General features: G+C 45.2%; 2 protein-coding genes across 3 annotated transcripts in view; both read right to left on the reverse strand.

Annotated features, from left to right (window-relative positions):
- Nucleotides 1-3,713: 3,713 nt before the first annotated feature.
- Nucleotides 3,714-48,599, reverse strand: supt16h (SPT16 homolog, facilitates chromatin remodeling subunit). Its single transcript, XM_083772313.1, has 24 exons — nucleotides 48,373-48,599; nucleotides 46,505-46,597; nucleotides 39,821-39,991; nucleotides 38,929-39,081; nucleotides 37,458-37,604; nucleotides 36,229-36,380; nucleotides 32,080-32,252; nucleotides 30,988-31,078; nucleotides 30,247-30,320; nucleotides 29,287-29,399; nucleotides 27,450-27,515; nucleotides 26,775-26,873; nucleotides 25,917-26,032; nucleotides 23,934-24,087; nucleotides 22,458-22,585; nucleotides 21,574-21,836; nucleotides 16,930-17,048; nucleotides 14,721-14,959; nucleotides 14,204-14,279; nucleotides 13,269-13,438; nucleotides 10,024-10,153; nucleotides 7,575-7,701; nucleotides 6,449-6,526; nucleotides 3,714-4,253 (listed from the first exon to the last, which is right to left on the reverse strand). The coding sequence occupies exons 1-24, from the start codon at nucleotides 48,436-48,438 to the stop codon at nucleotides 4,150-4,152; spliced, it is 3,102 nt and encodes a 1,033-aa protein (XP_083628439.1). The 5' UTR covers nucleotides 48,439-48,599; the 3' UTR covers nucleotides 3,714-4,149.
- Nucleotides 48,600-58,730: 10,131 nt separating this feature from the next.
- The window catches only part of tox4b (TOX high mobility group box family member 4 b), a 17,440-nt gene continuing 11,170 nt past the window's right edge, over nucleotides 58,731-65,000 (reverse strand). For both annotated transcript variants that reach the window (XM_083770466.1, XM_083770465.1), the window contains exons 7-9: nucleotides 62,769-63,401; nucleotides 60,602-60,801; nucleotides 58,731-59,543 (exon numbers count right to left, since the gene is read on the reverse strand). In XM_083770466.1, coding sequence (XP_083626592.1) covers nucleotides 59,486-59,543; nucleotides 60,602-60,801; nucleotides 62,769-63,401 — 891 coding nt within the window. In that variant the 3' untranslated portion in view covers nucleotides 58,731-59,485. The remainder of the gene's footprint in view (nucleotides 59,544-60,601; nucleotides 60,802-62,768; nucleotides 63,402-65,000) is intronic.

The raw sequence follows: 65,000 nt of genomic DNA on the forward strand, positions 1-65,000 counted from the left end.
GTGGCCTCCTGGTGGTGCTATAATAGGACAGGTCTCCACCAGGGCAGGTCAGGTTGTGGCCTCCTGGTGGCGCTATAATAGGACAGGTCTCCACCAGGGCAGGTCAGGTTGTGGCCTCCTGGTGGCGCTATAATAGGACAGGTCTCCACCAGGGCAGGTCAGGTTGTGGCCTCCTGGTGGTGCTATAATAGGACAGGTCTCCACCAGGGGGCAGGTCAGGTTGTGGCCTCCTGGTGGCGCTATAATAGGCCAATGTGAAAAGGGTGCTATTTCTTCTTACCTTGGATGGCAATTGGATGATTTGAGGCATTTTGTTCAAAAAATTTGTATTGCAAAAATCCACCTGTTGGTGGCGCTATAACAGACCAATGTAAAAAGGGTGGGATATATATTCCTCGGCCTAGTAGGAAAGTATGTGAAAGACTTCACGTAAATTGCACGCTGCGTTCATGATTTGAGGCTTTTGTTCAAAATGGGCCAATCCTGCAAAGTTTGAAAGCCAATGTTAGCCAATCAGGATGGAATATGAAATATCGGACAGATCAGTCTTGAACATATGACTATAGAGATACTGTGTAACGATTTGCGGGATTTTTGGACAGAATCTGGAGGAGTAACGATTAACGGTGCCAGAGATTAGCTGGTAACGGACGGACGGAGTGCAAAACATACTCTCTCCCCAAGCCTTTGGCCTGGTGGAGACCATAAGCCATAGGCCTACTCATATCACTCCATACACTTTCTTGTCCCCACATCATCTTGTCCCCACACGTCTCATATTGAGTTCATCGACAATGAAAGGAGAAATTAGGTCAAATGTCCGCAAAATATGACGTAACATTTGTGGCAACAGGCATTCTGATTGGCCAGTATGAGATGATTCATGATGATGTACGATGATAAGAGCGCCCCTCACTTCACACAGGTGTGATTTTATTTTTTGACAACGGCAGCTTCGCATCTGGCTTATTAGCCAGGCTAATATTAACCTCAACATCTGGTTTATTAGCCAGACTATATTAACCTTAACATCTGGCTTATTAGCCATGCTAATATTAACCTTAACGCCTGGCTTATTAGCCATGCGAATATTAACCTTAACGTCTGGCTTATTAGCCATGCTAATATTAACCTTAACGCCTGGCTTATTAGCCAGGCTAATAATAATAATAGCTCAGATAACGTCTGGCTTATTAGCCATGCTAATATTAACCTTAACGCCTGGCTTATTAGCCAGGCTAATATTAATATTAACCCATTAAGATTCGATGTAATTCTGCAAATGGTTTTGAAAGCCATCCACTGGGCTGCTAGGGCTTCTGGGAAAATGAGATCAACGCAAGTGAATGGCTGGCTTGTTTGGACTACAACATGCTGTGGAGGCTGTGTTCGTTTGGACTACATCATGCTGTGGTTTGTTTGGACTACAACATGCTGTGGTTTGTTTGGACTACAACATGTAGTGTGGAGGCTGTGTTCGTTTCGCATCTGATGGTGGCATGTTTTTCTCTTCCAACAACAAACCATTTTCCGCCGGATGTTTGCCGATCAAAGCTGCAAACAATGCTCCAAAGGTAATGGATGGATCCCGGCAGCGTTTAAATAGTGGGGAACACGGGTTACGCCAGGGCTCCACCGGGCGCGTCCGTGTCGCGTCTCCGCCAGCGTCGGGAATGTTCCCTTTTAATCGATGGAGGGTGGCTCCACTGCCCGCGTTGCGTTGTGCTGCGTTCGGTGACAAAGAAATTGCCCCGGTTCGTTTTTTGACGCACGCACGTACCTACAATACATTATCCATGATGTTACTGACGCGCAGTTTTCAAAAGCCCGCGGTGGAGCACCTCTAGCGTGACGTTGACGTTGTCATGATGCGATTGAGACGCAACGCGTCCGGGGGAGCCCTGGCGTTATGCAGTAGAACTGTTATAAGAAGACGGGTTACACAGTAGAACTGATATAAAAACATTTCCAATACTTCTACTTCTACAGAGGAAAGAAAACAGACATCCCAACAGAGTAGACTACAGTATTTACTTTTAATTTTTATTACAAAAAACAGGATTTTTTTCTTTTTTTTCTTCAAGAATTAACAATACAAGTCTATCCGAACAAAGAAAAAACAGGAGAGAAAGGAGGAATAATTAGGAGAGAGGCAAGTGTGTATGGGTGGTGTGTGTGTGTGTATGGGTGGTGTGTGTGTGTATGGGTGGTGTGTGTGTGTGGGTGGCGTGTGTATGGGTGGTGTGTGTGTGTGTCGGTGGTGTCAGTGTGTGTGGGTGGTGTGTGTGTGTGTATGGGTGGTGTGTGTGTGTGTGTATGGTGTGTGTGTATCCGTATACAAACTTCATTAAAAAAACACCTCCAGAATCAACCAATGTAAAAAAAGAAAAGAGTCCCTCCGTTCCTCCACACATACAAACAAACAGACAATATTAATGATATTTTGGGGATGGGGGCTTTTTTTTTTAATCATTTATTGGACTGTTATATAAAACGCTTGGCAGAAGGACGAGTCAAGTCTTCTTTTTCTATCTCTATTATTACTTAAGAAACAATTCCTTAATCTTTTTTATTTTTTATTAATGTTTTTCTTTGTTTTGTTTTTAAACAGAAAATTTAACCCGACGACACAATGTTTTCAATAAAAAGCCATTTCAACAAAACCAGAGCGCGCACGCACACGCGCACACACGCACACACACACACACACACACACACACACACACACACACACACACACACACACACACACACACACGAAGGCCTGACAGATGGTGTGTGTGTGGAGGTGAAAAGAAAACAGAACTGTCATTCTCAAAGTGGGGTTCAGGGGGGTGTGTGTGTGTGGGGGGAGGGGGTGGGGGGGGCGGGGGTGTTGGGGGTTGAAATTTAAATTTGAGAACCACCTGAAATAAATCAGATTGCATTATTCTGCTGAACAGTACAATCCTCAGCTTTAAGACTGACACTGAAAGGATGGACCCAACGGGCTGTTCCATTTCAGAATGGACCCAACGGCTGTTCCATTTCAGAATGGACCCAACGGCTGTTCCATTTCAGAATGGACCCAACGGCTGTTCCATTTCAGAATGGACCCAACGGCTGTTCCATTTCAGAACGGACCCAACGGGCTGTTCCATTTCAGAACGGACCAAACGTTTCAGAATGGACCCAATGGCTGTTCCATTTCAGAATGGACCCAACGGCTGTTCCATTTCAGAACGGACCAAACGTTTCAGAATGGACCCAATGGCTGTTCCATTTCAGAATGGACCCAACGGCTGTTCCATTTCAGAATGGACCCAACGGCTGTACCATTTCAGAACAGACCCAACGTTTCAGAATGGACCCAACGGCTGTTCCATTTCAGAACAGACCCAACGTTTCAGAATGGACCCAACGGCTGTTCCATTTCAGAACAGACCCAACGGGCTGTTCCATTTCAGAACGGACCCAACGGCTGTTCCATTTCAGAACAGACCTAACGGGCTGTTCCATTTCAGAACGGACCCAAGGGCTGTTCCATTTCAGAACGGACCCAACGGGCTGTTCCATTTCAGAACGGACCCAACGGGCTGTTCCATTTCAGAACAGACCCAACGGGCTGTTCCATTTCAGAACAGACCCAACGGCTGTTCCATTTCAGAACAGACCCAACGGGCTGTTCCATTTCAGAATGGACCCAACGGGCTGTTCCATTTCAGAACGGACCCAACGGCTGTTCCATTTCAGAACAGACCCAACGGGCTGTTCCATTTCAGAATGGACCCAACGGGCTGTTCCATTTCAGAACGGACCCAACGGCTGTTCCATTTCAGAACAGACCCAACGGGCTGTTCCATTTCAGAATGGACCCAACGGGCTGTTCCATTTCAGAACGGACCCAACGGGCGTGCCATTTTTACACACACAATTCAACAGACCACAGACCAACAGGAGTCATTAGATTTTTTGGAGGGGGGGAGGGGGGGGGGGGGGGTGGTCTACCTCTATATACACTTGTGTGTGTGTGTGTGTAATATGAGTGAAAAAGAGCTGGTTGGGAGTAGAAAGGGTTATGTTTGGCAGTAGTGTGTGTGTGTGTGTGTGTGTGCGCGCGCATGTGTGTGTGTGTGTGTGTGTGTGTGCGTGTGTGTGTGCGTGGAACATTTAGCGCCTCCGCCTCTTCTTGGCCGATGAGGGTCTGGCGGGCGGTCGTCTCTTCCTCTTATTGCTCTCGGCCTCAGGTTCCTCGTAGGTACTCTCTCTGTCCGCTAGAACACACAGGGTAACGAAGGGTTAATGTAGAACACACAGGGATACGAAGGGTTAATCTGTGTGGAACACAGGGTAACGAAGGGTTAATGTAGAACACAGGGTTACGAAGGGTTAATGGTTAATGGCTTCTGGCGTAATGTTCCGTCTGATAAGCTTTATTCTACCACAGGTCGTTAAGAGGAAGCAATCTGATTGGTTGAAACAGCCTTCTAGCCGGTGGTTAAACCAGCACCATTCACCACCTATAATCAAAACAAAGAATTCAGCCACTCTGTTCTCCCAGAGCGCTAGCAAACTCGTTGGCTAGGCTAGCTAGTTTCTTGGGACATTTGTGGTCGTATAGTGACTACATCTGTCATTAAAAATATATATTCTTTCAGCGATTTTCTTAGTTTTAAGGGTAACTGTTGTAGAATTGCAATATTACACGAGAGGGTGTGGGTTAACGTGATTATTGCCACGACAGTGATGCGGTCAGGAACGAGACGAAGTCGAGTTCCGCAAGCATCACTGAAGTTAATTATTAGGCATGTATCTATCTACAAATTAGATAATGCGATACGTATCACGATATGAGGTTCACCATACGATACGTATCACGATATGAGGTTCACGATACCATTTTAATTATGAAGAGGGCTGCGCTAGGCGAATGGCGATTCACTTGTGACAGGAGGAGGACTGGAGGCGGGGGTTGCATCGCACTGGCATTTCAGACTCAGAGGCCTCGTACACACATGTCAAACCACGTGACTGCCATTGGAAAAGCATTGAGCCAGAGGCGGCCATGAAACACAGACAGAAAAGATCATGTCCGTCCGGCATGTGTGTACGAGGCCAGAGCAGTCCTGCACTGCGCGCAGGCAGTCCAGTAGAGAGAATAGTGGACGGTGTGAGACTTGCTTGCTTGCCTTGCTACCGCTGGTTTCCCTCTGGTTTGCGCACCAAACGAGCTACTAACCACCAGTTAGCTTGCCAAGTTGCCATATGCTTAAATATTTTATAAAATCAAGCTGATTATCACAGCTGAAGAAGCATCAGGTTCTCGTCATGTTGCACTGAGTCTCGTTAACCCAGCTGGCTGCGATGAATAAAACCTAATTATTAATCAACGTCACCAAACGATCCATGGTGATATGATATATAACTTAAAGGAGAATTCCATGCTAGAATGCTTTCTTATCTTTCTTACCTTTCTTTGTAGTTGTTACGTCCCCACCAAAGAGGTCCAGGTGCTTTTTTGTGCAAAAACTCCTTATTGGCTATTTTCCCTACCATAACCCCTCAATGAATTGCATTGCATTGAATGGGAATTGAATGGGGCTATGGGGTGTTATGCTAGTTCGCTTATTTCCATCGAAAGAAGTAGTAAAGTGTGCCGCTTGGGATATTATTTACATTATGAAGAGAGGATATATACAAAGAAATTATAATTTTGAGCGATGGAAATAAGCAAATTAGCACAACACCCCATAGCCCCATTCAATTCCCATTCAATTCAATGCAATTCATTTAGGGCTTATGGTAGGGGAAATAGCCAATAAGGAGCTTTTGCACAAAATAACACCTGGACCTCTTTGGTGGGGACGTAACAACCACAAAGAAAGGTAAGAAAGCCTTTTAGTATGGAATTCTCCTTTAAACGCTACACGTAAAGCAACTTCACTTCAGAGGAAACTAAAGGGAGGGAGCTGCAGCAGCTATTCGTGTTTACTCACCAGTCACCACCACCACTGTCTGGAATCCATTAAAATGATTGGAAATGGAAGTTATGGAACATTAGGAGCCTATTCTAACGTGAGTTACATACATCCTTTATTTCGATAAGTCCGTTGATCTCCGTTCTCACTTTCACACTGAAACATGACGCCGCCATTTAGTGTCAGGCTTAACATTATGGTAAAATGTAAGGTCGTGCCGAGCCTCGGGCCGGCCAGGTTAGGGTAGGGCCGACCCAGTCAGGGTAGGGCCGACCCAGTCAGGGTAGGGCCGACCCAGTCAGGGTAGGGCCCACCCAGTCAGGGTAGGGCCCACCCAGTCAGGGTAGGGCCCACCCAGTTAGGGTAGGGCCGACCCAGTCAGGGTAGGGCCGACCCAGTTAGGGTAGGGCCGACCCAGTCAGGGTAGGGCCGACCCAGTTACGGTAGGGCCGGGCCGGGTATTTAGTTTATAGCAGCAGAAACACACAAACCTTTCCTGGCTTCCTCCTCCAGTTCATCCCAGTCTTTCCCGCTCTCCTCCTCGCTACCCAGACTGCCCTCGCTGTAGTCTGTAGGAGAAACAACACAGTGTTAAAACTACACTACCCAGGCTGCCCTCGCTGTAGTCTGTAGGAGAAACAACAGTGTTAAAACTACACTACCCAGACTGCCCTCGCTGTAGTCTGTAGGAGAAACAACAGTGTTAAAACTACACTACCCAGGCTGCCCTCGCTGTAGTCTGTAGGAGAAACAACAGTGTTAACACTACACTACCCAGACTGCCCTTGCTGTAGTCTGTAGGAGAAACAACACAGTGTTAAAACTACACTACCCAGACTGCCCTCGCTGTAGTCTGTAGGAGAAACAACACAGTGTTAAAACTACACTACGCAGACTGCCCTCGCTGTAGTCTGTAGGAGAAACAACACAGTGTTAAAACTACACTACCCAGACTGCCCTCGCTGTAGTCTGTAGGATAAACAACACAGTGTTAAAACTACACTACCCAGACTGCCCTCGCTGTAGTCTGTAGGATAAACGACACAGTGTTAAAACTACACTACCCAGACTGCCCTCGCTGTAGTCTGAGGAGAAACAACACTGTGTTAAAACTAACTACCCAGACTGCCCTCGCTGTAGTCTGTAGGAGAAACAACAGTGTTAAAACTACACTACCCAGACTGCCCTCGCTGTAGTCTGTTGATGTTAGCATTATGTTATGCTTTAGCTACGAGCTTGTAAGTCTGCTATTTTTGAAAAATCGAAGAACGACTGACACAGAAACATAGCTTTTTCAGAAAGACATTTTCAAACAAGACATTTTTAGAATCTGATCTCAGGTCAGAATGGGTTAAAGTGTGTGTGTGTCTCACTAGAGTCCTCTGTCTCAGAGTCAGTGTGTGTGTGTGTGTCTCACTAGAGTCCTCTGTCTCAGAGTCAGTGTGTGTGTGTCTCACTAGAGTCCTCTGTCTCAGAGTCAGTGTGTGTGTGTCTCACTAGAGTCCTCTGTCTCAGAGTCAGTGTGTGTGTGTCTCACTAGAGTCCTCTGTCTCAGAGTCAGTGTGTGTGTGTCTCACTAGAGTCCTCTGTCTCAGAGTCAGTGTGTGTGTGTCTCACTAGAGTCCTCTGTCTCAGAGTCGTAGTCTTCGTCACTGTCCTCTCCTTCGGCCTCAGACTCGTCTCCAGACGGGTTGAACGTCTCGTCCTCTATCTCTGACTCCGAGTCCTCCTCCGCCCCACTCCCCTAGAGGGAGACACACACACACACACACACACACACACACACACACACACACACACACACACACACACACACACACACACACACACACACACACACACACACACACACACACACACACACACACACACACACACACACACACACACACACACACACACACACACACACAGCAAGTTAATTAATGCATTTTATTTGTTTGTGTCTCGTCATAAAAGACCCATCCCTCACATCAAGGTCCATTATTCATTTATTATTCTGCATTTGAGCCACGGAACCACCATTTGATGACATTTACTAAAATGACTAAAAGGAAATGCTAGTTTATTCGGTCAGTTCATATACCTCACTCTCTGGGTCCAATAGGACCATCCTCCCTAGTGGAGCGGTCAGTAGGTCAGTAGGTCAGTTCCTACCTCACTCCTACCTCACCTCACAAAAAAATAAAAAATGTCGGGCTTTTGGGCCGGGCCCGGGCCTATTCTGGACTTGACCAACGGGCTTAGGGCCGGCCGGGCCCTTAACTCCACGGGCCCGGGCCGGGCACGGGCCTATATTTTAGGCCCGTGCAGGGCTCTAGTCCATACCTCACTCTCTGGGTCCAGGAAGGACCATCCTCCCTAGTGGAGCGGTCAGTAGGTCAGTCCATACCTCACTCTTTGGGTCCAATAGGACCATCCTCCCTAGTGGAGCGGTCAGTAGGTCAGTCCATACCTCACTCTCTGGGTCCAATAGGACCATCCTCCCTAGTGGAGCGGTCAGTAGGTCAGTCCATACTAGAGCCCTGCAAGCCCGTCGGGTACCGGGCCGGCCCACCAAAACGGGCCGGGCCCGGGCCGACTTTGTCACTGCCCAACGGGCCGTGGGCCGGGCGGGCTCACGCGCCGTTATATTAATTTTCCGATGTGAATTTCACCCATGCAGACTGGACTTGCTTCCGCAGCGCGGCAGCATGCTGCTGTCTCAGTGACGACGTGACAATGACAATAACCCCTCCACAGAGTCCACACACACACAAGCACACTACAATCTGGTCCAAACTATAAAGACTTTGAAACAACGTGTTTTACATTCTATCTCTCTCGCTCCGCTCCTAAACTCTCGTCCTCTCTCTCTCCTAATTATTATGCAGCGCAGCTGTACACACACACACACACACACACACACACACACACACACACACACACACACACACACACACACCGAGTACTAAGTAAGTAGGCCTAGGCTACGGCTCTCTTCATTCATTTCAGGAGATCCGCAATAAAAACAAATTAAATACTGCGGGAGCATTATTACCAGTACCACACTAAACAAAGTTGGATTTGTACATTGCAGAAACTGCAGATACATAACGTAAGTGTTCTTACTTCTTATTATTGTCCGTCTGGGTTTTATAATGCAGCGTGAGTCCGCGATAGCCGATCTGCAAGCTCACAACGCGTTGCGCTGATTGACAGTGCACGTGCAGCAGCCACTATATAAAACTATAATAAAGTAGGCTACTTTTTAGTGTGACGTCTGTGTGTTATTGACTTCTTGTTCCTTAATGTGGGTTTATCAGAGCGATATAGTGCAGCTGTGAGTAGCTTCTGCTGCTGCTGCTGCGTCCGTGCAACAAATGTGCACCAATAATGCGGCCGCGGCGTGCATGCTATAGAAATAGGGTAATAAAAAAATAAAAAATGTCTGGCTTTTGGGCCGGGCCCGGGCCTATTCTGGACTTGACCAACGGGCTTAGGGCCGGGCGGGCCCTTAACTCCACGGGCCCGGGCCTATATTTTAGGCCCGTGCAGGGCTCTAGTCCATACCTCACTCTCTGGGTCCAGGAAGGACCATCCTCCCTAGTGGAGCGGTCAGTAGGTCAGTCCATACCTCACTCTCTGGGTCCAATAGGACCATCCTCCCTAGTGGAGCGGTCAGTAGTCAGTAGGTCAGTTCCTACCTCACTCTCTGGGTCAATAGGACCATCCTCCCTAGTGGAGCGGTCAGTAGGTCAGTTCCTACCTCATTCTCTGGGTCCAGGAAGGACCATCCTCCCTAGTGGAGCGGTCAGTAGGTCAGTTCCTACCTCATTCTCTGGGTCCAGGAAGGACCATCCTCCCTAGTGGAGCGGTCAGTAGGTCAGTTCCTACCTCACTCTCTGGGTCAATAGGACCATCCTCCCTAGTGGAGCGGTCAGTAGGTCAGTTCCTACCTCATTCTCTGGGTCCAGGAAGGACCATCCTCCCTAGTGGAGCGGTCAGTAGGTCAGTTCCTACCTCACTCTCTGGGTCCAGGAAGGACCATCCTCCCTAGTGGAGCGGTCAGTAGGTCAGTTCCTACCTCACTCTCTGGGTCCAGGAAGGACCATCCTCCCTGCTCGAAGAAGCCCTCTGGATCGTCGACGATGGTCTTCATGATCTTGGTCCAGTTGAGGGACTGGACGCCTTCTGTGTACTTGATGTCACAGGAGCTGCAGAGAGGGGGGGGGGGGGGGGGTGTGAATTATTCTCTTTCTATCTATACGTGTTAAATATAAACATAAAAATCCACTGTAGACATGTTATTATGAGCTACTTTGTGTCCTTACAGGTGATTCTTTTTCTAAGTTCCTGGAGTTTGGAAGTGCTCGTTAGATATCACTCAACTGTCCTGTGTACCACCTGTTTTGAATCAGCACATAATGCAGGAGGCAGCAAGACGTTGCTTTACTGAAAACGAGTGCTTCCGAACCATAGAGTATTAAAAGGATAAAGACTGATCTGGCGCGAAGCCCCCCCCCCCCCCCCCCCCCCCCGCTATTCATGTCAGTGGAAGTTGCTCAGTGGCGTTTTGAAGCACCCGGAAGGAAGGACCGTATATTTCCGCCTTTTTTGAGCACATTTCCGCATTTTGCGGAAGTGCAACCGAGCGCTCAATGTTAACCCATTCTGACCCTGGAATCAGATTCTACAAATGTCTTCTACATCCTGACACTTTTCTGAAAAAGCTATGTTTCTATGTCAGTCGTTCTTCGATTAAAAATAAAAATAGAAGCCTGCAGTCCTTCCTCTTACCACTAGGGCCCCGTGCTTCAACGTTGTGTGCCTCACTGGCCCCTTGTTACAAACTCTGATGGAAACATGGCCGCGGTCTGCAAATGGACAACGGTCCATAATCAACAGAAGCACTAGGGGGCGAACGCTCCCATGCTCTGGAAGAGCACGCTCCCATGCTCTGGAAGAGCACGCTCCCATGCTCTGGAAGAGCACGCTCCCATGCTCTGGAAGAGCACGCTCCCACGCTCCCATGCTCTGGAAGAGCACGCTCCAACGCTCCCATGCTCTGGAAGAGCTTGCCCCTTCACATTCGTTCTGCCCCATCCATTAATGTTTTTAAAGTCTCACCTTTAAAGGTGCAGTGAAATAAAAAAGACGTTTTTCACACTTTTAGACCATATCCGTGGTCATTATATGGGCATACCCAACAATGGATGCCAATTTTTTTTGAAAATTCTCATTTGTGTGTTTTTATATCAAAGGTCCATAAAAACGATTGCATTATTTATTTATTAAAACGAAAACGTGCTGCGTGATGACGTGTAGAGATACACATCGATAAAAGCCAATAACAATGAAGCTCACCCGTTTAATTTCCCATATTTGCGCATCCGTCCATCACAGCTGCTACTGATTACAGAATACTCCGTTTTTATTTCCATTCCAGATAACATCCAGACAGTGTATTACTCGCTTTCAACTTAATCATCACGCTAGAATATGTATCTGAAAACATTATATGGAAGAAATAAGCCACATAACAGTAAACTGGTTGTGCTGGCCGACCATATGATTTATAAACAAACAACACCACGCTGTTGCGCCTAGCATAGCTACCGTCCCTAGCTACCGTCCCATCGCCTGAAGGGATGCGACGCTCTGATTGGTTCAGAAACTTCAGACCGGCGTTTCATGTTGAAACACCATTTTCATGTTGTTCACCATTTCCGTTTCACTGCGCCTTTAAGACTCATCTTTTCTCCCTGGCTTTTAATCCCTCCCGAGTCCATTTTATGCTTTCATGCTTATATTTTTTGTCATTTTTTGATTGTGTTTTCTCATTTATATTCTGTGTTCTCTTTGCCTGTTCTCTGTTTTTGTTTGATTGTGTTTTCTCATTTATATTCTGTGTTCTCTTGCCTGTTCTCTGTTTTTGCCACTTGATGTACGTAAAGCACTTTGGTCAACCTTTTAAAACGTGCTCTATAAATAAAGTTTGATTTGATTTGAATCAGGGGTGGGCAACTTTGACGATGGCGAGGGCCAATATATTTCCACACTCACTCCAGAGGGGGCCACAGTGCATATTACTGTCGTAGCAAAAAATAGCCGATCTACCAGCTCAAAACGCGTCGCGCTGCGACGCGTTTTGAGCTTGTAGATCGGCTATTTTGTTAAGTGAAGTGTTAAGTGAAGGTGGGGGCCGCATGTGGCCCCCGGGCCGCCAGTTGCCCACCCCTGATTTGAATGGACAGTTTTCCTGCTCCCGACCGGACGGTGAACCTGAACAGGACCACTTGCTACAGTGAGGGCAGTCTGGGTAGTGTAGTTTTAACACTGTGTTGTTTCTCCTACAGACTACAGCGAGGGCAGTCTGGGTAGTGTAGTTTTAACACTGTGTTGTTTATCCTACAGACTACAGCGAGGGCAGTCTGGGTAGTGTAGTTTTAACACTGTTGTTTCTCCTACTCACTTCAGCCACTCCTTGATGGGGTCCAGGGAGTTGTAGTTTTATACTCACTTCAGCCACTCCTTGATGGGGTCCAGGGAGTTGTAGTTTTAACACTGTACTCACTTCAGCCACTCCTTGATGGGGTCCAGGGAGTTGTAGTTTTATACTCACTTCAGCCACTCCTTGATGGGGTCCAGGGAGTTGTAGTTTTAACACTGTGTTGTTTCTCCTACAGACTACAGCGAGGGCAGTCTGGGTAGTGTAGTTCTACTCACTTCAGCCACTCCTTGATGTGGTCCAGGGAGTTGTAGTTTTTTTTTTTTTTTTTTTTTTTGCGTTACGCCTTTTATTGATTTTTTAAGGGACAGATAGTAGGCTGACAGGAAACGGGAGAGAGATGGGGGGATGACATGCGGTAAAGGCTGTGTCGGGTCCGGGAGTCGAACCCGCGGCACACCGCGACTGGATCACCAGTCCGGTGCCCAGACCGTTACGCTACAGCCTGGGCCGGGAGTTGTAGTTTTATACTCACTTCAGCCACTCCTTGATGGGGTCCAGGGAGTTGTAGTTTTATACTCACTTCAGCCACTCCTTGATGGGGTCCAGGGAGTTGTAGTTTTTAATACTCACTTCAGCCACTCCTTGATGGGGTCCAGGGAGTTGTAGTTTTATACTCACTTCAGCCACTCCTTGATGGGGTCCAGGGAGTTGTAGTTTTTAATACTCACTTCAGCCACTCCTTGATGGGGTCCAGGGAGTTGTAGTTTTTAATACTCACTTCAGCCACTCCTTGATGGGGTCCAGGGAGTTGTAGTTTTTAATACTCACTTCAGCCACTCCTTGATGGGGTCCAGGGAGTTGTAGTTTTTAATACTCACTTCAGCCACTCCTTGATGGGGTCCAGGGAGTTGACGGGCACGGCGTTGATCATGGTGACCTTCTTGTTGTAGTCCTTGTACACGATCACCACGTCGAAGTTCTTCAGGTGGAACTGGACGCGCTCAAAGTGCACCAGCTCCACCTCGTCCAGGGTGACTACGAACGGGGGCTGGGGGGGGGGGAGATGGGAGGGGGAGAGAACATTTAGTCATGAAAATTAACCCATTCTGACCTGAGATCAGACTCTAAAATGTCTTCTACATCCTGACAGTTTTCTGAAAAAGCTATGTTCCTCGATAAATAAATAAATAGCAGACCTACAAGCTCGTAGCGCGCCACTCGGTGGCACGCTATGAGCTTGTAGATCTGCTATTTTTCAATAGCTAAAGCACAACATAATGCTAACACCAAAAGGGGTTCACGCCCAGAATGACTTATCCCATTCTGACCTGAGATCAGATTCTATAAATGTCTTCTACATCCTGACAGTTTTCTGAGAAAGCTATGTTTCTATGTCAATCGTTCTTTGATTTTTCAAAAACAGCCTGCTCGTGTGTTGCGACTGTCGCTGACGCTGCTGATGCATAGTTATAGTTATAGCGTCATAAGCATGCGCAGATCTACAAGTCATCTACCCGTCGCAATGCACAGCGCTTTGGGGCTTGTACATCTGTGTTTTTCCCCGCAGTTAGTTGAATTATATCGAATCACAACCGATGTAGACGCCATTTTGACCGATCCAGACACACGCGCGCATCGATGTAGTCGCATCGTTAATGTTAAAATGGATTACCGATTCATATGGATATTGTTTGAAGCCACTAAGACTCACCCATTCCGTGGTGTTGACCACCACTAAGACTCACCCATTCCGTGGTGTTGACCACCACTAAGACTCACCCATTCCGTGGTGTTGACCACCACTAAGACTCACCCATTCCGTGGTGTTGACCAGCGAACTGGACGTCGGCTGGAGCAGACAGGTACTCCTGTAGGGTGCTCCCTGGAAACTGAAAAACACACAAAACACACATCGGTCAAAACCTTCAAGAAGTATGCGGTTTGTTTTATAATCTGACTCTTCTCATCTGTAAGCCACTCGTTACAAACTATACCTAGTAGTTACAAGTAAGACGCGCAAACGTGGGAAGCGAACACAGCTCGTAAATTGCAATAACAACAATTAGAATAATTGTTTTTAAAGTCTTCTACTGTGTGTGTGTGTGTGTGTGTGGTTGTTTTTGTGTGTGTGTGTGTGTGTGTGTGTGTGTGTGTGCTACAGCTGCACCCTCTGGTGGCGGGCGGGTGGTGTCACAGCGGGACAGACAGACAGACAGACATGATCTGCAGGGTCTCATAGTTAGTGCTCAGTGCGTTCGCAACTAAGCCTCTACTTCACAACAGAACTTAGGTTTTGGTGGTGCAACCACCTCCTGGTCTCTTTGACTCACCCCAGGTCTCTGAAGGGAACCTCGAACTCCAGCTCCTCCTTGGTCAGCGTCTCCACCTTCTCGATGAAGTTCTTGAAGGCGCTCTTCAGCTTGTGCCTCATCTCCCTCTCCATCTGCTCGGCGTAGAGGTCGTCTCGGTCGTGCATGTGTTGGTGCTTACCGAGGTCCGTGGTGATCTCGCCCACCTCCGTGTAGAACTGCACGTCCGTGTGGCGTTTCTTACCGAACATGATGGCGTTCTGGTTGGAAAAAGAAACAACAACATTTGAAGAGAATATTGACCGTTTTGACCCATTTTGATGACCGGAGATCAGATTCTAAAAATGTTCTTCTACATCCCGACAGCTTTCTGATAAAGCTATGTTTCTATGTCAGTCGTTCTTTCGATTTTTTCAAAAATAGCAGACCTACAAGCTCGTATATATGAGCTTGTAGATCTGCTGTAAATTCTGCTGTAAATAAATAAATGACGTTGTTCATATAGTGTGGTTGTGGTTGAGTAATACCATTACTGTCCAAACTCCCCCCAGGCGGAGGGCATTTTGTTTAGTTAAGTTATGTCTGAGGTTCATAGGGTGGGACCGAAGCATAGTTTAACCCATTTAATGACATCGAAATTAAAAAAATAACTTCTAAATCTCATGTTCAGTGGTTCTCAATATTTCATGTCATTGACTCCAGAAAACGCGTAACCCGCATTTTAATCAAATATTCCACGCTGCCGAGATTGTTTTATTACTTTTAGAGCATACACTGAATTATTTGGGCTTTTGATCCGTGGAAATCCGGCGAAAAAAGGTCCCTCCGTTTGTTATGAAGTTGAACGATCGCACCACCCGCCATCTTGACCGCCCCACAAGACCCGCCTCCATGAGGCGTTGTACCCCGCTCATTTGCATTGGCCTCAATTTCCCAGAAGCCCTAGCAGCCCACAGCATGTGTTGATCAAAACAAAACCATCTCGTCTACCGGCTCCGCGGCAAAGACGGAGTTTCTTTTTAATTATTACAATAGGGCGGATTAAACACGTAAAACAAAAGGTCGGGAATGTCGTAGTAAGCACGCATCGTACCCTGGATTAAACAATTAGCGGTCCGTCAAACTGTTTTAACCCATTCTGAACGGGAACCCATTTTGGCGTTAGCATCATGTCATGCTTTAGCTATTTTTTGACATTTTTTAGAATCTGATCTCAGGTCAGAATGGGTTAATCAGACCAGTGTGTGTCCAGTGGAAACCTCGTATGAATCTAGTATGAATTATTGTATATAGTCATAGCACGCCATAGTACATATGTATAGCATAGTAGTAAATATGTATAGTTTATATGTATAGTGTATGTATAGTTTCATTATATAGATATTCCACTGTTACTTTCTTAGCTTACGCATGTTTCAAAGGTATGGCTCCCCCATATCTTGCAAGTATGATCGAACCCTACAAACCCTCCCGCGCACTCAGATCAGCCAACGCAGGGAAGCTGGAAGTACCCTCACTAAAAACGCCGGGACAACGCTCCACACGTCCCAAACTCTTCTCCCTTCTGGCTCCAAAACTGTGGAATGCACTTCCCATTGCAGTCAGAACTGCAGCATCACTCCCAATCTTCCGCCGTAGTCTGAAAACCCACCTTTTCAGAATCCATCATGGCCCGTAGCACTTACCCCACCCCCTTAGATAGCATTTCTGTAGACGTAGATAGCATTTGATACAGACTTATAGCATGTTATGTAGACAGCACTATAATTGCATTGTATGTAGTCATAGCACATCATAGTACATAAGTATAGCATAGTAGTATAGATGTATAGTTTATATGTATACTGTAGTTTCATCATATAGATATATATATATCTAGCTATCTTATATATATATATATATATATATATATATATAAGATAGATATATACACTGTTACTTTCTTAGCTTACGCATGTTTCATGATAAATGTTCTTATGTGATGTATTCCCATGCTTCTTTGTTCTTGCTTAATGTAAGTCGCTCTGGATTAAGAGAGTCTGCTAAATGCCTAAATTGTAATTGTAAATTGTTCATGATAAATGCTTTTATGTGATGTATTCCCATGCTTTTGTTCTTGCTTAAATGTAAGTCGCTCTGGATTAAGAGAGTCTGCTAAATGCCTAAATTGTAATTGTAAATTGTAATCCGATCTCAGGTCAGAATGGGTTAACAACATCCGTACGCCTACCTTGAGGTGGAAGTGCAGAACGATGATCATCTCTCCGTCACACGGCTGGAAGATGGAGTGTTTGATGTTGTTGTAGAGGATGTCCACTTTGTCCCCGCGTACCGACGTGAACCTGAACCCTGGAGACAGACACAGAGACACATGATGTTGTTGTAGAGGATGTCCACTTTGTCCCCGCGTACCGACGTGAACCTGAACCCTGGAGACAGACACAGAGACACATGATGTTGTTGTAGAGGATGTCCACTTTGTCCCCGCGTACCGACGTGAACCTGAACCCTGGAGACAGACACAGAGACACATGATGTTGTTGTAGAGGATGTCCACTTTGTCCCCGCGTACCGACGTGAACCTGAACCCTGGAGACAGACACAGAGACACATGATGTTGTTGTAGAGGATGTCCACTTTGTCCCCACGTACCGACGTGAACCTGAACCCTGGAGACAGACACAGAGACACATGATGTTGTTGTAGAGGATGTCCACTTTGTCCCCGCGTACCGACGTGAACCTGAACCCTCGAGAGACACACAGAGACACCGGAATCCAGAGTTGTTGTTGGCTAGACCTCACTCTCGCAGCAACTGAACTAACTATGGGCACAAGTTAACCAACCCTGGACACACCCTAAAGGCTCATTCATGGTCTGGATTCTCGGTGGCGAGCTGACCACCGGAGCTGAAATGACGTTGAGCGGTGGTGAGTAAAAACAGAGAGAAGGGCGGCGGTGGTTTGCTCTTCACCGCAGCTCAGTGATGTCATGTTGTAGTTCGTAAATCCAGACTATTCAGTATTTAAGTCCGACGTCATTTTGTAGTGCTGCGTTATGTCCGGGTCCAAGTGGCACCAGCTCCCGTCCGCATCTCATTGTAAATAGAATATCTGAACGCGTGAATCTTTTTACAGTGACGTTATTTTTCAGAAAGGAAGCCATTGAGGGTTAAAATGGGTCTCAGAAAACTTTAAAAGCGTTTTTAGAATCGGCCTTAGGCCTAAATGGGTCTTAATGCTTCCAACTGGAGTAGAATTATTAATGTTTCGTACAAGTGTCCATGACAAAGAAAATATATGATGTGGAGACAATAAAGACTATTATTATCATTATTATTGAAGGTAAAATATTTCGGGGGCATATTTAGAATGTGTGCAGGCTTGAGTATGTTTGCATTAATGAGGATTTATTGGACACAATAAAATAAAATGGCGATAGTATCCAGTGTGGGGCAGCCCTCCTTAGAGCCCTAAGCCCTCCTTAGAGCCCTAAGCCCTCCTGCCCTCCTCCTTAGAGCCCTAAGCCCTCTTCCTTAGAGCCCTAAGCCCTCCTTAGAGCCCTAAGCCCTCCTTAGAGCCCTAAGCCCTCCTTAGAGCTCTAAGCCCTCCTTAGAGCTCTAAGCCCTCCTTAGAGCCCTAAGCCCTCCTTAGAGCCCTAAGCCCTCCTCCTTAGAGCCCTAAGCCCTCCTCCTTAGAGCCCTAAGCCCTCCTCAGAGCCCTAAGCCCTCCTTAGAGCTCTAAGCCCTCCTTAGAGCCCTAAGCCCTCCTGCCCTCCTCCTTAGAGCCCTAAGCCCTCCTCCTCAGAGCCCTAAGCCCTCCTCCTCAGAGCCCTAAGCCCTCCTTAGAGCCCTATGCCCTCCTTAGAGCCCTAAGCCCTCCTCCTTAGAGCCCTAAGCCCTCCTTAGAGCCCTAAGCCCTCCTTAGAGCCCTAAGCCCTCCTGCCCTCATCCTTAGAGCCCTAAGACCTCCTCCTTAGAGCCCTAAGCCCACCTCCTTAGAGCCCTAAGCCCACCTCCTTAGAGCCCTAAGCCCTCCTTAGAGCCCTAAGCCCTCCTTAGAACCCTAAGCCCTCCTTAGAGCCCTAAGCCCACCTCCTTAGAGCCCTAAACCCTCCTCCTTAGAGCCCTAAGCCCTCCTTAGAGCCCTAAGCCCTCCTGCCCTCATCCTCAGAGCCCTAAGCCCTCCTTAGAGCCCTAAGCCCTCCTGCCCTCATCCTCAGAGCCCTAAGCCCACCTCCTTAGAGCCCTAAGACCACTCCCTAAGCCCTCCTCCTCAGAGCCCTAAGCCCACCTCCTTAGAGCCCTAAGACCACCCCCTAAGCCCTCCTCCTCAGAGCCCTAAGCCCACCTCCTTAGAGCCCTAAGACCACCCCCTAAGCCCTCCTCCTCAGAGCCCTAAGCCCACCTCCTTAGAGCCCTAAGACCACTCCCTAAGCCCTCCTCCTCAGAGCCCTAAGCCCTCCTCCTTAGAGCCCTAAGACCACCCCCTAAGCCCTCCTCCTCAGAGCCCTAAGCCCTCCTCCTTAGAGCCCTAAGACCACCCCCTAAGCCCTCCTCCTCAGAGCCCTAAGCCCACCTCCTTAGAGCCCTAAGACCACTCCCTAAGCCCTCCTCCTCAGAGCCCTAAGCCCTCCTCCTTAGAGCCCTAAGACCACCCCCTAAGCCCTCCTCCTCAGAGCCCTAAGCCCTCCTCCTTAGAGCCCTAAGACCACTCCCTAAGCCCTCCTCCTCAGAGCCCTAAGCCCACCTCCTTAGAGCCCTAAGACCACTCCCTAAGCCCTCCTCCTCAGAGCCCTAAGCCCACCTCCTTAGAGCCCTAAGACCACTCCCTAAGCCCTCCTCCTCAGAGCCCTAAGCCCTCCTCCTTAGAGCCCTAAGACCACCCCCTAAGCCCTCCTCCTCAGAGCCCTAAGCCCACCTCCTTAGAGCCCTAAGACCACCCCCTAAGCCCTCCTCCTCAGAGCCCTAAGCCCTCCTCTTTAGAGCCCTAAGCCCTCCTCCTTAGAGCCCTAAGCCCCCCTCCTTAGAGCCCTAAGCCGTCCTCCTTAGAGCCCTAAGCCCTCCTCCTTAGAGCCCTAAGCCCTCATCCTCAGAGCCCTAAGCCCTCCTCCTCAGAGCCCTAAGCCCTCCTCAGAGCCCTAAGCCCTCCTCAGAGCCCTAAGCCCTCCTTAGAGCCCTATGCCCTCCTTAGAGCCCTAAGCCCTCCTCCTTAGAGCCCTAAGCCCTCCTTAGAGCCCTAAGCCCTCCTGCCCTCCTCCTTAGAGCCCTAAGCCCTCCTTAGAGCCCTAAGACCTCCTCCTTAGAGCCCTAAGCCCACCTCCTTAGAGCCCTAAGCCCACCTCCTTAGAGCCCTAAGCCCACCTCCTTAGAGCCCTAAGCCCTCCTTAGAGCCCTAAGCCCACCTCCTTAGAGCCCTAAGCCCACCTCCTTAGAGCCCTAAGCCCACCTCCTTAGAGCCCTAAGCCCTCCTTAGAGCCCTAAGCCCACCTCCTTAGAACCCTAAGCCCTCCTTAGAGCCCTAAGCCCACCTCCTTAGAGCCCTAAGCCCACCTCCTTAGAGCCCTAAGCCCACCTCCTTAGAGCCCTAAGACCACCTCCTTAGAGCCCTAAGCCCTCCTTAGAGCCCTAAGCCCACCTCCTTAGAACCCTAAGCCCTCCTTAGAGCCCTAAGCCCTCCTCCTTAGAGCCCTAAGCCCTCCTGCCCTCATCCTTAGAGCCCTAAGACCTCCTCCTTAGAGCCCTAAGCCCTCCTGCCCTCATCCTTAGAGCCCTAAGACCTCCTCCTTAGAGCCCTAAGCCCACCTCCTTAGAGCCCTAAGCCCTCCTTAGAGCCCTAAGCCCTCCTGCCCTCATCCTCAGAGCCCTAAGCCCACCTCCTTAGAGCCCTAAGACCACTCCCTAAGCCCTCCTCCTCAGAGCCCTAAGCCCTCCTCCTCAGAGCCCTAAGCCCACCTCCTTAGAGCCCTAAGACCACTCCCTAAGCCCTCCTCCTCAGAGCCCTAAGCCCTCCTCCTTAGAGCCCTAAGACCACCCCCTAAGCCCTCCTCCTCAGAGCCCTAAGCCCTCCTCCTTAGAGCCCTAAGACCACTCCCTAAGCCCTCCTCCTCAGAGCCCTAAGCCCTCCTCCTTAGAGCCCTAAGACCACCCCCTAAGCCCTCCTCCTCAGAGCCCTAAGCCCTCCTCCTTAGAGCCCTAAGACCACTCCCTAAGCCCTCCTCCTCAGAGCCCTAAGCCCTCCTCCTTAGAGCCCTAAGACCACTCCCTAAGCCCTCCTCCTCAGAGCCCTAAGCCCTCCTCCTTAGAGCCCTAAGACCACCCCCTAAGCCCTCCTCCTCAGAGCCCTAAGCCCTCCTCCTTAAGAGCCCTAAGACCACTCCCTAAGCCCTCCTCCTCAGAGCCCTAAGCCCACCTCCTTAGAGCCCTAAGACCACCCCCTAAGCCCTCCTCCTCAGAGCCCTAAGCCCTCCTCCTTAGAGCCCTAAGACCACTCCCTAAGCCCTCCTCCTCAGAGCCCTAAGCCCTCCTCCTTAAGAGCCCTAAGACCACTCCCTAAGCCCTCCTCCTCAGAGCCCTAAGCCCTCCTCCTTAGAGCCCTAAGACCACTCCCTAAGCCCTCCTCCTCAGAGCCCTAAGCCCACCTCCTTAGAGCCCTAAGACCACTCCCTAAGCCCTCCTCCTCAGAGCCCTAAGCCCTCCTCCTTAGAGCCCTAAGACCACCCCCTAAGCCCTCCTCCTTAGAGCCCTAAGCCCTCCTCCTTAGAGCCCTAAGCCCTCCTCCTCAGAGCCCTAAGCCCACCTCCTTAGAGCCCTAAGCCCTCCTCCTCAGAGCCCTAAGCCCTCCTCCTTAGAGCCCTAAGCCCTCCGGGCCCTCACCGTTGGTGTGCGCCTCCAGCGAGCCATTCATCCTCTTCTGGGAGATGTTGGGTCTGATGTAGAGGTCCTTGAGTTTGGGGTTGCTGCGGTTAAGGTTGATGACCAGCGAGTCCTGCTTGACGATTCCCTCCTTCTCCTTCTCCTCCGCCTCGCGCATCTTGTAGCGCTTCTGGACCTCCTTGATGATGCGGAACGCGTTCTGGAGGTTGGTGGCGGGAATCGACGTGTCCCCCTGGGCCTTCTGATTGGACGCTCGGTACGTTCTGGGACGGGGGGGGGGGGAGAGAGAGAGAGAGAGAGAGACATGTTCCATTCAACGACAGGTGTTGTTTTCGTCGACTTAAACTACCGTCGTCTACCTTTTTTCACTGAGGAAAAATAAATGGAAACTACATGAAATATTTGATGAATTGATTTGAATATTTGATGAATTGAACAATGTGGACCCTGTTGTAAACTAGTGTAATGCTTAATTGGGTCGTCCACTCACAGTTAACAGTCTTTGTATTGAGTTTGTGCTTAAAATGTACTGTAAATTCTACAAACTGTTAATAAATATTTCAATCAATCAATCAAAAAGATAAGCTATGACGACTAAAACTAAATATACTGACGATTTCGTCAACAAATACAAACTAGACTAAAATGTTAGGAAGGGACTAGTGGACGAGAGATCCAGTACAAGTGAAAGAGAAGTGGTTTTACTATTGGTTTCATGCTGAAACTAGCAGATCTACAAGCTCACGACGTGTCACAGCGCAACACGTTGTGAGCTTGTAGATCGGCTATTTTCAGCGAGTGTAGAATAAGCCATTACGACGGCATCAAGGCCCGCCCAAAATCTTAAATTCAAGGGTATATTATATATATATATATTTCTTTACATTTCTTTGACGAAGGTAGCGTCCGGGTTGGGGAAGATGTTCCCCTCGTGGCGTCCCAAAGAGCTGCCGGGAACGTAGAAGTTTATCCTCAGGTAGGTGTAGTCGCCCTCTACCGACATGCTGATGTTCTATTGGAGGAGAATAATACTGTTATAGTCTCTCTACTGACATACTGACGTTCTATTGGAGGAGAATACTGTTATAGTCTCTCTACTGACATGATGATGTTCTATTGGAGGAGAATAATACTGTTATAGTCTCTCTACTGACATACTGATGTTCTATTGGAGGAGAATAATACTGTTATAGTCTCTCTACTGACATGCTGATGTTCTATTGGAGGAGGAGAATACTGTTATAGTCTCTCTACTGACATGCTGATGTTCTATTGGAGGAGAATAATACTGTTATAGTCTCTCTACTGACATACTGACGTTCTATTGGAGGAGGAGAATACTGTTATAGTCTCTCTACTGACATACTGATGTTCTATTGGAGGAGAATAATACTGTTATAGTCTCTCTACTGACATACTGACGTTCTATTGGAGGAGGAGAATACTGTTATAGTCTCTCTACCGACATACTGATGTTCTATTGGAGGAGGAGAATACCGTTATAGTCTCTCTACTGACATACTGATGTCCTATTGGAGGAGAATAATACTGTTATAGTCTCTCTACCGACATACTGATGTTCTATTGGAGGAGAAGAATACTGTTATAGTCTCTCTACTGACATACTGACGTTCTATTGGAGGAGAATACTGTTATAGTCTCTCTACTGACATACTGACGTTCTACATGTACTGTAGGAGCCAAAACTAACCTAAAGCCATTTTGAGTGATTTACAATATTATTGCTTTTTTTGTTTATTATTATCAGTAGTTGCTTTTTGGTACTTTGGTTTGTTTACTAACATTAGGTGTTTGTTGCAACACTTTATGATACGTTTCTAAATATACTGTTATTTTGAGCGATATAACAGTTACTGCGCATGTGCCATGGGCAGTGACGTCGGATAATAGACAAAGTGAATAGAGAATTTAGTTGATGCAACAAAGTGGAACGAAACAAGTTTTTGACCGTAAATTCGTAACGTAAGGAATCGTGCTTTTGTTTATTTTTGATATTGTTTAAACCAGTCAATTGTTTTCAATTGGATACTTTTTGAGAGAAGCTCAGGAGGATTCTGTTTGGATGGAAATAAGAGACTGAACATTGCAATAAATTAGGAGGATTCTTTTTGTCTGTGGATGGAAATAAGAACCTGAAACTGAACCTTGCAATAAATTCCTATAAAGTGCACGACGACGGTCTCCGCCTTTCATTTGGATGTTGTGAGGTGATCATAACAATAAGAAGTGGAGAACTGTTCTATGATACGAGTCAATACTAAAAGTTCTGCTGAATACTACTGTGACTAGTGAAATCGCCATTATATGTACCTTGATGCTGGCGATGTGGAACAACCTACCTTGATGGTGGCGATGTGGAACGGCGTGGAGATGCCGAAGACGGGCATGACGACCGTCTCGTACTTCTTGTCGATGAAGATCTTCATGTCTCTGATGTCCTTATCACGGGGCATCTGGGACACGTTTTTATAAGACACGTTGGACTTCCTGGCCCTGTGGGGGGGGGACGTTTCGATGAGAAAAAAGACATTAACGCTACACGTTGACAGAGCTGTCCAACACGTTGACAGAGCTGTCCAACATGTTGACAGAGCTGTCCAACACGTTGACAGAGCTGTCCAACATGTTGACAGAGCTGTCCAACATGTTGACAGAGCTGTCCAACATGTTGACAGAGCTGTCCGACATGTTGACAGAGCTGTCCGACATGTTGACAGATCTGTCCCACATGTTGACAGAGCTGTCCAACATGTTGACAGAGCTGTCCAACACGTTGACAGAGCTGTCCAACACGTTGACAGAGCTGTCCAACATGTTGACAGATCTGTCCAACATGTTGACAGAGCTGTCCAACATGTTGACAGAGCTGTCCAACACGTTGACAGAGCTGTCCAACATGTTAACAGAGCTGTCCAACACGTTGACAGAGCTGTCCAACACGTTGACAGAGCTGTCCGACATGTTAACAGAGCTGTCCAACACGTTGACAGAGCTGTCCGACATGTTGACAGAGCTGTCCGACATGTTGACAGAGCTGTCCAACATGTTGACAGAGCTGTCCGACATGTTGACAGAGCTGTCCAACATGTTGACAGAGCTGTCCAACACGTTGACAGAGCTGTCCAACACGTTGACAGAGCTGTCCAACATGTTGACAGAGCTGTCCAACACGTTGACAGAGCTGTCCAACATGTTGACAGAGCTGTCCGACATGTTGACAGAGCTGTCCGACACGTTGACAGAGCTGTCCAACATGTTGACAGAGCTGTCCGACATGTTGACAGATCTGTCCGACATGTTGACAGAGCTGTCCAACATGTTGACAGAGCTGTCCGACATGTTGACAGATCTGTCCGACATGTTGACAGAGCTGTCCAACACGTTGACAGAGCTGTCCGACATGTTGACAGAGCTGTCCGACATGTTGACAGATCTGTCCAACACGTTGACAGAGCTGTCCGACATGTTGACAGAGCTGTCCGACATGTTGACAGATCTGTCCAACATGTTGACAGAGCTGTCCGACATGTTGACAGATCTGTCCAACATGTTGACAGATCTGTCCAACATGTTGACAGAGCTGTCCAACACGTTGACAGAGCTGTCCAACATGTTGACAGAGCTGTCCAACATGTTGACAGATCTGTCCAACATGTTGACAGAGCTGTCCAACATGTTGACAGAGCTGTCCAACATGTTGACAGATCTGTCCAACATGTTGACAGAGCTGTCCAACATGTTGACAGAGCTGTCCAACATGTTGACAGATCTGTCCAACATGTTGACAGAGCTGTCCAACATGTTGACAGATCTGTCCAACACGTTGACAGAGCTGTCCAACATGTTGACAGAGCTGTCCAACACGTTGACAGATCTGTCCAACACGTTGACAGAGCTGTCCAACATGTTGACAGAGCTGTCCAACACGTTGACAGAGCTGTCCAACACGTTGACAGAGCTGTCCAACATGTTGACAGAGCTGTCCAACATGTTGACAGAGCTGTCCAACATGTTGACAGAGCTGTCCAACATGTTGACAGAGCTGTCCAACATGTTAACAGAGCTGTCCATTGTCCAACATGTTAACAGAGCTGTCCAACATGTTAACAGAGCTGTCCAACATGTTAACAGAGCTGTCCAACATGTTAACAGAGCTGTCCAACATGTTAACAGAGCTGACCAACATGTCTATGAAGACATCTGTGAAATCTAAGACATTTAATCTGCATTCCAGTGACCTACAGTAACCCCTTTAACGAGGTCATTCCTGTGACCTACAGTAACCCCTTTAACGAGGTCCTTCCAGTGACATCATCACTCACTTCTGAGTCTGCTGCTCTCCTTTCTGCTCCGTCAGACGCCGCCTGGCCTCCTCGTTCACCTGATTGGCCAACTCCTTCTGGTGGGCCCGCCTCTTCTCCTCCGCCGTCAGCTCGTTCTGAACACATGATGATCAATTACCCTGGTCCTGTCGGCCAGCAGGGCAGCGCTATGCTGTTATTATTAATTACCCTGGTCCGGTCGGCCAGCAGGGCGGCGCTATGCTGTTATTATTAATTACCCTGGTCCTGTCTGCCAGCAGGGCAGCACTATGCTGTGTTATTATTAATTACCCTGGTCCTGTCTGCCAGCAGGGCAGTGCTATGCTGTGTTATTATTAATTACCCTGGTCCTGTCGGCCAGCAGGGCGGCGCTATGATGTTATTATTAATTACCCTGGTCCTGTCGGCCAGCAGGGCGGCGCTATGCTGCGTTATTAATTACCCTGGTCCTGTCGGCCAGCAGGGCGGCGCTATGCTGTGTTATTATTAATTACCCTGGTCCTGTCGGCCAGCAGGGCGGCGCTATGCTGTGTTATTATTAATTACCCTGGTCCTGTCGGCCAGCAGGGCGGCGCTATGCTGTGTTATTATTAATTACCCTGGTCCTGTCGGCCAGCAGGGCGGCGCTATGCTGTGTTATTATTAATTACCCTGGTCCTGTCGGCCAGCAGGGCGGCGCTATGCTGTGTTATTATTAATTACCCTGGTCCTGTCGGCCAGCAGGGCGGCGCTATGCTGTGTTATTATTAATTACCCTGGTCCTGTCGGCCAGCAGGGCGGCGCTATGCTGTGTTATTATTAATTACCCTGGTCCTGTCGGCCAGCAGGGCGGCGCTATGCTGTGTTATTATTAATTACCCTGGTCCTGTCGGTCATCAGGGCCGCGCTGCGCGCTCCTTTTCCCAGAAGCTCCTCGGCATCGTCAGCCTCCTCCTCTTCGTCTTCCTCATCATCGTTCTGGGAGAGAGAGAAAAATAATAATAATTAAAAAAATATGACAAACACTGAAATGTCACTGACGTTATATTCAGTAATAAATTGAAGAGACAGATTCATCAACATTCCATGTACAACCCAGATTCGGCACAAACAAGGGACTAAATTATTTTCGCTCCTATGCCACCAGAATGTGGAACGCCCTACCAACAGTCATTAAGACATGCGAATCCCTTGACTCCTTCAAAACCGCTCTCAAAGGGCACCTACGGACGGCTGCAATTCGAAACTGGCCCCCGTAGAATCTGAATCCCCAACACCGCCGCCCCTTATTCCCTTCACTGTATATGTTTCTTTTCCCTTTTTACCTCCTTTATGATGAAATCCTGTCCTGTTCTTTGGCTATATAGAAGTGTCTATTTATACGTCTCTAAATGTTTTGATGAATTGAACATGGTGGACCCTCTTGTAAACAAGTGTAATGCTTAATTGGGTCGTCCACTCACAGTCCAGTCTTTGTATTGAGTTTGTGCTTGAAATGTAGCCTACTGTAATTCTGCAAACTGTTAAATATTTCAATCAATCAAACAATCTCACCTTCAAAAAGATGCCCACGTTCTTGATCTTCTTTTTAACTGGAGTCAGTATTGTAGCCGCTTCCTCCTGTCAATCACATTCACACATTGAAAATAGCAGATCTACAAGCTACATTGTGATAGTGCTCAACTACTCATTGCTATAGTAGTGTGTGTGTGTGTGTGTGTGTGTGTGTGTTCAGTAACAGGAGTCTCCATGTCTCTCCAGCTCTTTATTAAACAGAACATACCTTTAATTAACCCATTCTGACCTGAGATCAGATTCTAAAAATGTCTTCCACATCCTGACAGTTTTCTGAAAAAGCTATGTTTCTATGTCAGTCGTTCTTCGATTTCTCAAAAAATAGCAGAACTACAAGCTCATAGCGCGCCACTCGGTGGCGCACTATGAGCTTGTAGGTCTGCTATTTTCAATAGCTAAAGCATAACATAATGGCTGCTAACACCAAAAGGGGTTCCCGCCCCGAGAATGGGTTAAGGTGGTACAAAATCTAAAAATCTTTGAATATAATTATATTCTTTCAGAGACAACATTTTTAACTCAAATCTTTCTTTCTGAGACATATTTTCAAATGGGGGTCGGTGGCCAATTACATATAATTTCGGGGGTCCTTTGACATGAAATATTTAGAACCACTGACATGGAAACATGAGGTATTTCAGGAAACCGTCATGATTTAGAAGACTTTTTTTTTTATTTCGACGTCAGGCCTAAATGGGTCAAGGTCTGGGTGAATGTAATGCAAATTGTAAAATAGACAAATGCACCATTTACCATGTCTCTTGTCTCCGACATTCTAAATGTATGGCATTATAAACGGTAAAATACTGGTCCTACCTCGACATTCTAAATGTATGGCATTATAAACGGTAAAACACTGGTCCTACCTCGACGTTCTAAATGTATGGCATTATAAACGGTAAAACACTGGTCCTACCTCGACAACCTAAATGTACGGCATTATAAACGGTAAAATACTGGTCCTACCTCGACATTCTAAATGTATGGCATTATAAACGGTAAAACACTGGTCCTACCTCGACATTCTAAATGTATGGCATTATAAACGGTAAAACACTGGTCCTACCTCGACATTCTAAATGTATGGCATTATAAACGGTAAAATACTGGTCCTACCTCGACATTCTAAATGTATGGCATTATAAACGGTAAAACACTGGTCCTACCTCGACATTCTAAATGTATGGCATTATAAACGGTAAATCACTGGTCCTACCTCGACATTCTAAATGTATGGCATTATAAACGGTAAATCACTGGTCCTAACTCGACATTCTAAATGTATGGCATTATAAACGGTAAATCACTGGTCCTACCTCGACATTCTAAATGTATGGCATTATAAACGGTAAAACACTGGTCCTACCTCGACATTCTAAATGTATGGCATTATAAACGGTAAAACACTGGTCCTACCTCGACATTCTAAATGTATGGCATTATAAACGGTAAAATACTGGTCCTACCTCGACATTCTAAATGTATGGCATTATAAACGGTAAATCACTGGTCCTACCTCGACATTCTAAATGTATGGCATTATAAACGGTAAATCACTGGTCCTACCTCGACATTCTAAATGTATGGCATTATAAACGGTAAATCACTGGTCCTAACTCGACATTCTAAATGTATGGCATTATAAACGGTAAAACACTGGTCCTACCTCGACATTCTAAATGTATGGCATTATAAACGGTAAATCACTGGTCCTACCTCAACATTCTAAATGTATGGCATTATAAACGGTAAATCACTGGTCCTACCTCGACATTCTAAATGTATGGCATTATAAACGGTAAATCACTGGTCCTACCTCGTTGATCTGAACCGTGTCGCCCACAAAGAGAGCATATTTCTTCTGTTCCTCCTTCTTCCCTTCCTTGTTCACCATGTCAGCGAATCCCAGGCTTATGCTCAACACCATGCCTGGCCATGCGCACGCACACGCACGCACACGCACACAGAGAGAGTACGTATCAAATCGTGTGGCAAAGTGAGTTTAACGTTGTTTAATGCAATGGATTTATGGGGCTGTCAATCAGATAGGACTTTTCTGCATGGATGTATGGGCTGTCAATCAGATAGGACTTTTCTGTGTGGATGTATGGGCTGTCAATCAGATAGGACTTTTCTGTGTGGATGTATGGTCTGTCAATCAGATAGGACTTTTCTGTGTGGATGTATGGGGCTGTCAATCAGATAGGACTTTTCTGTGTGGATATATGGGGCTGTCAATCAGATAGGACTTTTCTGTGTGGATGTATGGGGCTGTCAATCAGATAGGACTTTTCTGTGTGGATGTATGGGACTGTCAATCAGATAGACTTTTCTGTGTGGATGTATGGGGCTGTCAATCAGATAGGACTTTTCTGTGTGGATGTATGGGGCTGTCAATCAGATAGGACTTTACAGTGTGGATGTATGGACTGTCGAGGCCAGAAAGTGGTTTTATTTTGGCCACTCAGTAGGTTCAGCTTCAGGGTAGGGTCGCTCAGTGGACGACCCCAGCTTCAGGGTAGGGTCGCTCAGTGGACGACCCCAGCTTCAGGGTTAGGGTCGCTCAGTGGACGACCCCAGCTTCAGGGTTAGGGTCGATCAGTGGACGACCCCAGCTTCAGGGTAGGGTCGCTCAGTGGACGACCCCAGCTTCAGGGTAGGGTCGCTCAGTGGACGACCCCAGCTTCAGGGTAGGGTCGCTCAGTGCACTGAATAAACAAACACCAGTGCGTTCAGGGCGCATTTCCGAACGCACCCTTTGTTGGCAGTTTCTCACCTTTTTTCAGCTTGTACTGGTTCTTAGCATTTAGCACCAGGGATCCCTCTCTGAACTCTATTCCCATGGCAAACCTGCAGCAGGGAAATCAATCAAGTCACCCATTCTGACCTGAGATCAGATTCTAAAAATGTCTTCTGCATCCTGACAGTTTTCTGAAAAAGCTATGTTTCTATGTCAGTCGTTTTTTGATTTTTCAAAAATAGCAGACCTACAAGCTCGTAGCGCGCCACTCGGTGGCGCGCTATGAGCTTGTAGATCTGATATTTTTCAATAGCTAAAGCATAACATAATACACCAAAATGGGTTCCCGCCCAAAATGGGTTAACCCATTTAGGCCCGACGTTTAAAAATGACAGTTTTCTGAAAAACACACGTTCTCAAACTATTTCATGTCAAGGAACTCCCAGAATTATAAATTGGCCGCCGACCCCCATCTGAAAATATGTTGTTCCGGCAACCCCCCCCAGAAGCAAAGATTTGAGTTAAAACGTTCACTGTGAAAGAATATATATTCAAAGATCTGCGCCACATTTTCAAGATTTTTTCAAAAATAGCAGACCGACAAGCTCGTAGCTATGAGCTTGTAGATCTGCTATTTTTCAATAGCTAAAGTATAACATGATGCTTAAAACACCAAAAAGGGTTCCCGCACAAAATGGGTTAAGTGTAATGAACATTATGAGACAAAATTGTATGTGCGTGCGTGTGTGTGTGTGCGTGTGTGTGTGTTCCTCTTACCCGAGGTTTTTGGTAAGTTTGGACACCAGTTCTGACTTCTCTTTCTTAACGTACTCCACGGCAGCGTTGTAAGCGTCGCAGATTTTCACCCCTGTGAAAGAAGAGACCAGAGTCGTTCACAAAACAAATATACGTCATTAAAATTAACTGGCTTATGGTCAGCCTAATTAACAGTGGATTGTGCCTTCTGCCTGCACTATTCATATGTTTAATTCGTCATTTTAATGCCAATAGAAAAATCTGTGACATACACACTATATGCGAATCTGGCGATGTCACTTCCGGTTTAAGGAACAATGACATCCGGTACTAGCTTTGGGCTGTGCAGCACTATCAGATGTCCGGGATGCTAAGCAATCTTCGTTGATTTTAATAACTAAGTCAAATTAAGCTCTAATCAAGCCCAAAATATCGCATTTCACGCAGCGATGCACATGGAGACCGCATGCGTGCGTGATCGACCGTGCACGCGCGGATTTCGGACGGTTTTACGAAGATTACATCGGCCGTTAGCCAAACAAGCTAAAAGTTGCTACATTTCTTTTTTGTTGAATTACTCATGACAAAGTTGTAAAAGTCAACAGTATGTAGGCCTATGTCCATAAAATAAGCAAGCAGCACACGCAGACATGTTTTGATAATTTGCGCGACAGATGTATGCATATGACAGTATAGAGTTTCAAACTAGAAGATGATCAGGTAATATAATTAAATAATAATAATAAAATGATTGAAACAAAGAACTAGTGAATCGTTTGCTAGCGTGCTGCTGGTTTATGTTATGGAAATACATACTGTACAATTTTGTCATGAGTAATTCAACAAAAAGTACACATAAATTGCATTAAACAGTGCTGCCGGGCGGGTCTTTGAGCAACCACTCCATCATTTAGATAATATGCGAGTGAAACAGCCAATAAAAGTGCTTCACCTCCAGGCTCCACCCACAGTGAAACAGCCAATAGCAGTGCTCCACCTCCAGGCTCCACCCACAGTGAAACAGCCAATAGAAGTGCTCCACCTCCTCCTAGGCTCCACCCACCCACAGTGAAACAGCCAATAGAAGTGCTCCACCTCCTAGGCTCCACCCACCGTGTTTGAGCTCTTTGAGCAGCTCGTCCTCCACCTGCAGCAGGAAGTTGTAGTTGTCCTGCATTTCCTGGGGGGGGTCGACCATCAGGGTCCGCACCAGGTTGGAGCAGTACGACTTGTAGCGGATCCCCATGGAGCAGGTGATGGCCCCGAAGTGGATGTGGTTCTTATCACTGGAGAGAGAGAGAGAGAGAGAGAGAGAGAGAGCGAGCATAACATTATATATATGATCCCCATGGAGCAGGTGATGGCCCCGAAGTGGATGTGGTTCTTATCACTGGAGAGAGAGAGAGAGAGAGAGAGAGAGAGAGAGAGAGCATAACATTATATATATGATCCCCATGGAGCAGGTGATGGCCCCGAAGTGGATGTGGTTCTTATCACTGGAGAGAGAGACCATAACATTATATATATGATCCCCATGGAGCAGGTGATGGCCCCGAAGTGGATGTGGTGAGTGAGTGAGTGAGAGACTTTTTAGACTTGAGAGCTACTATCAAAATGCCCAGCTCAACCAGATCTACCCAGTAGTACCCACCCAAAAATATATATATTATCCCATTGCTGAAAATAGTTACATATTAGGCAGCCGCATTTGTAATGGGAAATAAGAGGGGGGGAAATGCAGGGTTTTTTATTAAGTTTGTTTGACTAACGTTTCTTGAAAACAAAGTATTGCATTGTGTGTTTGCCCTTTTTGGTGTCAATCAATCAAGAGAATTAAGTCACCTAAATTCAAGTGGCAGATGTCTCGAATAGTTTATTTATTTATTTATTGAAATTACATATTTTTAGGGGTATGTCATGCCATCTACCTGATGATGGCCCCGAAGCAGGGCTCGACAGTGCGACTAGGTGCTCGCATTTGCTACAAAAAATATCACCGTGCGAGTTGTAAAATTCAATTTGTAGCACAGGTGCGACTACAGGATTTGACCGTTCAATCGTGATAAAGACAAGGCTCTCTCTACAGCAAGTGCACATTCTATAGTCGCGGTTCGATACCTACATTTATATTTCTGAACGGCGGTGTCGTTCGCCAAAAAGAGCAGAGCTACAAGCTAACAACGTGTCGAGGCTCAATGCAGCGTCCATTTGAAGATCTGTCCCCTTTGCTCCCACCGCCCCGCCCTGTGTTGCTGCTCAGTTCTCTTCCCTGTCAGCAGCGGAGCGAACGCAGCAGGATAGCATGGTAGCACAGAAGACATGCTAGGACCCCGACACGTTGAATACTAAAGTTATTTAGAAAGTTTGTAATGTTAAAATTGTTTGAGTTGAAGAGTTGTACAACAGTGTTTCAGTTTAAGAAAGTGTTTACCCGAAGGCGGGGTTGGCGAAAGGGCCTTTCTGTGTGGAGTTTGCATGTTCTCCCCGTGTCCCCCAGGGTAGGTACCCTCACAAAAAACATGCAGTAATCCTGGTCACTAAACTGCCCCTCCTCCTGGCCAGCCGGGGCGCCTGATGGAGGGGAAAGGAACTGGTTGGAATAACGTGTTCCTTCCACGCGCTACGTCCAACCAGGGAAACTCCCCCCCTGTCAGGTGTAGAGGAGCGACTTGGACACTCAGGCATGAAGGAAGCATGAGTTCAAGTCCGTTGCTCTCCCCTTGTCCCCCATATATGGGGACTAGGTTGGCGGAGGGTGTGTAGAGCCCAGGATCACATTAGATGATTGACACAGGGGTACAAAATGAGTTTATATATGAGTAAAAATATATATATATAAAAAAAGGAAAAAATGTTAAAATATGAATTAGAAGGTTAGATATAAGTGTTATTTTGTTCCCTCAGCGTGTTTTTTTGTTCCCTCAGTGTTTGTTCTCTTGTTGAGCTTTATGTTCTTTTGTCTTTGTCGTTTTCCTTCTTTTTTTTATTTGATGTAATCATGGTGATATAAAATGTATGGTTGGTATCAGCATAATTTAGATGTTTTTTTAATGATAGGGGCAGGTATAAATGTATGGTTGGTAGCAGCATCATTTAGATGTTATTAATGATAGGGGCAGGTATAAATGTATGGTTGGTAGCAGCATCATTTAGATGTTATTAATGATAGGGGCAGGTATAAATGTATGGTTGGTAGCAGCATCATTTAGATGTTTTTTTAATGATAGGGGCAGGTATAAATGTATGGTTGGTAGCAGCATCATTTAGATGTTATTAATGATAGGGGCAGGTATAAATGTACGGTTGGTAGCAGCATCATTTAGATGTTTTTAATGATAGGGGCAGGTATAAATGTATGGTTGGTAGCAGCATCATTTAGATGTTTTTAATGATAGGGGCAGGTATAAATGTACGGTTGGTAGCAGCATCATTTAGATGTTTTTAATGATAGGGGCAGGTATAAATGTATGGTTGGTAGCAGCATCATTTAGATGTTTTTAATGATAGGGGCAGGTATAAATGTATGGTTGGTAGCAGCATCATTTAGATGTTTTTTTTTATTTTAGGGGCAGGTATAAATAAGATTTATCTTCTTCCTGCTCCTTTTCTTTTCTGCTGTGGAATATGTAAAAAACAAGTACAAAGTAAAATGAATATAATCATGTAAAACCATAACTGAAAATGAAATAAATAAATATGAAATAAAATGAAAATATCACTTGATACAACTTAACCAAACGTGGGTGAAACAGCGTGCAGCCGTGCATGCAAAGAGTGCACGGCTGCACGCACATGGAGTGGACGGATTGATTGATATACCAAAACAACCCTTGCTTAGCACCTCGCTTACAAAAGCATTGAATGACCGACCCATGGCTGGATATATTAGTCAGTGGCTAGCTCAGGTCCATAGCTCTAAATGCAACGCATTAGACCAGGGGTGGGCAACTTTGACGATGGAGAGGGCCACTATATTTCCACACTCACTCCAGAGGGCCACATTGCATACAGGTCGGAGCAAAAATAGACGATCTACAAGCTCAAAGTGCGCCGCACTGCGATGCGTTTTGAGCTTGTAGATCAGCTATTTCTTTCTATATTTGAATTGCAATCCTGAATATTATTATTTTTATTGCAATGCTGAAAAGTATAACATAACAGTAACACAACAACTTTATGAACTAAATTCTAATACATTGGATATAAAAAAAAACGCAATAACATTTTAATAATACTAATTTAGACAGATGTAATTAAAGCGGGTCATGTTTGGAATTGTAACAGCTGAAATCAATAATATATCAGTATTGTGATATTAACCTAGAGGGCCACATTAAGTGAATGTGGGGGCCGCATGTGGCCCCCGGGCCGCCAGTTGCCCAAGTATGGATTAGAGCTATGGATCAGAGCTAGTCAGTGGCCTGCATAACGAGCAACGTAAAAAAGGCAAAGATCCCCCCACCTTCTCCTTCCACCACGCCGAGGTGTAGCCTTATGTCTGATGTTGTCTGAACTGAAGCAGTCAGAGCCAAGGAGAATGTTACAATACTAATTCACCATCGAGTAGCTTCTGCACTAAATGTCACACTCACATGATAGAACAGCAAGATAAAAACGGATAGTCTGTCTGTCATTCATAAAATGAATTGATTATCTATCTATCTGCAATTCTGCATACAAAACTAATAGTCTATCAGTATAAAAACAAATTGATTATATAGGTTACCGGTATGTAAAAAAGATAAAAATAAAAACGTTTGATACTGAAAGGACAATAAACGTCATATGTAATGTTGTTTAATGTTTTGACGTCATATTTAGCGGAATTTTGACCTAATTTCTCCGTTCATTGTCCGTGGCAAATATTGAGACGTGTGGGGACTACAGCTGTATATTAGGAGGGGCTAGCGCCCCTCAAAAACACATTATTTGATAACTTTTCATCGTGCTCCTAAAATAATTTGTGTGCTACTAGATTTTTCAACTTAGTAGCACACGTGCTACTTGGAATAATGCTAAGCGTCGAGCCCTGTATGTACCTGACCACACTGTAAAAGGTGAAGGAAGGTATGTACCTAAACACTGTAAAAGGTGAAGGCATGTACCCGACCACACTGTAAAAGGTGAAGGTATGTACCTAAACACTGTAAAAGGTGAAGGCATGTACCTGCCCACACTGTAAAAGGTGAAGGTGTGTACCTAAACACTGTAAAAGGTGAAGGTATTGTACCTGACCACACTGTAAAAGGTGAAGGCATGTACCTGACCACGCTGAACTTCAGGCTGTAGTTGCCTCCACTCTGGATGATGGGAGGGTAACACATCTCCACCGTAGACGGGTCGGCTCCTCCCAGATACTTCTTCTCCTCGATGGCCTTCTCCACAGACTCTGCCAGCTTGCTGTGGCGCACTTTCTACAAGGGGGGGGGGGGGGGGGGGTTAATGGGGTCAAAGGTCATGTAGTGACTCCCCTGTTCCAGTGCTGATTTCGTCGACTAAAACTAAGACGAAAGAGGTCCGTCGACTACCTTTTTTCCCCACTGACGAAAACAAAATGGATACTTATTATGAAAACTAAGATATGATAACATTGAGACTAAATATATTGACAAATGACGGACGTTGGATTCATACAGTATGTCTTAACCCATTTTGGGCGGGAACCCCTTTTGGTGTTAGCATCACGTCATGCTTTAGCTATTGAAAAGAACGACTGACATACAATTACAATTACAATTTGGGCATTTAGCAGACGCTCTTAATCCAGAGCGACTTACATTAAGCAAGAACAAAAAGCATGGGAATACATCACATAAAAAGCATTTATCATGAAACATGCGTAAGCTAAGAAAGTAACAGTGGAATATCTATATAATGAAGCTATACATATAAACTATACATCTATACTACTATGCTATACATATGTACTATGACATGCTATGACTACATACAATGCAATTATAGTGCTGTCTACATAACATGCATAACATGGAAACATAGCTTTTTCAGAAAACTGTCAGGATGTAAAAGAACATTTTTAGAATCTGATCTCAGGTCGGTGGGGCCAGCGGTTCTCGAGTTATATGTGCATTACAGACGTACAGACAGACAGACAGACGGAGATGTGGTGCATTTATAGATAAGATGCAATGGAACAAAATGTAATGAGATTGTAAATGTTGTTTAACCCATTTTGGGGCGGCAACCCCTTTTGGTGTTAGCATTATGTTATGTTTTAGCTTTTGAAAAATAGCAGATCGACAAGCTCATAGCGCGCCACTCGGTGGCGCGCTATGAGCTTGTTGATCTGCTATTTTTGTAGGTTTGTAGGTCTGTTATTTTTTGAAAAGTCGAACGACTTTTCAGAAAACTGTCAGGATGTAGAAGACATTTGTAGAGTCTGATCTCAGGTCAGAATGAAAACTGTCAGGATGTAGAAGACATGTGTAGAATCTGATCTCAGGTCAGAACGGGTTACATCTCCTCCTCACCTCGTCGGCGTCCACGATCTCCATCACTCTCTCCTTGAAGAACTTGGTGTAGACCTCGCTGGTGACGGCCGCCGCCTTCTTCATCAGCGTCAGCTCCCCGTCCTCCTTCACCGCCATGGTGTACGCTACGACCGCACTGACGTCCACCTGGAGGTCAGGGGTCAGAGGTTAACTACGCTACCACCGCACTGACGTCCACCTGGGGGTCAGGGGTCAGACGTTAAACCACCGCACTGACGTCCACCTGGAGGTCAGGGGTCAGAAGTTAACTACGCTACCACCGCACTGACGTCCACCTGGAGGTCAGGGGTCAGAGGTTCACTATGCTACCACCATCAGAAAGAACGCCTCGTCTCTCCTAATCCAAAGAGCTCTCCGTGGTTTTGACCAGATGGATATACTGAGCTCTTCATTTCTGACAATTTACAATGTAGGCATTTATCAGACGCTCTTGATCCAGAGAGACTTACATTTAAGCAAAAGCAAAAGCATGGCATACATCACATATATAAAAAGTAGTTACAGTAGAACATAACAGTGGAGTATCTATGTCAACTATACATACTATACTATATTATATATTATACAATGTATGTGTATGTGTACTATAAAGTGCTACGACTACATAAAATGCAATTCTAGTGCTGTCTATGTAACGAGCTATAAGTCTGTCTAAAATAACAATGCTAATGTAAGTCTACTATCTAAGTCTACATAAAAGGGCTAGGCTAGGGCAAGTGCTACGGGCCATGGTGGAGTCTGAAGAGGTGGGTTTTCAGACTACGGCGGAATATTGGGAGTGAGGCTGCAGTTCTGACTGTGATGGGAAGTGCATTCCATAGTTTAACATGCCTCTCGTTCAGAATATGAACGCGAGGGATTATGGAGTGACTTTATCGTAATCATAGCGAGGTGAGCAAGCAACATTATTTCTCCTGTTTTTTGTACGGAGTGGAAGGGGGGAGGGTTTTCAGAGTAAAAGCTGCCATATCTGCGTGGTACCCTGAGCTGCTATTTTGAAAGAAATCCCGGCGCAGATTGTGTTAATGCTTTGCAATTTGTAGTCCATTTCTATACATGTTCTATAAAAGCAGCCATTCTGGGCTCCACACAGAAAGCGATCCGTTTGTAACATTGATACAGACGTGTGTAGGATGTGTGTGCGTACGGTGTGCCATTTGGCCTGGAGTCTCCCCTTGCCTTCTCCAGGCCAAGAAGAGGTGGGTTTTCAGACTACGGCGGAAGATTGGGAGTGAGGACGCAGTTCTGACTGTGATGGGAAGTGCATTCCATAGTTCAACATGCCTCTCGTTCAGAATATGAACGCGAGGAGGGATTATCCAGCGACTTTATCGTAATCATAGCGAGGTGAGCTGGGCTCCACACAGAAAGCGATCCGTTTGTAACATCGATACAGACGTGTGTAGGACGTGTGTGCGTACGGTGTGCCATTTGGCCTGGAGTCTCCTACCTTCTCCAGGCCCTCTGCAGTGATGGTGTCGTTCCAGGACTTCATGTACTCTCCAGGGAACTTGTCCTTGCTGAAGATGCCCACCGTCTTGCCCTCCTTGCTGCCTTTGATGGCCTCCATCATCTTGTCGAAGTTGGCTTTGTTGCTCTCGTTCTGTCAGGGGGGGGGGGGGGGGGGGGGGGGGGAATGATGGAGGATATACTTTTCTTCATGAAAAACAAAACTTGAGTACTGACAGGAGCCTGTGTGTGTGTGTGTGTGTGTGTGTGTGTGTGTGTCTCTGTATGACTATGATCTGTTGTTTTGGAGACAGAGACCCACGTTTGTTTGCTGCGTTGTTTTATTTTGCTTCGACGCTTACGATAGCAATCCAGACGAGAAATTCTTCTCTCACACGGTTGACTATCTTTTTTGAGTGTGTGGGGTTGAGTGTGTGTGTGTAACTCGTGTTCAGGAGTCAAAGTGTTAATCCATAGACTAATAGACTAATCACGTACATAAAAAGTAGTTATCATGAAACATGCGTAAGCTAAGAACGTAACCGTGGAATATCTGTATAATAAAACTATACATACTATACTATACTATACCTATATACTATAAAGTGCTATGACTACATAAAATGCAATAACATGCTATAAGTCTGTATCAAATGCTATCTAAGTCTACATAAAGTGCTATCTAAGGGGCTAGGGCAGGTGCTACGGGCCATGATGGAGTCTGAAGATGTGGGTTTTCAGACTACGGCGGAAGATTGGGCGTGAGGCTGCAGTTCTGACTGCAACGGGAAGTGCATTCCATAGTTTTGGAGCCAGAAGGGAAGAAGAGTTTGGGACGTGTGGAGCGTTGTTTTTTTAGTGAGGGTACACAAACGAGCCGTTTGATTGGTTACCTTCTCCCTGGTGAGCAGCGTGATGGGCGGAGCTCCGTTGGCGTTCTCGTTCCCCTTGGTGAGCGCCACCTGCTTCAGGAACTCCACCTTCTTCTTACTGGCCAGGAAGATGATCTTGGCCTCGCAGAAAACCATGATGGTGTCTGTCAACTCGTAGCCAAACAGCCATGTCTGAAAACAAGAGAGGAAAACCATGTTGGTGTCCGTCAACTCGTAGCCAAACAGCCATGTCTGAAAACAGAGGAAAACCATGTTGGTGTCCGTCAACTCGTAGCCAAACAGCCATGTCTGAAAACAGAGAAAAACCATGTTGGTGTCAGTCAACTCGTAGCCAAACAGCCATGTCTGAACACAAGAGAGGAAAACCATGTTGGTGTCCGTCAACTCGTAGCCAAACAGCCATGTCTGAAAACAGAGGAAAACCATGTTGGTGTCAGTCAACTCGTAGCCAAACAGCCATGTCTGAAAACAGAGAAAAACCATGTTGGTGTCAGTCAACTCGTAGCCAAACAGCCATGTCTGAAAACAAGAGAGGAAAACCATGTTGGTGTCTGTCAACTCGTAGCCAAACAGCCATGTCTGAAAACAAGAGAGGAAAACCATGTTGGTGTCTGTCAACTCGTAGCCAAACAGCCATGTCTGAAAACAAGAGAGGAAAACCATGTTGTTGTCTGTCAACTCGTAGCCAAACAGCCATGTCTGAAAACAAGAGAGGAAAACCATGTTGGTGTCCGTCAACTCGTAGCCAAACAGCCATGTCTGAAAACAAGAGAGGAAAACCATGTTGGTGTCTGTCAACTCGTAGCCAAACAGCCATGTCTAAAAACAGAGAGAGTAAAACCATGTTGTTGTCTGTCAACTCGTAGCCAAACAGCCAAGTCTAAAAACAGAGGAAAACCATGATGGTGTCTGTCAACTCATAGCCAAACAGCCATGTCTAAAAACAGAGAGAGTAAAACCATGTTGTTGTCTGTCAACTCGTAGCCAAACAGCCATGTCTGAAAACAGAGAGAGGAAAACCATGTTGGTGTCCGTCAACTCGTAGCCAAACAGCCATGTCTGAAAAATGGAGGAAAACCATGTTGTTGTCTGTCAACTCGAAACAAAGAGTAAAACCATGTTGTTGTCTGTCAACTCGTAGCCAAACAGCCATGTCTGAAAACAGAGAGAGGAAAACCATGTTGTTGTCTGTCAACTCGTAGCCAAACAGCCATGTCTGAAAACAGAGAGGGGAAAACCATGTTGGTGTCCGTCAACTCGTAGCCAAACAGCCATGTCTGAAAACAAGAGAGGAAAACCATGTTGTTGTCTGTCAACTCGTAGCCAAACAGCTATGTCTAAAAAAAAACACGAAATATACAGCTTCATTCTGTGATATACAACAGTGGTTCCCAAACGTTTTCATGTCAAGGACCCCCAAATTGACGGCAATTAGCCCCGCGGACCACCCATTTGAAAAGGATTTGTACGGCTCTAGCAGTGATTCTCAACCATTTCCATTTCAAGGACCTCCAGTTTGACATGTTAGTCTACAGACCCCCATTTAGGCTTGACGTCGAAATTTTTAAAATGTATTTTAAAAAATACCTCATGTTTCTATTTAGTGGTTCTCAATATTTCATGTCAAGGACCCCCAAAAATATATGAAATTGGCCGCTGACCCCATCTGAAAATGTGTTGTTTCAGGGACCACCTCCCAGAAGCAAAGATTTGAGTTAAAAACGTTCGCTCTGAAAGAGTATATATTCAAAGCTTTGCACAACATGTTCATGATTTTTTTTAAATAGCAGACCTACAAGCTCGTAGCGCGGTGGCGCCCTATGAGCTTGTAGATCTGCTATTTTTCAATAGCTAAATTATAACATAATTAGGGATGCACCGAAAGGGAAATTCTTGGCCGAAACCGAATACAGGAAACAGTTGGCCGAAAACCGAATACCGAATAGCCGAATACATATTTGTTGTAAAGCTACCTGATTATGGCAAAAGACATGATTATGGCAAAACCTAACTTAAATAATAAACACTTATGGGTCCATTAAAGAAACATCTAATTAATTGGAGGCTTTGTGATTAATTAATCTCAATTAATCACATTTTAATCGCATAGCAATAGGCCTATTTGACCTGAGCAGTGAGCTTTTTTTTTCTACATAAGCATAGGCAATAAAACAAGTAGTAATAATAATAGTGATAATAATATTATTTATATAAAGCTTCTCTGAGTACTTAGACACTTTTCAAGGAGAACATGAGAAAACAAATAAAAACAACTTTATTAGAGAAAAACTAAGACTATGGAATAAAATTAATTAAAGTGGAATGAGATAGCAATATTCCAGAGGTGGGTTTGAATTTATAGGTGGTGGCATGTCTCTGAGTTTTGGGAAGTGCATTATAGTTGTGGACAGTGAAACCCTGACCATTAAACATGGGCAGACGCAACGATACAGTATCATTCATTGTTAAAGCTCCAAATGATATTCCCATTCGTCTTTGTGTCTGCCCGTGTAAACGCAGCAGCAAGTGTGAGGTGTTGGGGAACGGATGGAAAGTACATAGTGTTAAAACTAACGTTAGCTCCCATGCTAGCTATAGCTTCCCTCGTCAACAGACCACCCGTCCACAGATCGGGTGGAAGAGCTGCTGATATCACGTTGCTTGTGCCCGTGGATGGGAAATAAGATTTAAAAGGCTATGGAAGCGTGGATGAAAGCACATATGTATGCAATAAAGTTGTGTCGGATCTGCCTATGCATTGAAGCATTCCGTGACTGCTGCTCGTGTGTTGTGTTGTGACTGCTGGCTGCTGCCGGCTGAGCTGATGCATAGTTAATGAGCGTCATAAGCATGCGCCCTCCCTGCGCTGAAAGTAGCAGATGTACAAGCTATCTACCCGTCGCAAGGCACAGCGCGTTGGGCTTGTACATCTTTGTTTTTCCCGCAGTTTAGTTCGATTCACAACTTTAGGACCACTACTACTATTCGGTGATATTTTTCGGCTTATTTGAGCCGAAACCGAATAGGCCGAAAATACATTTTTTGCCATTTTCGGCCGAATATTTTCGGTGGCCAAATTTTCGGTGCATCCCTAAACATAATGTTTAAAACACCAAAAGGGGTTCCCGCCCAAAATGGGTTAAGGGCATTTGAATTTCTGGGACCCCCAATTTATATTGTAAAATCAATGTTAATTTCACACTGCAGAGTGTACAAATGGAACCACGTTATTACATGGTTTGGTTGAATGCTTGATTCCGATCAATCGGTCAATCGTCAAATTCAGCGGTGTGTTATGTCTTGATAACAGACCGCTCCGCTCTATAACAGACCGATGCCTAATCAAACCCTCTGAGCACCAGCTGCGCCCCGCTTGATTTACTGCCGTTTCCAACATGACAGCCATGTAAACACACAGTGTCATTTACAGCTAAACGTTGCTCTCAAAAAACGTTTTTGAAAACATTTGACCTAGAAATAGACGAAGCAGTAAAACCCGGAAATGGATTCTATTTGATCAACTCACTTCCTTGTTTTTCGACAGTGCTGCAGCTGGGCAGACGCTGGCCAGTGGCGACACTTATGGAATACTTTCATTACCGCAAGCAAGGAAATACCTAGTTTTTTCTGTGTTTTGGGTCAATTTATTAATTTAAGTATTAAAGGGGCATTCCACTCATTTTCAACATTTTACTAGGTCAGGGGTGGGCAACCCAAGATGTTGAATGAGCCATTTTCGACCAAAAAAATTAATTCAAAATCTATCTGGAGCCGCAACATTTTTTTAGCCATAAAATGCTTATATAATGAAGACAAAAGGGCTGCAAGTGGATATTAGCCTATCTATCAAAATAAAAAGTGCGCTATGGTTTAACTTTCATTACGGGCCCGTTCGGAAATAGCGCACTGAGCGCACTGTGCAATGCAAACTAATATAGGCGAGTGCGCTCCCGGTGCGCATTTCCGAACGCAGTCAACGCACCCTCCATTATTATGCCATGTTTTTTGCATTGTGTTCTTACCCGTTTAATGTGATTTCTGTGTGTGGACATCGCTGGAGAGCTTCTCAACACTGGGCACGTAAAATGTCACTTTAATCTTCACACACAACTGCGCAGGCTCTCATCGGTGAGGCGTGTGCGGTATTTGGATTTAATGTAGTTCATGTTTGAGAATATCTGCTCACAACGTTACTCCACAAATACTCCAAATGCGAGTTTCTTCATGTTCACATAATTGTCTGGAAGAGCATTCCATGATGTTTTCCACACAAGTGTGTCGTGTTTTGGGAGGTTTACAATATCGGTATTTGCCTGTATGCTTAATCTGCAGTGACAAACTATCAAACAATAAAAAAGTAACGTTGAAAGACATTTCCAGGGAAAGCATGCTAAGTTTGCATGAATGAGAGAAAGAGGGCTGTTGCAGTCACAGAACTGCTGAAGAAAGCAGAAGGGAGCAAAGTCAGCAAACTATAACTTTTAAGAAGTGGATCGCAATCATCGCAGCTTTAGACTCCACCACTGCTGGCTGCTGCTATAGTTTCGTTGCAACACGGGAGATAATACAACGTCTATATGACTCCTTCATATACTGTAGTCACCGTCTGTGAACGGCTTGCCACGTTTTATTTATTGTTTGATAAGTTTGTCACTGCAGATTTAGCCATGGTGCGTCATGGCAACTGCAGCCTGTTTTATGCAATCGCTACATTTACATTGTAAACGTGTACATAAACATTCAGATTCCAAATATAAAGTACTCGCCACGTGTGCCACTGGTGTTAGAATGTTGCTGGTACAGCGATTAGCATTTCTGCATCCCGCGTTGTTTAATAAAAAGCATTTTTATCCGAGCTGTTATTTTGCCATTGGCTTTCAACTACGCGCCCCCAACCGGTGTGCAACTGTGGATTTCCCAACCCCGTTTGAGACAAGTAGCCGGGGCGCTCGGATAAAAATGCTTTTTATTAAACAACGCGGGATGCAGCAATGCTAATCACTGTACCAGCAAATTTCTAACCCCCGTGGCACATGTGGCGAGGACCTTATTTGAAATCGGAATGTTTATATACACGTTTGGACTGCGATTGCGTAAAACAGGCTGCTGTTGCGTCATGGGATACTGCAGATTAAGCATACAGGCAATCCATCTTCTGCATTGGCTGTGAAGGCATAAGCGTCTGTCCACGAATTGTTAAATCCTCTGTTTTCGTCGGCTATCTTTCTTTTTCTCCCTGTAGATGTAGAAGCCATAGCGTAGCAGGCACCAGCCTCACACACCCACCGGATGGTTTATAATAGTCAGTGTCAGGCGCGCAGCATGCGAGTGTGTCGCATGCTATGACGCGAATTTTAGTTGACATTATTGAAACTTAATATTTATTCTACACATTTTTACAAAATTGGGAAACTTAAGAATGTTTCTGTCACGTTTTGCCTCCTACAGAAACCATAAATGAAAAATAAAAATGTGAAAAAATAAACATTTATACATTTTCATCGATTTTTTTGTAATGCTACAGAGAGCCACCAGGGGAGTGCTCAAGAGCCGCATGCGGCTCTAGAGCCGCCGGTTGCCGACCCCTGTACTAGGTCATGAATATACATTAGAGCTGTTGTGTGGAAATAATAAAAAGTCCCCCCATTCTGTGTTTCCTAGAACTGGAGGTCTGAAAATAATCATTAACATGGTGAATCACATCTTGATGACATCATCAAGATGTGATTCACCATGTTAATGATTGGAATGTAAATGAGTGGAATGCCCCTTTAAGTAGCCATGTAATAAGCGGGATGACATCTGGCTAGGTGGTCGTTGTCTGTGGTTAAACTCCCTGTTGGTGATCAATTATCTCCTGACAACGACCGCTAGGCAGACATTATCCCTTACATAACAAACTAGCCATGACAACTACGAAACAATGACTACAACATGATGTAACGATATCATCCTGATGACTACAAAACAATGACTACAACATGACGTAACGATATCGTCCTGATGACTACAAAACAATGACTACAACATGACATAGTGATATCATCCTGATGACTACAAAACAATGACTACAACATGACGTAGCGATATCATCCTGATGACTACAAAACAATGACTACAACATGACGTAGCGATATCATCCACTCCCGACCGGATCATAAACCCGAAAAGGAATGCTTCCCAGGCCATGTACCATTACGGAGCTATTGTTACGATGTCTCTGCACCAATGAGTGTGGTTCACTTTGTGAAAAGAGGATCAGTGTAAAACACTGTTAAATGGTGCATTTATATAGCGCTTTTATCCAAGGTGCTTCACATAGATTGTGCATTACATTCACACACCTTTACAGATATTGTGCATTACATTCACACACACACATTCACACACCTTTACAGAGATTGTGCATTACATTCACACACACATTCACACACCTTTACATAGAATTGTGCATTACATTCACCCATTCACACACCGATGGCGGGGGAAACCATGCAAGGCACCAACCAGCACATCGGGAGCAATCAGGGGTTCAGAGTCTTGCTCAAGGACACTTCCACACTAACTCTGGGATTGAACTGGGAACCTTGTGGTTCCAATCCGGCCACTCTACCACTGAGCCACCGCCGCCCCACTGTTGAAGTGAATGAGGTAATAATAATAATAATAATAATAATGGTGTACCTGTAGAGCTGTTGATTTGGCGTATACTATCTCCTCGTCCACTCCGACAGAAACCACCAGAGCGTCCACTTTGCCAAATTCATCTTCACCTTTCTGTCAACGCACAGATTGACAAAACACTCATGTTGATCTGCTGTAGTTAACCCATTCTGACCTGAGATCAGATTCTAAAAATGTCTTCTACATCCTGACAGTTTTCTGAAAAAGCTATGTTTCTATGTCAGTCGTTCTTTGATTTTTCAAAATATACAAGCTCATAGCGCGCCACCGAGTGGCGCGCTATGAGCTTGTAGATCTGCTATTTTTCAATAGCTAAAGCATAACATGATGCTAACACCAAAAGGGGTTCCCGCCCAGAATGGGTATACACATTACACAAACACATGTTTATTTTACAAATCCCCAAAGTTAGTTACCAATAAATAAAACACATCAACAGCTGTTCAAAGTCTCCCTCAAAACCCACCTTGTCAGACTCGCTTTCCCTGCCTAAATAAAATCCCCCTTTTAATTTTTTTTTCTTTACTTTAACTATAGTTCATTCGATGTGTTGTGTCGTGCATTATTTATTGTATGCATGAATAATTTGTGTTATAAAAGCTACAGTTACTGAGGGACAGTTTATTTCAGATGCAGGCATGCTTGTTTATCATTACTAAGAAAACAGAAATTGACTGGAAGCATCTTGAGATTCTTGACACTGAACACATTTACATTTGACCAGGCTTTTGTGTGTGTGTGTGTGTGTGTGTGTGTGTGTGTGTGTGTGTGTGTGTGTGTGTGTGTGTGTGTGTGTGCAGGAAATGTGGGGTTTATAATAAATACTGGTGTGCACTATAATATTGCATATCAGGTTGCATTGGCTAGAAATGCATAAAAAACATACTTTTTGTTCTTAATTTAATGTGAAGCACATATTCAGTTTAGTGTGTGTGTGTGTGTGTGTGCTATCCAAGTAAATTGATTATGAACTGCAAGGAAATTACATAATAATCAATGATGCAAAACCTGCAGTTTAAATCATTGCGTGTTGTTTTGTCCACAAACATGTTATTTATAGATAAATGATGTGACGTTAATAAAAATAAAACACTTTATAGTTATATTATACAGACAGTAGCTCTGAACACTGGGCTAGCTGTGTGTTAGCCTGTTAGCATGCTAACATGCTAACACGCTAGCTAGTAGCTAACGTGGTACTAGACAAGAAGAAAAAGAAAACACCATGGATACAGAGAGTGACGTCACGACGACCCGCATCGCGCGTGGCGCCAGTTTGACAAGACACGTTATATAACTTATAATGTTTATTAATGTATTCCACCTCGTTTCACTGCTCTTTACAAGCCTTTCTTTAAAACAATTAATTAAAAAAAAAGTATTTTAGAACATTATAATAAAGTCATCATTACGTCAAATTAAAAGGCATGTTTTTTGTATTTAAAGGAAAGTTAAAATGACAGCGCGACAAACGTATTGTGGTGGTAATGGTGTGTGTCGCTTAGTGCAGACGTCACGCACGCATCCTTTCCCCATTTCATGTTAGCCCCAACAACACAACAAGAAGCTAAAGATAAAAGCTACCATGTTTATAAACGTGAATGAAACGCTTCAGCCGCATTGTAAACAAACACACATACATGTCCATGTCCTACACGGTGTCGTTAATGTCCTCTCTGGTGTAGGACATCTAGGAGACAAGGAGGGACATGGTGGTCATCATGAGGCCCACACACTGCCCCACTTTCCCCCCTCTTCCTAACATGGCTAACCCACACTGGACAGAGCTGCTGCTAGCTGCTGCTAGCTGGAGGAATATTATTAATATTATTAATAATAATAATGATGATAATGAGTTGTATCGTTACCTTCCAGTTGCTGTAGAGCCGTTTGATCCTGCGGTAGTACGCCTCCTTGTCCAGGTTCACCGCCATGCTGACAGTCAGACAGTCACAGACACTCTGCTTCCTAAAAGCACCGAGGAGGAGGAGGAGGAGGAGGATGGGACTGTGGTGGCTGCTTTCTAAAACACTCTCCTCTCCTCTCACTACGGTGGTTCCCCTGGTCTACTGCTCTCCTCTCCTCTCCTCTCACCACGGTGGTTCCCCGGGTCTACTGCTCTCCTCTCCTCTCCTAAAGCACTGAGGAGGAGGATGGTTCTGCCGCAGCCTGACTGGATTCACTGGTTCTGCTTTCTGAAACCTCTCCAGTCACTGCTGTAGTTCCCCGGGTCTACTGCTCTCCTCTCCTCTCCTCTAACCACACAATCTCCTCTCCTCACACTACACTGTTCTGTTCTGTTCTGTTCTGTTCTGTTCTTTGACTAATATATTATATAAGTGTCTATGTGTACGTCTCTAAATGTTTTGATGAATTGAACACGGTGGACCCTAGCTCTTGTAAACAAGTGTAATGCTTAATCGGGTCGTCCACTCACAGTTAACAGTCTTTTGTATTGAGTTTGTGCTTGAAATGTATAGTACTGTAATTCTGCAAACTGTTAATACATATTTCAATCAATCAATCAATACTACAGATCAGTTCCTCTCCTCACCAGTCACTATACTGTAGTTCCTCTCCTCTCTCAGCTGTACATGTGGAACTATTCTAGTAGTATATCACCAATATGGTGATGTATTTATTATATATAATATATGCACTTTATTCACGCCTCGTATAATGGTGATTATTATTGAAACAAAATGTGGTAAAAATGAATAATGCAAAAACACTAAGTTATAGCCTAATGTCCTTTAGGTTAAAAACATATATAGGCTATATATATTCATACGAGTCCAGCCAAATTAATGGGTGATGAAAGCCTTATGTAATTTTTTCGCATTCATAAACAACATGCGGGTTATTCCCCCCTCCTCCTCCTCCCCTCTCCCTCTCCCTCTCCCTCTCTCTCTCTCTCTCTCTCTCTCTCTCTCTCTCTCTCTCTCCACGCGGCGGCGGAGCAACAGTGTGTGTGTGTTTGTGTGTGTGTGTGTGTGTGTGTGTGTGTGTGTGTGTGTGTGTGTGTGTGTGTGTGAGACAATTATAATTCCTCCTCCTTTCTTCTCCTCTCTCCCTCCTCCTCCTTAGCCTAAGGTTTAGTATAAATGTACATTGTAAGTCTAAATCTAATTGTCTCTGTTCACGAGTATCTTATAGTCTCTGTTCACTATACAACAACAAAGCCCTATAATAGAAAATAGAGCAGCCATCCATGATGTCAATTAATTAATATGCACGACTGTATTTATACATTATTATGAGGTGTGCTAATAGGATATTGTATTAAATACATGTCTGCATTTAGAATGCAGTCCACAGCACCGCTATTAACATATGTTCCACTTGACTGATGGGTGTACTGTACTGTCTGTCCATCTGTCTGTGGGGCTAAACAGCGCCCTCTATCTTTAATGTCGGGCGCGGGGGTTTTCTTTTCTTTCCCGCCATGGTGCATTTTCCCGCCACCGTCATCAGTCCGAAAATCCTTTGCTCCTCTGACTGACGTCACCGCCCGGCGGCTGTATAGAGGAAGTCCATAATAAATGAAATAAACTTTAATAAAAAATAAATACCGCAATGTGGGGGAAAAAATAATTATTAAAAAAATGCAATTATTTATTTGATTGTATAATTAATTTATTGAATCACATGTTCTTTCCTTTTCATTGTGGTATTTGCTATTTATTATCGTTTTGGTATTTATTTGTAATTCTTTGACCTATATAGACTTTTATAGGAATGACAGTTTATACCAGTGATTCTCAAAGTGGGGTCCGGGGACCCCCAGGGGTTCTTGAGGGAGTTCCAGGGGGTCCCCATCAGCTAAATGATAGTTCTGAACCAAATGGACCCTTATGGGTCTGTAGAGCGTACAAATGGACCCTAACAGGGTAATTTGTCTCCACCAGGCCGAGGGCATGGGGAGAGAGTATGTTTTGCACTCCGTCCGTGTGAGTGTGTGTGTCCGTCCGTCTGTCTGTGTACAGCTAATCTCCGGCACCGTTAACCCGATCGATGCCAAACTTTGCACACACACTCCCTGGATGGCAACGATGAACTTCTGCCCCATATTCTCCAGAACGGCCTGTTATAGCGCCACCAGGAGGCCGACTTTTGAAAAACACATTTTTGGATATTGCTCCTCCAGATTCTGTCCAAAACTCCCACAAATCGTTACACAGTATCTCTATAGTCATGTGCTCAAGACTGATCTGTCCGATATTTCATATTCCATCCTAATTGGCTAACATTGGCTTTCAAAGTTTGCAGGATTGGCCCGTTTTGAACAAATCATGAACGCAGCGTGCAATTTACGTGAAATCTTTCACAGACTTTCCTACTATAGGCCGAGGAATATATCCCACCCTTTTCACATTGGCCTGTTATAGCGCCACCAACAGGTGGATTTTTGTAAAACACATTTTTGGAACAAAATGCCTCAAATCATCCAATTGCCATCCAAGGCGTAAGAGAAAATGGCACCCTTTTCACATTGGCCTATTATAGCGCCACCAGGAGGCCACAGCCTGACCTGCCCTGGTGGAGACCTGTCCTATTATAGCACCACCAGGAGGCCACAACCTGACCTGCCCTGGTAGAGACCTGTCCTATTATAGCGCCACCAGGAGGCCACAACCTGACCTTGCCTGGTGGAGACCTGTCCTATTATAGCGCCACCAGGAGGCCACAACCTGACCTGGCCTGGTGGAGACCTGTCCTATTTTAGCGCCACCAGGAGGCCACAACCTGACCTGGTGGAGACCTGTCCTATTATAGCGCCACCAGGAGGCCACAACCTGACCTGGTGAAGACCTGTCCTATTATAGCGCCACCAGGAGGCCACAACCTGACCTGCCCTGGTGGAGACCTGTCCTATTATAGCGCCACCAGGAGGCCACAACCTGACCTGCCCTGGAGGAGACCTGTCCTATTATAGCGCCACCAGGAGGCCACAACCTGACATGCCCTGGTGGAGACCTGTCCTATTATAGCGCCACCAGGAGGCCACAACATGACCTGCCCTGGTGGAGACCTGTCCTATTATAGCGCCACCAGGAGGCCACAACCTGACATGCCCTGGTGGAGACCTGTCCTATTATAGCGCCACCAGGAGGCCACAACATGACCTGCCCTGGTGGAGACCTGTCCTATTATAGCGCCACCAGGAGGCCACAACATGACCTGCCCTGGTGGAGACCGGGCACTTTATCTATAGTTTTTATCAACGTTTGCCTGGGACAACGCTCCACACGTACCAAACTCTTCTCCCTTCTGGCTCCAAAACTGTGGAATGCACTTCCCATTGCAGTCAGAACTGCAGCATCACTCCCAATCTTCCGCCGTAGTCTGAAAACCCACCTTTTCAGACTCCATCATGGCCCATAGCACTTACCCTACCCCCTTAGATAGCATTTCTGTAGACTTAGATAGCATCTGATACAGACTTATAGCATGTTATGTAGACAGCACTATAATTGCATTGTATATAGTCATAGCACGCCATAGTACATATGTATAGCATAGTAGTATATATATAGTTTATATGTATAGTCTCATAATATAGATATTCCACTGTTACTTTCTTAGCTTACGCATGTTTAGTTTTTATGATAAATGCTTTTTTGTGATGTATTCCCATGCTTTTTGTTCTTGCTTAATGTAAGTCGCTCTGGATTAAGAGCGTCTGCTAAATGCCTAAATTGTAAATTGTATATCTCCTAATGTCACGAACATCAATACAGCATGTTTTGGGTCTGAGAGGCTAAATGAATGAAGGGTGCTGGAACAAAAACATCTTTCATGCAGTGTTGTATTTGGCAGCAAATTTCTATTTTAGTTTAAGTCATAGTCTTTTGAATAGTTTTCATTTAGTTTTAGTCACATTTTAGTCACCTGGAATGTTTTAGTGTTAGTCTAGTTTTAGTCGACTAAATATCATAGGGTTTTTGTCGACTAAATCTACAGTTGATTTAGTCAACTAAAATGTGTTTTGGCAGGCCTTGATGTCATCGTAATGATTGTTTTTACACTTGTTTAAAATAGCAGATCTACAAGCTCACAATGCGTCGCAGCACGACGTGTTGTGAGCTTGTAGATCTGCTATTTTCAGCATGCAACCAAGTGTAAAATGACTTATACTGGATCTCTTGTCCACTAGTCCCTTCCTAACATTTTAGTCTTTTTATTTGTTGACGAAATTGTCAGTATATTTAGTCTTATAGTTTTCGTCAACATAGCTTAGTTTTCATTTCGTTTCCATTTCGTTTTTGTCAGTGAAAAAAGGTAGTCGACGAACATTTTTCGTCTTGGTTTTAGTCGACGAAAACAACACTGCTTTCATGTATAATACCGTTTTCAAGGCAGAATGAATAGTTGAACCACAGAATGTATTATTAAAACATGACATATTTTATTTCACCATTAAAAACAATTCCATGTTTATCTACAATTGCACCCGACAGATCATAGTCCACTGTAGATTACTGCCATCTGAATGAAATTCCAGGATGTCGTTTAAAAACAAAAGAGATATATGTTTTATTTTTGTTGTATACATTCCCCTCCCGCTCTCAAGTACAGTGTTTATGGCAAAGCTGGTGTGCACACATATTTTATTCCAAAGTTGTGTTTTGTTTTTCGTTCAACTGTACTTTGTGATGAAATAAAATGAAACAAAACAAGTTTTTACTTAGTTTCTTTTTTGGGGGGGGGGGGGGGGGACGACGACGACGACACATGTGATGAGGGCCATCTTTTAATATATATTTTTTTAATATTTTTTCCTGCATTTTCTGCTTTAGATAAGAGAGTAGAGAGACTAGATAACTGTACCTATTAGTGGTAGGGCTGCACGATTATTAAATCATGAAAGGAAAGGAAAGGTACTATGTTTATTGTTTACCTAGCTCTGGTCCATGTTACTCTCAACTTCCGCCGCTCGCATGAATGCAGACCAGCCTCTACTCTTTGGCGTAAATAAAAAGAAAGTTTTTGCTACTCACCAAAACAAAGGTGAGTTGTGTCATTAGAAAGCCTACTTTCCTTAGTGGACGGACTCTGAGCCCCCCACCACACGTATAAACGGTACATTTTGGCCAAAAGGGGATTTTGTTTCCACCGGGAAAAAAATATTTTTAGTTACTCCGCTGCGCCCTCTACTGATATTGCCCAGAGAACTGCCTCATAGAGAATATTTTTCCTCCGGTGAAAACAAATCCCTTTCTGGCCAAAAAGTACAGTTTATACATGTGGTGGGGGGCTCAGAGTGCGTCCACTAAGGAAAGTAGTCTTTCTAATGACACAACTCGCCTTTGTTTTGGTAGTAGCAAAAACATTCTTTTTATTTACGTCAAAGAGGAGAGGCTGGTCTGATTTCGATTTGAGATTTAAAACTGAAAGTCCCATAGCCTTATACTGCAGGGCAGAATCGTAGAAGCAGTAGAAGGCTATGGACCAGAGCTATTGTTTACCCAGGGTAACTGGACTAAGGAAAAGAAAGGTACTATGTTTATTGTTTACCCAGGGTAACTGGACTAAGGAAAGGAAAGGTACTATGTTTACCCAGGGTAACTGCAGGACTAAGGAAAGGAAAGGTAGGCTACTATGTTTACCCAGGGTAACTGGACTAAGGAAAGGAAAGGTACCATGTTTACCCATGGTAACTGGACTAAGGAAAGGAAAGGTACTATGTTTACCCAGGGTAACTGGACTAAGGAAAGGTACTATGTTTACCCAGGGTAACTGGACTAAGGAAAGGAAAGGTACTATGTTTACCCAGGGTAACTGGACTAAGCTCAAGTTCCGATCTCAGATTATTTGCAGGGTCATATATCTGCCGATACCGATTCTAACCGATTCAGATATAATACCACAGGAGGTCCTAATTAAAGGGGCTTATTGGACCAAAGCCTGTTAATAAAGTATTCCATCAATCAATAAATAGCATAATACTCTGTTCCAAGTGTCTGTTTTCACAACTGAATGAGACGAGTATACAAATATTAAATTTAGTATGTAGTAAATGTAATTATTTAATTATTTTCCTGGTGAAAACCGATTAAAACCCATTCTGTACGGGAACCCCTTTTGGTGGTGTTAGCATTACGTTATGCTTTAGCTATTGAAAAATAGCAGACCTACAAGCTCGAGCTTGTAGGTCTGCTATTATTTCTTTTTATCGAAGAACGACTGACATAGAAACATAGCTTTTTCAGAAAACTGTCAGGATGTAGAAGAACATTTTTAGAATCTGATCTCAGGTCAGAATGAAAACTGTCAGGATGTAGAAGACATGTTTAGAATCTGATCTCAGGTCAGAATGAAAACTGTCAGGATGTAGAAGAACATTTTTATAGAATCTGAACTCAGGTCAGAATGAAAACTATCAGGATGTAGAAGAACATTTTTATAGAATCTGATCTCAGGTCAGAATGAAAACTGGCAGGATGTAGAAGAACATTTTTAGAATCTGATCTCAGGTCAGAACCGATTAAATAATCTGTATTACTTTGAGACCGTTCCGATGCCGATATGGCATTTTTTATTATGACCGATTCCGATTATACCACCGATTAATTAATGGTGCATCCCTAATTAGTGGTTCTCAACCTGTGGGTCGTGACCCGTTGTTGGGAGTTTGTAAGGGCTCGTTGTATAAATCACTTCTTTCAATTCTCCGCTAAATGAAGTGCATTACATATATTACATAATTACATTACATAATTATGTAATTATATGTTATAGCCAGGTCCTGGACTAGTACAGGGCTTAAAGGGACACTTCACCCCTTTTGCAAACCAGATCTTATTAGCCTCCTGGGCTTGGCACTCATGCAGCATCAATGGGTTGGACTGGGGGTCAAATCAACTAATGAACCCCCCAAAGCATAATGGGAGTTGTAGTTGGAAGCAGTGTGTGTTGGGACCAGATGAGATGATATGATATGCCAGGGACCCCCATAAGAGATTTATAAGGCTCTAGCAGTGATTCAGGGACCCCCATAAGAGGAGATATATTCAGCTCTATAGCAGTGATTCAGGGACCCCCATAAGAGATTTATTCAGCTCTATAGCAGTGATTCAGGGACCCCCATAAGAGATTTATACAGCTCTATAGCAGTGATTCAGGGACCCCCATAAGAGATTTATACAGCTCTATAGCAGTGATTCAAGGACCCCCATAAGAGATTTATACAGCTCTATAGCAGTGATTCAGGGACCCCCATAAGAGGAGATTTATTCAGCTCTATAGCAGTGATTCAGGGACCCCCATAAGAGGAGATTTATACAGCTCTATAGCAGTGATTCAGGGACCCCCATAAGAGGAGATTTATACGGCTCTATAGCAGTGATCCAGGGACCCCCATAAGAGGAGATTTATACAGCTCTATAGCAGTGATTCAGGGACCCCCATAAGAGGAGATTTATACAGCTCTATAGCAGTGATCCAGGGACCCCCATAAGAGATTTATACAGCTCTAGCAGTGATTCAGGGACCCCCATAAGAGATTTATACAGCTCTATAGCAGTGATTCAGGGACCCCTATAAGAGATTTATACAGCTCTATAGCAGTGATTCAGGGACCCCCATAAGAGGAGATTTATACAGCTCTATAGCAGTGATTCAGGGACCCCCATAAGAGATTTATACAGCTCTATAGCAGTGATTCAGGGACCCCCATAAGAGGAGATTTATACAGCTCTATAGCAGTGATTCAGGGACCCCCATAAGAGGAGATTTATACAGCTCTATAGCAGTGATTCAGGGACCCCCATAAGAGGAGATTTATACAGCTCTATAGCAGTGATTCAGGGACCCCCCCATAAGAGGAGATTTATACAGCTCTATAGCAGTGATTCAGGGACCCCCTATAAGAGGAGATTTATTCAGCTCTATAGCAGTGATTCAGGGACCCCCATAAGAGATTTATACAGCTCTATAGCAGTGATTCAGGGACCCCCATAAGAGGAGATTTATACAGCTCTATAGCAGTGATTCAGGGACCCCCATAAGAGATTTATACAGCTCTATAGCAGTGATTCAGGGACCCCCATAAGAGGAGATTTATACAGCTCTATAGCAGTGATTCAGGGACCCCCATAAGAGATTTATACAGCTCTATAGCAGTGATTCAGGGACCCCCATAAGAGGAGATTTATACAGCTCTATAGCAGTGATTCAGGGACCCCCATAAGAGATTTATACAGCTCTATAGGAGTGATTCAGGTACCTCCATTTAATGTCATTTCTATCTCTGGGACCACAATTTATATTGTAAAATCAAAGTTAATTTAACTCTGAGACCCCTTTTCCACCGGTTGGTTCCCAATGGGAACCGGTTCAGTTCTTTTTGGTTTTTAGTCCATGAGCCAGAGCTCCAAAATTGGTGGGCAAACTATACCCTATATTACATTGTTTATAGGATCAATACAAGTAAATTAATACATGCTAACCCTTCCACAGTAGGGTCATATTTTTGATTATTTTGCATATTTTCCTACATAATTCCTCATTTGCATATTTAAAAATGTAAAATGTGTAATACAATAAATCATTGTCTTCGTGTATAAGTACTCAATTGGGGAAGTTTCATGGTGATAACAATCTAATATAGATATGGTTTTGCCTACTCAATTCATAATTAACGGTTCAATTTTGGAGATCTGGCTCATGGACTAAAAGCCAAAAAGAACTGAACCGGTTCCCACTGGGAACCAACCGGTGGGAAAGGGGCCTGACAGTGTACAAATGGAACCAAAAGATTGACTCATTAGGTTCCATTTGTACACTCTCGGAATTACTGACCCATAAGGGTCCATTTGTTTCCAAACAATCATTTATAGCTGATGGGGACCCCCTGGGAACTCTCTCTCGAGGACCCCTGGGGGTCCCCGGACCCCACTTTGGGAAGCACTGCATTAGGCCGTAGCTTCATCACAAATGCAAAAAAGGTCTGTCATATCATTTAGCAGAGATCCCCAGGGCTCTGTGCTCGTCTATGTTTTGTTTTATTGCGAGGAATAAAGTTTTTCTTCTGAAAATAGCAGATCCACAAGATCACAGCACATTGCGCTGCAACACGCTGTGAGTTTGTAGATCTGATGTCAGCAAAAGCTTAGCTGAAACCCGCAATACGGATGCTGGAGTTCAATTGGTTAACCCGTTTAGGCCTGACATCGGAAAAAATAATAATAATCCTGACAGTTTTCTGAAAAACCTCATGTTTCTATATCAGTGGTGCTCAATATTTCATGTCAAGGACCCCAAAAATGATATGCAATTGGCCACCGACCCCCATCTGAAAATATGATATTCCAGGGATCCTCCCAGAAGCAAAGATTTGAGTTAAAAACGTTCGCTCAGAAAGAATATACATTCAAAGATTTGCACTACAGGAGTCCAACTATAGTACTGGTCGTTCTCAAATGTTTTATTTGCAAGGAACCCCTTAACCCCTTACAGAGCTGTTATTCATGTGTTTCTGCTATTATTATTATTATTGTCCACTCATTTTGTATGTCTGTGGAAAAACAATTATGTCGACAAAAATGTCCCACCACAAACAAGCATGATGAGTCGACCTCTGGATTCTGGAGATGATTTAAAAACAACAGCATAGAAAAAGCATCTCATTATTTATAATAAAGTTCATAATTTAATGTAAAGGTGATCGGTCCCGTTCCTTTAAAGCTGTTCCCAGACCTCACCAGACGGGCGCGGCCGTTTCCTGTTCCCAGACCTCACCAGACGGGCGCGGCCGTTTCCTGTTCCCAGACCTCACCAGACGGGCGCGGCCGTTTCCTGTTCCCAGACCTCCCAGACGGGCGCGGCCGTTTCCTGCTGTCTGCCGGCGTCTTTTACGGGTTTTTAGAGACAGCTGGTGGATGGAAATTAACCCATTTAGGCCTGAAAAAAGTCGTCTTCTAAATCCAGACAAGTTTTTTACAATGTTTCTATGTCAGTTGTTCTCAAACATATTCATGTCAAGGAACCCCAAATATATATGACATTGGCCATCTGAAAATATGTAGTTCCAGGGACCCTCTCAGTAGCAAAGATTTTAGTTAGAAACTCGCTCTGAAAGAACATATATTCAAAGATTTCAGGCAAATTATCACGATTTTTCAAAAAAAAATGAATGAATGAAAAATACCAGATCTACAAGCTCGTAGCGCGCCACCGAGTGGCGCGCTACGAGCTTGTAGATCTGGTATTTTTCAATAGCTAAATTATAACAATGTTTAAAACACCAAAAGGGGTTCCCGCCCAGAATGGGTTAAGCTCCACCCAGGGGGGGGGGGCGGGGGCGTTTCCGGGAATCTGGCCGTGTGGGCGGAGCTTCTTTTCCATCCACCAGCTGTCTCTAAAAAACCTGGAAGAGACGCCGGCAGACCGCTGCCTTTGGACGCGCCGGTCTGCTCAGGTCTGGAAACGCTGTAAGAAGGATCACATGATGATGTCTCTGGCTTTCCATTGGTTCAGAAGGATCACGTGATGACGTCTCTGGCTTTCCATTGGTTTAGAAGGATCACATGATGACGTCTCTGGCTTTCCATTGGTTTAGAAGGATCACGTGATGACGTCTCTGGCTTTCCATTGGTTCAGAAGGATCACGTGATGACGTCTCTGGCTTTCCATTGGTTTAGAAGGATCACATGATGACGTCTCTGGCTTTCCATTGGTTTAGAAGGATCACGTGATGACGTCTCTGGCTTTCCATTGGTTCAGAAGGATCACGTGATGACGTCTCTGGCTTTCCATTGGTTTAGAAGGATCACATGATGATGTCTCTGTCGGAGCACTCTGTGACGTGTCCTCCTATGACACGGTGGCGCTCTGTCATCCAATCAGAGCGCTCCGTGACGTGTCCCTCCTATGACACGGTGGCACTCTGTCTTCCAATCAGAGCGCTCCGTGACGCGTCCATCCTATGTCACGGTGGCGCTCTGTCTTCCAATCAGAGCGCTCCGTGACGCGTCCCTCCTATGACACGGTGGCGCTCTGTCCTCCCCGGATCGCACACCACGCCATGAAGACGTCCCTGTAGGAAACGACACCAGCAGGTCATTGGCATCTAAAGAGTTAGGACCACTTCACCACTTTTCAACCAATCTTCATATAATAGGTCCTCACCAGGGGCGGCCTTAAGGATCGGGAGGCCCCGTTCATGACATCATCATCATACTATAATTCTAACAATGTCTGTCTGCGTGTGTGCTATACAATGATGCAATCGCAACTGTCAGCGCTGCTAGTGCAGTGAGTGCACACACTGGGAAGTGGGAACAATTACAACAAAACAACACACTATATTATACACTATTTTTTTTTTGGGGAGGCCCCTGGAGACTCGAGGCCCGTTTCAATTGAAACGATTGAAACATATATAAGGCAGCCACTGGTCCTCACTAATAATAATTAAAAAATTGCGCAAAGGAGGACTGTGGGCAGATCAGAAACCGTCTTCCAGTGACAACATCGATGGGGAATACAAGCTAATAAAAATGGCAGGCTTTCTAGTCCTGAAAAGTTGCAATGCGAAAATGGAAGCCATCGTTCTCACGATAATGAAAATCTAAACATTTTTGTAAAAAGAAATCTTGTTTAAAAAATAATCTGCCTAATGATGTCACTGGAAGACGGTTTCTAAACTGCCCACAGCCGTCCTATGAGACACAGACTGAGTAGACAGAAATCGTGCCATTTTATCATGATTATTAGTGAGGACCCTATTATATGAAGATAGGTTGAAAAGGTTGATAAGAACCTGGATGGATAAGTCTGACCGATAAGGTTCTCCTTATTATGACGTACACACAGAGATGTGCTGTATTTAAGACAGACAGGCAGGCAGACAGACAGACAGACAGACAGACAGACAGGCAGACAGACAGGCAGACAGACAGGCAGGCAGGCAGGCAGGCAGGCAGACAGACAGACAGACAGACAGACAGACAGACAGACAGACAGACAGACAGACAGACAGACAGACAGACAGACAGACAGACAGACAGACAGACAGACAGACAGACAGACAGACAGACAGACAGACAGGCAGACAGACAGGCAGGCAGACAGACAGACAGACAGACAGGTCACCTGCAGTGCGTAGCGACACACTCGTTGCTACAGTACTCGTCGTCCCAGTCGTTGCTCTCCACGGCGGCGTTGTTGCAGCCGGCGCGCACGCAGAGGCTGGGTGTCGCCGGGGCGGGGGCCACGCCCCCCGGGCCCCGCCCGGCATGGGCCACGCCCCCCGGGCCCCGCCCTGCATGGGCCACGCTCACCTCCACCTCCATCTGGGGGAAAGAGACAGACATCATTTAAAGGGATAGTTCAGTCCCTTTGGTGGGAGTTCTGCTCTGGTTTTGGACAATATTAAGCAGTTCCGGTCATTTTGTGTGGGGTGGGGGGGGGGGCACTGGGGCCACGCAGTACAATTAAATGAATTCACAAAACTAGCGTAATTTGTATTGTTGGCCTATTTCTAAAAGATTAGCGCAACTTTCGTTGGAACTATAGTTAGTGATATGGACACAAAAACATATAGTTCCGTCTGATAGAGGGGTCAAAAATGAACGAAAGTTGCACTAATATTTTATAATTAGGTCAACTATACAAATGACGTTAGTTTTGTGGATTCATTTACTTTTACTGCGTGGCCCCAGTGTCACTGAGCCGCGGTGGTAAGAGACTCACCGCTCACCCAAACACATCTCTCTTGTTTTTACTAAAACTACAACATGACGCCACTGAGCCGCGGTGGTAAGAGACTCACCTCTCACCCCAAACACATCTCTCTGTTTTTACTAAAACTACAACATGACGTCACTGAGCCGCGGTGGTAAGAGACTCACCTCTCACCCCAAACACATCTCTCTGTTTTTACTAAAACTACAACATGACGTCACTGAGCCGCGGTGGTAAGAGACTCACCTCTCACCCCAAACACATCTCTCTGTTTTTACTAAAACTACAACATGACGCCACTGAGCCGTGGTGGTAAGAGACTCACCGCTCAGTCACCCCAAACACGTCTCTCTGTTTTTACTAAAACTACAACATGACGCCACTGAGCCGCGGTGGTAAGAGACTCACCGCTCAGTCACCCCAAACACGTCTCTCTGTTTTTACTAAAACTACAACATGACGTCACTGAGCCGCGGTGTTAAGAGACTCACCACTCACCCAAACACATCTCTCTGTTTTTACTAAAACTACAACATGACGTCACTGAGCCGCGGTGGTAAGAGGCTCACCCAAACACATCTCTCTGTTTTTACTAAAACTACAACATGACGTCACTGAGCCGCGGTGTTAAGAGACTCACCGCTCATCCAAACACATCTCTCTGTTTTTACTAAAACTACAACATGACGTCACTGAGCCGCGGTGTTAAGAGACTCACCGCTCACCCAAACACATCTCTCTGTTTTTACTAAAACTACAACATGACGTCACTGAGCCGTGGTGGTAAGAGACTCACCGCTCACCTCAAAACACATCTCTCTGTTTTTACTAAAACTACAACATGACGTAAACACATCTCTCTGTTTTTACTAAAACTACACATGAACGCGCTGGTCCGTTGACTATCATTGTGCACGTTCACGACGGCAACACGCTCGTCCGCGTTCGTGCACGTTCAACGGCAGCGCGTTCATGTGTTTGGGGCCAATCCATCCCAGAATGCACTCTGTTCCTACCAGGAAGGAGGAGTGAAATCGCCTCATGCGCTTTTGAGCAACTTAAGGCAAGTGGAAGGAGAACTCGGGTGTCTTCTCTATTCATATATACTCTAAGATCTACTCTAAGAGAATACCAAAAAACAAAAAAAGGTACATTTTGACATACCGTATTATTGCTTATAGCATTTTTTTTTAATATATATTTTTTATCCCACGATTTTGTAACCCATTTTTCACCCCTGTGTCAATCATCTAATGTGATCCTGGGCTCTACACACCCTCCACCAACCTAGTCCCCATATATGGGGGACAAGGGGAGAGCAACGGACTTGAACTCATGCTTCCTTCATGCCTGAGTGTCCAGGTTGCTCCTTTACACCTGACAGGGGGGAGTTTCCCTGGTTGGACGTAGCGTGTGGAAGGAACACGTTATTCCAACCAGTTCCTTTCCCCTCCATCAGGCGCCCCGGCTGGCCAGGGGGAGGCAGTTTAGAGACCAGGATTACTGCATGTTTATACTTTATAGCATCTTGTTTGACTGCCAATAAAGGGAACCGATAATAAACATGCTCTCTTACCCCCTCCTCCTCCTCCCCCTCCTCCTCCTCGGCTTGCCGCTCCGCTAGGCCGGACGGCGAGGAGGTCACCGCGGAGGTCACGGACGTCTGGGGGGGCGGAGCCACGATGGCCGCCGCGTCCTCCTTCTTCACCACGAACTTGATCTGCAGAGGGGGAGGAGCCCCGCCTGGAGCCCCGCCTCCTCCTCCCCCTCCCCCTCCTCCCCCCCGCAGGGGCTTGGCCTGCAGAGGGGGCGGGCCCCCCAGGCGGGGCATGGGGGGCGGGGCATGGGGGGCGGCGTTCTGGAGGAGGGGCGGGGGCTGGCGGGACGACGACGATGATGTCACCACCACGCGGTCCACGCCCGACGGAGACTCCGCCCGCTTTATGATGATCTTGGTGACGGTGGGTGGGGGGGTGGGGGGGGGGCTGGGGGAGCTGGGGGGGGAGGGGCTGGGCGGAGGGGGAGGGGCCGGCTTGGTGGCGCCCGTGCGCGAGCGGGTGGCGCGGCCCTGAGGGAGGTCCAGGATGATGTTGGACGTGCAGATGTTGGTGATGGTGTTCTCCTCTGGGTTATACTGCTGGGGGCGCGACGCCCGGGGGGGAGGGGGAGGGGGGGACGGGGCGGAGTCCAAGACCTCGATGGGTGGAGCCTGAGGAGAGGAGGGGGGGGGGGGGGGGGAGAGGAGAGGGGAGGGGAGAGTTAAATTGACGCACACACACACACACCCATACACTCACACACTCCTCTCTCTCTCTCACTCTAATTAATTAGTCTCATGTCCTGCAGCTGCGTCTATAGATTCTCCCGGCGGATCCTGCCGGGAGCTGCCTCTGCCATAGAAAGCATAGGTGGACCATAGCTCTGGTCCATAGCCTTCTACTGCTTCGATTCTGCCCTGCAGTAAGGCTATGGGACTTTCAGTTTTAAATCTCAAATCGAAATCAGACCAGCCTCTCCTCTTTTGTGGAAAACGTTTGACCTACTCACCAAAACAAAGACGGGTTGTGTCAATAGAAAGACTACTTTCCTTAGTGGAAGCACTCTGAGCCCCCCACCACATGTATAAACTGTACTTTTTGGCCAGAAAGGGATTTGAGGCAGTTCTCTGGCCAAAAAGTACCGTTTATACGTGTGGTGGGGGGCTCAGAGTGCGTAGGCAGAATCGAAGCAGTAGAAGGCTATGGACCAGAGCTAGGTGGACCCCAGGCTACTACCAGGCTATGGTCTCTTGAATAGTTTTCATATAGTTTTTGAGGGACGCTATATACAGTTTTAATGTTTGTTTTTAGTTCAATGTTTGTTTTAAAAAACGCCATTGACAATGAAAGGAAAATGTACGTCCTCTTGTCCCTATAACCCTAAAACATTAAATGCCATTAACAATAAAGTTAATGTTTGTGATGCGTTAGGCCTAACAAAAAAAAACGTTGGTTTCCGGTTGCCGACCGACTCTATTAAATATGCGCGACTCATATTATTTCATTGGCATTTGGTGAAAAAAAAAAAAGAAGCTCAGAATGCGACCGAATAAGACCCAAAAGGTCTTTATTAAAATTAAAATTATCTTTGATGAGACCATCAGGACGCGCAAAGTCAAAATAAAGTTTTCTTTCGTCTAAAATATCACGTGCGCAAATGTTTTGGAATGCGTCATCGCGAGGTGCATGGTACTTGAGGTTGTAACTCACGTTCCATTTCCAACATTCTAATGGTTTCCAGCGATTTCCAGGGCTGAGTAAACATCTTTGAATCAAAGTATCAGCGATCCTCTGAAGTGACGCAGCATGTCCAATACTGTCCTCGTTAACAAAGTGCAACTTTTTCATCATTCACTGTTGGATAACGTTGTGCAACAGTCCAGAACAGAGCTATACAATATTATGACAACTGTCAACTTGGCTATAATCTACTAGGCTACTGTAGGCCTACATTAATCATTGCCTCTCAAACCCACATACCACGCGTAATGTGCGTTGCCTAACCAAAAAGACAGCACTATAATTGTATTGTATTTAGTCATAGCACGCCATAGTACATATGTATAGCATAGTAGTAAATATGTATAGTTTATATGTATAGTGTATGTATAGTTTCATTATATAGATATTCCACTGTTACTTTCTTAGCTTACGCATGTTTCATGATAAATACTTTTATGTGATGTATTCCCATGCTTTTGTTCTTGCTTAAATGTAAGTCGCTCTGGATTAAGAGCGTCTGCTAAATGCCTAAATTGTAAATTGTAAAA

The sequence above is a fragment of the Protomyctophum parallelum genome (genome assembly GCF_964188405.1).
Source record: "Protomyctophum parallelum genome assembly, chromosome: 8".
In the NCBI taxonomy this organism is placed as follows: Eukaryota; Metazoa; Chordata; class Actinopteri; order Myctophiformes; family Myctophidae; genus Protomyctophum; species Protomyctophum parallelum.

Excerpts from the sequence above, each read along its gene's own strand:
- supt16h (XM_083772313.1), bottom strand. The coding sequence starts at position 48,438 with ATGGCGGTGAACCTGGACAAGGAGGCGTACTACCGCAGGATCAAACGG. Across the intron at positions 17,049-21,573 it reads GCTGGAGGCGCACACCAACG|GGTTCAGGTTCACGTCGGTA; the intron begins GTGAGGGCCCGG and ends GTCTGTCTCCAG. Across the intron at positions 14,280-14,720 it reads GTTCCCTTCAGAGACCTGGG|TTTCCAGGGAGCACCCTACA; the intron begins GTGAGTCAAAGA and ends TGTGTTTTTCAG.